Source organism: Manis javanica, chromosome 3 (genome assembly GCF_040802235.1).
Source record: "Manis javanica isolate MJ-LG chromosome 3, MJ_LKY, whole genome shotgun sequence".
NCBI lineage: Eukaryota > Metazoa > Chordata > Mammalia > Pholidota > Manidae > Manis > Manis javanica.
Window position 1 is genome coordinate 67,929,308 of NC_133158.1, and position 72,089 is coordinate 68,001,396.

General features: G+C 38.2%; 1 protein-coding gene and 1 long non-coding RNA gene across 2 annotated transcripts; one reads left to right on the plus strand and one right to left on the minus strand.

The window, feature by feature from the left end:
- The first annotated feature begins 2,587 nt into the window (after positions 1–2,587).
- BTLA (B and T lymphocyte associated) lies at positions 2,588–33,671 on the plus strand. Its single transcript, XM_017653436.3, has 6 exons — positions 2,588–2,960; positions 16,104–16,427; positions 24,446–24,481; positions 25,652–25,792; positions 27,249–27,295; positions 31,241–33,671. Exons 1-6 carry the CDS (start codon positions 2,873–2,875, stop codon positions 31,514–31,516), a joined length of 912 nt encoding a protein of 303 aa, XP_017508925.3. The 5' UTR covers positions 2,588–2,872; the 3' UTR covers positions 31,517–33,671.
- LOC118972314 (uncharacterized) lies at positions 21,046–31,228 on the minus strand. Its single transcript, XR_005061222.2, has 2 exons — positions 29,035–31,228; positions 21,046–24,167 (listed from the first exon to the last, which is right to left on the minus strand). It is a non-coding gene; the product is annotated as an uncharacterized lncRNA (long non-coding RNA).
- Positions 33,672–72,089: the final 38,418 nt, after the last annotated feature.

The following is a 72,089-nucleotide window of genomic DNA, read 5'->3' on the forward strand; positions in this document are numbered from 1 at the left end:
AGCTCTGAGTCAGGGATTGGCCATCAGCATCCCCTGCAAAGCCGAATGTCCAGTTTCTTTGCTCCATTACTGATGCAGTCTGTCATGGGACCTTGAATGAGGTGAGTCTCAACTGAGCAGACCCTGAAGGAGTTTATGCCTGGAAGCTACCTGCTGACTGCATTACCCACAACTGTGAGCAAATTTGTCCTTGGAGAGGGACCTGAGTCGTGCATCTCTGTGTCTACCACAGACTCTGAGAATCTATGACAGATTCTACAGGTAGTAAGTGGCAAAGATTTGCTCCCAAGCTTTTTGTGACCCCAAAGTCCATGCCCTTCCTAATTCATGAACTGGTTTCCAACTATCCATTTGCTCCAGCTATATCAGAATCACCCTCTTTATAATAGGGATATTTGGCCTCAATGCTGTAAGATTTTCATTAATTGGGTGTGCATGGGATCCAGGAGTCACACCCAGTTTATAAAAAGTTTCTGGCTGATTCTAAAGCACAATCATGTACAGAAACCATTGCCTATCAATAACATTGATGGGGAGAGGATACCAAGTAGAAGAGAGAAGGTTTTAAATGCTGGACTACATTTGTGGTAGAAGCTATGCAGTAGTTTTGTGGGTGTTAAAAAATTCAGAACCAAGATTTATCCCACTGGGCTCATGTCTAATGTCCAATGACAAGCCCTGTACAGGACCCTGTATCTTGTTCTGTGATTGCTGTTTCTCTGATCACCCTGGGGCAAAAATCTTGGAGAGAGTACAGGGCTTCATGACTCATATAAGCAACTGAGTCTGTAAGTGAACTGAAGAATTTGTCCTCTAAGTAGCTCCTATGATGTTTGCAAAAGGAATTTGAAGATGCCAAATTCCATTTTGCCTTGTGTCTTTCACCACAAAATTGGAGGTAGGTTCATGCTTCTAAAATTATTTCTCACATACAATACTAATGCAATAAAAAATTTAGTAAGTTCTTTAGATTTGCACACTTAAGTAAAAAGCATAATTTCCTGATCAAATAATATATGATTATAATGGGACAAGGGTCAAGAGAGATGCTTAATTACTAGATGAGGTATAAATTTACAGCAAAATTGACTTGTTGCTGAGCTAGCAAACTTCTGAGCCAAGCTTCTTGCAATTCTTGTTACTAGAATGAAGATGGGAGTCAGACTCTGTGGGAAGGCTCTGTGTATAGTGGGGCTCTCAGGACTCCAGCTGTGGAGGGATAAAGGGCCAGTCATGCTGATAAAAGTTAACAGAATATATATCTTTTAAAAATACATTAGATATACATAAGGTTTTTTCCAACTTGATCTAATTATCATGGTTTTTTATATGAAAAAAATCTTTAAAGAATAAATCGAAAGTTTTATTCTGAGATAAAGTTTATATGACTTCTTCCTAGTTTGGGACAATATCCTGAGATTTTTGGCTTGTGGTTTATGGCTTTTGACCTTTGGGACCATTTTAAAGGTACCATGAGCCTTGCCTCAGTTGCCACAGGAAGTTTGCACTCCACCTTGAGCACAGGAAAGAAAGTTGTGTAAATGCTGCATAAATATTTTGCAGGATGTTTACTTGATAAGTAATGGAAGTTGTAAGAAGAAAAGTATAGTTGCTCTATGTTACACTGTTAGTTGAAATGCATGAATATTTAGGTTCCAACACTGAAGGTTGATATGAGGAAACTTTTAGTATGGCTCACTGAGCTCCTTAATATCAGGAAGAGTGACTCATTCATCTTTGTGCCTCCAAGCATCGAGTGATGTCTATTTGAATCAATGAATATTCAGTAACTGGTTTTTAACCTTATGTACTTAAAACTGTTGAAGTTTGGCCTTGGAAGAAAATTACCAGACTGAGAGAAAGACTTAACAAAATCAACTTCCCTCAATGACCACAGATGTTACAAATGTAGATTTCTCATTTGGAATCTCAAGTGGGTGAATTTAATTAGTTTCTGTATTAGAAGCTAAGCTCATTATAACAAATGACTTTGGAGAAAACAGTCCCATGTCACCCTGAATTATCTGATCTTGAATTTCCATTTCTTCCTTTATTGTTTCAGTTCTGTTTAATTCAGACAATAATCATATGAAGAATGTTGAAAATGGAAGTTTCCTTTAACTGATATTCAAGATGTCATTTAGCTCTGAACTTCATTATTTAGAGGGGACACATAGCCAATATGAACAATGATCTTGTTTCACTGATATTTATCTACAGATTAAAGACAGTTGCCCTTCCCTCGTCTGTTGAGGAAGTGCTTCCTGTCACTCATTTTCTCCATAACCTCAAAGAAATCTCCACTAATTTAATGACAATAAGCATGTTCATCTTACCACAACATGATGTTTAGGAAGAAAAATCTAAAGTTTTACATAAGAGAAGTTTCACAATCTCAAGCTTTGAAAAGGGGGGAATGTGTACTTAAAATAGGTACTTTTTACCATAAATTTCCTGACTTTGATTTGATTAAAAATCTCAACCTAGGATTGCAATGATATTAATTTCTTTAGTTCTTAATTGTTCATTTCCCTGAACTTTGAATGAGAAAAACCTCAACGTAGGGCAAAGAGTGGTAAGTGGAAGGAGAAGTTAAGGACCAAGCTGCTTTGCAGATCAGAACATTTGAAAGTGAACAGCCAATTTGACAAGAAGCAAAAACCACAGAACTGAGTTTCACGTAGTCTTTCTGTTCGCTTTGTTTCACACACTATTCAGGTTCTTCCTACTGTCTTCTCCCACCTCCTCTTTCTTCTTTATTTATTTCACAGATGTTGGTGAGGTAGGTAATCTGATCCAAACTTGTAGAATTCAGGGGAAGAAGGGAAGCGTTCTACCTGAGAAGTTTTTTCATCTGTGATATGCCCAGGAGATGAAGACAATGCCTGCCATACTTGGAATCAGGAAATTGTTTTGGGGCTTTGTCCTCATCCCACATCTGGCCATTTGGAGTATTAAAGGTAAGTCACCTACTAAGATTATTTCTTGTTTTATTTCTTAGTGAGCGTTGGAAGCAGTGTTTTCCCTTGCTGATATTAGCATGCCAAGGTGGTGTTTATGTTGAGTGGATAATGGTAGATGAAACCAAGTAGTTCGATTTACTTGCCAAGAATATTCTAGGACATAAACCAAATTAAAACATGGTGTTAAAGTATAGCCTGGCTGATTTTCTTAAAAATGTATTCTGATGGTAATAAAAAAAGATTTAGATAGATATTACAAGCAGTTAGATACAAATTTATCACCCCTACTAGTAAAAGTGCTCTGGATGCCATATGATGTGAATAAATAGCTTGGTTTTTTTCCCAAACTAAAGCTAGCAGTGTTGTAGTGCTCCATTAGGTAGGATAGTTGTTGGATAACTGGGGTTTTACCTGACTCCATCGTTATTCTTGAATTACGTCGCTAAATAGAATCCCATTATTTGCTTCAGTGGAGTGTATGCCTTAAGAATACTGAATGAGAACATGCTGAGAAATACAGGGTCCTCATTGCTCTTATTTTGTTGAAAGAGAATGGCTCCTACTAGGGTGTCATTTGAAAAAAAAAACAACTTGAGTTCTGCAGAGATGATGTTTGGCTATCTCTGCAAAGATTTTATGTAGACAAAAAGGCAATTTCCTCCTTCTGGTGAGTTCACTTGCCACCTTACATTGACACAGGGCCCCAAATACAGTGAAGGAGGAAGGGATACAAATAGCTAGCAGAATTTCTGATTTTTCTCAGATCTTGTTTCAAATACTCTGCCTTATTATCCCTACCATCACACATAGTCTTATTAGTTTGTGTGCTGTGGTGTTAAATTGGAATGTATGGCCACTTTATAGATCTTATGGAATGCTCTCTCAAATTCTACAACTGTATGGTTTTTGATTTTTCTCCATGATGTCAAGATGGCACATGATTAGGCACAAAATAAAAATTCCTTCCAACCAAATGAGCATTTTTATGTTTGTAAGAATTTGTTATTATGTTAATGAGGTGCTCAGATGGCTTACTAGATTTTTCACTTTCTATCAGATGCCTAAATTCACATAGCTACAACTGGAGTCAAATACTATTAAACAAAATTCATACCAATTTGAAGAATATAAAAACTATTCTCTGTGAAATGAAGTGAAAAAAAAATCAGTGTTCTATCACCGTGGGCATGGGGTACAACTGTTCCTCCCAGTGTGCTTATAAAATGGACCTGGGTGTTACGATTGGGTTCATTACTGTGGACCTTGGTTAAGCTTCTTATCCTTAGTTTCCTCATCTGTAAGATAGAGATAATGTCATACCTAAACTATGGGCCATTGTGAAGACTATAAATACAGTGATATGGGTAAAATGCCTGGCAAAGTAAGTGCACATAATAAAAGCTCCATACATGTTAATGGTATTTTCTAATGTTAAATGTTAGATGAAAAAAAGAAATGTTAGATGGTACTTTCGCTAATACTCTTTTCACCAACCAATCCCCACAAAATTCAATTAAGTGTTAACATTATCCTTTAAAATAGTTGAGTTTTTAAACATAAAATGAATAAATAAAATATATTGTGCACTATATTTAGCCCAAACCATAGTGAATCAAATTATTTGGAAAATTAAATAATGGAAAGCCTTGGACAAAGTACTGACTAGATATCTTATTTGGCAGCTGATAAACTGCAGCATTACTTCAATTAACTAGAGGATACAGGTTGAGAAGAGGAATATTTGGTGAGATTTGTTCTCTCAGACAGAGCTGATGGTTCTGTTCCTTAAGTCATGTTAATTTTAACCTTTCTATCTTGGGGATTTCCTGTGATTTACTTAATTAATAAATGCTTTACCCTGGCACAGTAAAAAAAAAAATATTTTTAAACACTTTTTTTCTCCTCTACTTCAAAGCAATATGAGATCTATGTGCCTCTTCCCAGGAATGAGGCTGCATCTATAATAAGGTTAGAAAAAAATGTTTTCTTCTCTAGAAGTATCTTGTTTAAGGTCATTCTTTATAAAAAAATTATGCCAGCTTGCTTTTGCTATTTCTCAGAAAAACTGGAGGGGATCTGTTCTTTGCTATCTGGCTATGATTTCTGTCCTGATGAGGTAAGAGAAGTGTCCAGGATTTCCTGGATTAAGGCATGAAAAGATTAACCCCTGTGCTGGTAACAGCCTTGAATAGACCTTCCTAATACAGAGAAACTCTAGGTAAATGTTACTTGTGTGTCCTACTATCAAAATGTCTCTTCTGTAATGTTGAAGTCAAATGCTGTTCATCTTACTTCACTGGAACTTTCCTGCTTAATTTTCATTATTTGTGAGTTTCAACTTTACTTAGCATTCAAAATTGTTACAAGAAAAAATGTTCACAGACATTTGTAATCAGGTTCCAAGATGAAATCACCCTTCCCCCTTTTTCCTTGGAGAGTCAGTGGTGGAGTGGTTAGGATCAGGGACCCCAGAGCCAGACTGCCTGGAATACCACCCCAGCTCTGCCATTTGCTGGTTCTGTGACTAAACCTCTCTGTTTTTGTTTTCTCATCTTAATAATAGGGACAATAATGATACTGACCTTATAGGGTTGTTGTATTAAGTGAATTAATTCTTTAAAATACTTAGAACATCACTAAGTAGCTGTGTAAATTTAACTAATAGTTTTTTTCCCCTTATAGTCCAAAATTTAATTTGCTTGATAGTTCCCTTAAAGTAGTATTGAGAGACTATCTCTTGTTTGGGGTTGAGAAAACTCATATATAAATAACTCATGATATCATTATCTATTATCTGTAGTCACCAAGAAATCATTATAAGAGTTGGGAGTCATGTGTCTTGAGTTATATTGTGTCAGGAAATTGTATTGTATGCAATTTGCTTTAGTTTTCTAATATTCTCTATTTCCTAACCACAAAACAAGCTCAATATTATCCACTTTTCCAGTATCCTCTCATGGTTATGGACTCTGTTGTACATGCTTATCTCTATGGAAGAAATTACTTACGTGCATGTGTTTGTGTGTACTCATGCAGAGGTATCATTTTAATATGTTCAGAATTTAAATACATATAATTTGAGGTTCACTTTGAATAGAGTTTAGGAGAGCATCAGAAGGGTGGCCTCGGCCAGTTCTAGGGGTACATCAGGCTTTGCTAGTAGGCTTGCTGACTCCTCCATTTCTCCTTCCTGATAGCCACGTTTATGTTATGAGCACAACCCGGAACACTTATACACAGGAACAGCTCATTGCTCAGAAGTGGCTATAAGAAATTCTGAGGCATTTAGGTTCTAGCTGGGTAGTCATGACCCCATTTCATTTTATTCTGCAATATTAGTAGAGGAAAATTAACACTGGGGAACTGGCACAGATGTTTTCTAGGACTTTGAAAATGTCAATGAATCTCAGTGTGATCTCTGTAGTAGAGTGTTTTATGAGGGTGGAGCAGCATCTGGGAAAGAAGTGGAGATGGGCTTTCTCTGAGTCCTTCCAGTTACCCAAATACCACACTTACTCTGAACATCACAAGTAAACGTTTTATAACTGAGGCAATGTTTAGAAATGCTCATGTTGGTTTCTGATAAAATCCAAAGGCTCTCTTTGAAGCTACTGTCCACAGCTTCTAAGGTGCTCTAGGCTTTTTCTGCCTTGCTTTCTTTCCAGAAGGCACTGTGACCAAGGTGTGTAGGGTCTAGTATCTCTGAAGGACAGGACCTGCCTGTAGCAGGCAGTCAAAAGCTTCCCTGGCTAGAGCTATTCTCTAAATTGTCAACATGAATAATTGTTCTTTAAGGCTCATTAAACTGGCTGAAAACTTATGCTACTCTGGAGAGATAAGTGGACATTGGCCAATGAACACTCCACCAGATACTCACCCTTATCACATAGGATAAGCAGGACTCTGAAGGAATGGGATGCATGTGAATCCTCTGGCCTGGGGAGGCAAAAGCAGTCAGCAATAGGGTAGGACCGCAGGGAATGTTTGTCGCCTGATAGCGATGTAATGAAGAGCTACTGAGAGAAATCTGGGAAAGGTATACAAAGACAAAGGTGTTAACTTCCCAGCCGTGCTGGCTTTGCTGGTTAGTATAATTCTGTAGGATTTCATCTCTTATATAAAAGGACATTTTTCTTAGAGTTATACTGCCATTTCTATCTCTATTACATTTGTTTGCCTGATGAATATACCAGTCATTATGCATCACTGCTGATCCCTGAATGCAGTTGGGAATAACTGTTCAGAGCAGAGGCACTCGGGGGCAGACCTCCCAGGTTTCCATCTCGTCTCTGCCACCTACAGGCTTTGCTCAACTGCTGTGTCATTTCCCTAAATTTATCCTACCTAAGCAGTAATACCCGGCATTCCCTGGGTTTATTATGAGCCACGCATGGTGCTAAGAACTCTTCTGTGTGTCTCTACTTACTTTTGTTAGTACCCTGCCAGATAAGAGCTTGTGCTTGGGAGTCAGCCAGGCCCGGGTTCCAGTCCTGGTTCTGGCTCTGCCTCCTACCTGCTGGTGCTCTTGAGCAAATGGCTTATCTTCTCTAATACTTGGGTTCCCCAACTTAAAAATAAGATAATAATCACAACTACCTCATAAAATTGTAAGGATCAAAGGAAACCATAAATGTATGGTGCCTAAAAGTGAACAGCACATAGTAAGAACTCAAAAAATATTAGTCACATTCCTACTTTCCTCCTGCCAGAAGGATCTAGAATGGGTCTACAGTGCACTGAAATGTGAGGTACAGAGTGTGTGAGGGCCAGGGGCAAAGACTGCACTGCTGTGAATCTGGAAGTATCTTCCCCGTGTGTCTTACCCCACCCATGTGCTGTCTGATCTGATCATCACTAAAGCTCTCTGCTTGTCCTGTTCTTTAATAGCCCAAGGAGGGGAAATGGCACAGGTACTTTGTACCTTTGCTAACTTTTAGAAAAGCTATGGAAAATACTAGAATGACTGTTATAAGACAAAACAATTTCAGAATTATCCCACACTAGGTAAAACCAAGAAATATATGACATAAAGCCTTAATTGCTCAATACAACTAGATCAAAGAGTCCTTAAATTTTCCCCCCAAGTTGTCTTCTCACACTGTGAGATATTCTAGCCCTAGAAGGAATTTCTTCAAAGTGTGCTAAACCAGTATTGTATAAAAGCAAGTTTAAAGAAAGGTTTTACATGTCATTATAAAGAGATTTTTTAAACGAGAAAATAGTAATAGGTAATTGTGAAAATGAGCTCTCAATTTTTTCATTTCAAGGTCTTTGTTCTTTAAGTGAAGGAAATAAATATAGATGCATACTATGTGTATTCCTGTGAAGTTAGTCCTTTCTAGTTCCATTTTGCTAAAGGAACTTTACATTTTGTGATCATTTCTCTCTCTCATCTCTGTGTGTGTGTGTGTGTGTGTGTGTGTGTGTGTGTGTGTTTAAACAGGAAGGAGATTCCTATCCTTGTCTACGTAACATTATCAGACTGCATCCACGGAGAAAAAGAAATACTTAAAACTATTGTTATTTCACATTACTTCTGTGTCTATGATATGTGCTACAGCACGTGTTGTTTGTCAGATAGATGTATATGAACATCTCTCATCTCACAGTAGGGACTGAGGCTCAGCCACTTTTCATTGCACCCATGAGATAAGTCACAGAGTTTTCCTTAAACCAGCAATGGTCACCTACAGAGGCTCTAACTGTAACATTGTACATGTGCATCAAGTTTCTGCAGGTATTCCTAGCACTTTTGGGAATATCTGACTTATATGGTGGGGTTGTTTACCACAAAGTTAAAGGAAAAAGTTTAACAATACTACATAACACAGCTTTAAGTTGGTCATTTCTTTCAGTGAATGCAACCATTTTGAACTTGACCTAAGTATGTAAGACTTTTTCAATGGCAAGATAGTGAAGCTCAGTTGGGATTTTCCTCATGCTAATAGTTACAATCAAGGTCTATGGTCTCCGAAAATAAGAGGTAATTGTATTTCATATAAGATTCATAATCATGAACCTCTTTGTTTTTTATTAAAGTGAATAGCTTTCACAAATTACCTACCCTCTTCTGCTCCTGATGGTATTTATAGTTGCAGCTACACTTGCTCAGCCCGAAGGTACTAGACCAGGCAGTTGTTGGTGGCTGGCATGCCTTTCTGGGCACGGTTGACCTGGGTGTCTGGATGACTATGAAATGTCATTTGTTAAGTATTTTGAATATCATCCCTGTGTTGAGATAAATCAGGCCTTCCCACATTGCATACTTACAAGGTCTAGTTTTTCTTTAGTGGTTATAATTTAGCCACTACATGGTATACTGAGATGCAGGCATTCTTCACTTTAGCACTTTTCAGTCCACCTCTCTAAGGGCTCTGCTGTTTTCTCTGCACCCGTAGTGCACAGAGAGCACTGGTCTGAGTTGTGAACAGGAAACTTTTCTCTTCATGAAGTTCTTTCTGTTTTATGTCAGGCTATATCAAAACTTCTTACTTTCACACCTTTTCTAAGGCCATCTTCTCCTGCAGAGAGAGGTGCCTTCCCATCAAGAAGGATGAACACCAGATAGGCAGATGCATAAACACATATTTAATTTTCATAGTTAATAACAAACATTAATTTAAATGTAATGTGATAATACATGTCACACAAAATAGCATGGAACATTCACCAGGGGACACATCAAGTGGACTTGGGTTGCTTGGAGTATAGAGGTGGGGTGAGTTTGCATAAGAGACTGGGGCTAAATGACATTTGATGAAGTCTGGACATTTTCCTGCAGGCATTGAGGAGTCTCTGAATAGGCAAAAAAAAAAATCTTGCAATTGGATTTGCATTATAAGAATGCAAGCTGTGGCAGTTTGAAGATGATGCGGAGAATGGATTGGGGTTGGAGAGGGGAGCAAGGCCAAGTTTGGAATGCAGAAGACTAATTGGTAGGCTGTGACAGTAATCCACATGAAATTAAATTAGACCCAATTTAAGGCAGTGACATGGAAACAAATTTGAAAGATATTTTGGAATGGGAAATCAACTTAACTTGAAGACAAATGGAATGGGGCAGTGAAGGGGAAAGGACCAAGAGGGCTCCCAGGTTCTGGCCCTTGTGGTTAAGTAGATGATGGTATTATACTGTGATAATGGGAGGGAGACCAGAATTTACCCCAGTGTGGGGTTTGGGACAGGAGGGATTCAACTTCCTCTTTGAAGCCTTTCTTGATCAACCCAGGCTAAAGGGCTCTCTCTCTCTCTTGGAAATTGGAAAGCTCTGAGAGATTGTATTTTGTCCAAGATAAAGAAAAATCTGATGGGAAAATTGAAGAGCAGCAGAAGCCTCTTTCTGCATCCTCTTTGCACTGGAAAAATGTCACATTACTAAGTAGTTGTGGACAATGGGATGTCCATACCCTTGGGTGTAGGCAATAAAGGGGTACATTGTCTGTATAGAATTTAAAAACAAGTAACAGCTGGCTTACTTTTAATTAGCAACATGTACCAGTAATTCTGAACAATATCAGTGATTAAATACTCCTCCCCCGGAAAATATTTTTGGTCTAAGTTCCAAATGATTACCATGATTACTGCTGAGTTTTAATAATATGTCTGTAAGCTTCAAATTAGCACATTTTTAGTACTTCCCCTTTGATAAACTTTGCATTATGCATGAAAGTTAGCTCAGAAAACTTCCCAGTTTCAGGGTTGGCCCTGGACACACACAAATTAATCTACACGTGTTCATTTCAAGCGTAAATTCATAATGCTCAGGATCACGTGAGCTAGCTCCAGGCATAGTTTGTGTCTCCAGTCCTTGTCACAATACATATTTTTTTTGCGTTTAAACAGTAGATCTAAAATTAATAATATCACTGCAGTGATTATAATACAAAGAAACAGAATATGAGCACTTCTTTCATTCTATGCAACCATTTTGAATATTTGTTTGAAATTTCAAACAGTGAAACAGTACAAACTGTGAAGTATAATTTTTTTCATGTATGAAAATGAAATGCTTTTTTTACATGAAATGTTTTATTGACGAGTATCCTTACAATTGACATGTATTATTTTCTTTAAAGTTCTGTTTTGAAACTAAGAATTAATCAAGAAAATGAAACATTACATTAATGGTACAATTTAGTAATCACCTAAATTGTACCTTTTGTAGAATTTCAGTTTTAATAAAATTCACTTAATAGTTTCTGAAAAATTATTGATATAAACTATTATATCAGACTAACTAAAGATCAAAGTTCACCCTGCTTAGGTAAGTATAAAATTATTAAATAAATGCTGTACATTTTTCTTTTTTTTGTATTCTAATATATTTAAAATATTTTTTACTTGCATGGTTTTGTATAGGAAGTTCAATGAAGAAAGTATTTACTGTCTATGTTTCCTTTCTGGTCACTTAACTGTTTGTTTTAATTCATGATTATTTCAGAAAATAGTTTTGGCTATAGGGGCGGTTGTTTAAAGTGATACACTCTGGGCACCGGAGATGCCAGGTACATGCTAGTCATGGAATACACATGCTGTAACAATAAAGTAGTGATTTTCATAAGAATTTTTAAAATGAGAGTCCTACAGTTATTTAAAAAGGTGTGCTTCCTCATGAAAGCCTGGGACTGGTAGGTTTCATCCTTTTACTGAATGTATTTATTGAAAATTCCCTACCATTAGAAATGAATGTTTGAGAAAAACAGCAGCTGTGATCTTCATCCCTCTTCAGAAAATGTTTGTTTGACAAGACAAACCCCTTGGGGACAGCTTTGGATGTACTGAGGGTCATAAGATGGATATACATACTTCAAAAACAGGAGCAAGGAAGTGCCAAGTGGAAAGTTAGAGTCATGCCCTTTAGCTCTGTGCATTATTCCTGCTCTGCACCCATCAGTCTGAGTCTCAAGGAGATAAGAAGTGTTGATATCTTCTTTGTACAAAGAGTACTCTTGATGACCTTCAGTGCCCATTGGCAAGCCTGCATTCATGTATTCACTCCTCCGTTGAAGAAAAGTTCCTATGCTAGACAATGCAACAGTCAATGATCCTCATTCTGCCCTTAAGAACATGCAGGAACCACAGTGATATTCCTCTAATCCCACTGCAAATCAGTGACAGTCAGGACTGACAGCTAGCTTCCACGCTTAGCCCACTTTGTGCCCTCCTCCCAGGCACACAGTCATATGCTGGAACTAGAAGGGATGTTCAAATGTGCTCCTAACATTGGGTGATAGCCTGACGCTAAAGGGAAAGGTAATATATTGTGGTTTTATAGTGTCAACTGCATACTGATGGAAATGAAATTGTATATGTGCTTGTGTGCAGGCAAGGGTGTTGGTTAAGAATTTTCCTATTTTTGTAGTCCAATCCTTTCACCCTAGTTTAAAGACATTGACAGCCAGTGACATAGGGTGGCAATCTGAACAGCACACAAGGTATTAGCCTTTGAACAACCAAGTTCAAATGAGTATTCTCATTTTTAGCAATTTACATGACCCTTATAAATGTTCTGAAAGAATCAGGTTCTGTGTTTTCTTATAGTGGGTGAGCTAAGTTTAAACCTCTCCCACTTAATTCTTATTCCAGTTACTCTGAAATGGCTGGTGGTCTCAATGTCACTATTTCAGAAAACAGTGATCCGAGTTGTGTATCAATTCCCTGAATCTGCCATGAGATTCCTGGCCTCTCTGCACTTGCCCTTCTATTTCCTCAGACTTAAAATAACTCCCCATTCACTGCTCTAATTATCAAAGAGCTACTCATTCACCAAGATTCAGCTCAAATATAATCTTTCCATTAAGCCTTACTACAAGAGTCCCAGCTGAAGTTAAACCTCTGCATACCCAAGCAAAGTTTGCACCTCTTTATAGTATTAGTTATATCATCTCCCATTTTCAAGCATCTTTATTTCCCACTAGAAGACCAGACCCTTGAAGGGAGGCACCTTGTTGTATCTATTACTATACCCGCTCACAACTAGCATACAAGGTCCCTCTGAGCCTTGCTTTCAGCTCAGAGAAACTTGAAGACAAAGAGTGGTGGATAGTAAATTTATTCCAGAAAAGTGGCCTTGTTAATCTGTCTCACCAATTAAATGCTAAGCTCCTTGAGGGCAGGAAGGTCATAACTGTCCTGTTGCTTTTCCACAGTGCTGGCTCAGAGCTATAGTCTCCAAAAAATATGACTGCCTTATCCAAGTAAATGAAGACGGAAGTTAGGAGGCTGAGAGTGTCTTTTTACTTTAGGGAGAGGATGGACTTCTGGAAACAAGGGTTTCACTTGGCCTTTCTGCCTCTGGCCTCTTGTTTTTTTTGTCATAAGTTTAACCGCATCCAAGTGTTATATTGTTAGGCAGTTCCTTTTGGTAAATATCTTATCCTTTCTCTTCGCTTTTCTGAAAGCCTCATCCTCATAAATAGGCTGTTAGTTTACTTTCAATTTCTTTCTGAATTTTTGGAAGCAACTGAATTAGGAAGTCTTAATATAAACTTGTTTGAGGTCTCAAAGCGGTTATATATACATAATATTCAGGGGTCTCTAAAAGTCCTCTGCAAGTCCATTGTGTCTGTCTGATGCCTGGAAACTCAATCAGGTTTTATGAGCAGGGGTTGGTGAGATGTGAGCAGAAATTATTCATGTCTGTTGTGAGAGGTCTATTGGGTGTTAGGAAATAGCTAAAAATGAGAATATTCATACTGACAAGGGCATAGAAATAAAGTGGAATTTTATTTTACATAATGCCAAGTAAAATTGTCCCCCTATCCACCATTTGACTAGTCTTCAGCCCTCTGTCTTTAAAAGAGTATTTTGGCTATAATCTCAATTATGCTTATGTCATTATAACCTATGATATTGCAAATCCAAATCCATTTAGAAGAATGCTTGAGGATGAATGAAAGAAATTAATGAAGGAGACGGATTAGATATTTTGCTAAGAGGGTAGTTCAAAACAGGGAAAGGCAAAGTCAAGAAAGAACTGTAAGATGTTAGGAAGGAACCTTAAAGAGAAAACCTTAACCTTAACTCTACTGGGAAAAGAGAAAGGTATTATCCACTACAAAGTTCTTAAAGAAGGGGAATCTGGTTTAGTTTAGATACTTTACCAGTGCATGGAATCAGTTCAGTAACAGAATAGTCTGTAATTTATACACAATCATGACGCAACAGATGCAAAAATGTTGTCACAGATGGGCACCATTTCTCATGCTCATGTGCATGAGTTTCAAAAGGGACAATGTAGGCCAGCAATTATCAGAGAATGAATACTTCCCCATAAATGTACATTCTAAGTAATTGAAGTTTGCTCCTTTGAGGCCGAAATTTTTTTTGAAGTAATCATTTCTGATTAAATTCTTTGTAAAACAGATAAAAATTTTTTGTCTCAAAAATGAATGTACTAAACAAACTTTAAAGTTTTATTACTGATTCAATCTTATAATTGTGAACATAGTTATTATAGTCATACCTTGGAGATGTCATGGGTTCAGTTTCAGAGCACCACAGCAAAGCAACTTTCACAATAAAGTGAGTCAAATGAATTTTTGGTTTCCCAGCACATATGAAATTATGTTTACAGCTATACTGTAGTCTATACTGTAGTGCAACAGTATGTCTAAAAAAAATAATGTATACACCTTAATTTAAAAACACTTTATTGCTATACTGACCATCATCTGGATTTTCTGCAAGTCATAATCACTGATCACAGGTCACCATAACAAGTATAATAATAATGAAAAAGTTTGAAATACTGCAGGAATTACCAAAACGTAACACAGAGACACAGGGTGAGCAAAGGCTGTTGGAGAAATAGCGCCAATAGACTGGCTTGATGCAGGGTTACCACAAACCTTTAATTGGTAAAAAATGCAGTATCTGTGGAGTGCAATAAAGTGTAGCACAAGAAAATGAGGTATGCCTGTTCTGTGTATTATAGAACACTATTATTCCCTCTGGGATAATTAGGAAATGATAGTAGAATCATAAGAATTATGAATGAAATGGGATAAATTTTGGATCTTGCAATAGCTACTTTGCTTGCTTTGAGAGCATTTCTTTTTCGTGTATTTTGGTCCTCAGTTATAGCCCAGATGTTGAGGTTACCAGGTAAATATTTTCATGCTTGAGTTAAGGGTAACAGAACTTATTCAATAATATAGAGAATTTTTAAAAATGATTTTCTCAGCTGCAAGTTATATGCAATTGACAGTTACTAACATAAGGTTCATTGAAGATAATAGAAAAATCTGTTTCCAAGAAAAACTCTCTCCACCAAAACAAAGGAAGACATATTTCCTGCATGTCAGGTCAGAAAGCAGAATTAAAAAAAAAAAAAGTGGATCACTGATCTTACTCCTACTTGGCAAAACATAAAACATTCAGGTTATCTCAGAACATCCTATTTTCAGACAATTGTCTTGAGTTGTATGTCTCCTACACAGAAAAAATCATGGAAAAAATTAAAGTCTTTGAAAAACAAGTAAGAAAATTTTCAAGTGCCAAGCATTGTAAAGAAATAGTTGTCTACAAAAATCCCTCTCTCCCACTCATTGTGATATACCAAAGCTAATAAAAGAAAATGTTATCACTACTCAAGAAACAAAGAGGGAGTCATGGTTAATGAATTATAGAGCAATGACTCTGGTAGGAGTTTAAATATGGATTCTCCTAATCAGAATATCACTTCAGGGAAGATTTTTATTACCTCAGTTTCCTTATCTGTAAAATAGGGTTTATGATAATATATAGTATTTTTGTTGTGAGAATTAAATAAATTAAAGTATTTAATGTATTTTGAACAGCCCCTGAAATATAACTGACAAGAAATTGTTTTATTATTTTCTATTATTGGAGTAGCTATAATTAAAATAAAGCATAATAAAATTTCATTATAAAAATAACAGTAATTTCTCAGAAATTGAGGAAATTGTTGAATAATCAAGGACATTATTTATTTGATTTTTTTCAACAAGTATTTATTATGTGCCAGACACTCTGCTAGTGAGGGCTAATGCACTGGAAAAAGTTACCTGGGAAAATTACAGAATTATACTTGAGGAATCTTTGGCAGAAACTGTTGAAGTGGCAAACATCCAGTCCTTCCAGAACAGATTTAATTTTAATTTTGTTTTCATCTTTCAGGGGAAAAACCATGTAATGAACAACTTTATGTAAGAAGATATTCCAAATACAGTGTCTCAGAAGGGGAGCCATTTGAACTGCGATGCCCTGTGATATATTGTACTTACAGACCTAATGTGACCTGGTGCAAGTTTGAAGGAAAAAGCTGTTTATCTCCTGGGGATAGACTTCAGGGACACATGCATTGGGAAGAAGAGAAGAATACTTCAACTTTTATTCTGCATTTCAATCAAGTGCTTGCTAGTGACAATGGGTCATACCGCTGTTCTGCGAATTTTTCATCTGGACTCATGGAAAGCCACTCAATTACCATCAGTGTGACAGGTGAGTTCTAGACAGCAACACTATCTAATGTTTTTCTTCTTTCTTTTTTTTTAATTGAAACATCCTTGATATACAATCTTATATTGGTTTCAAATATACAACACAGTGGTTCAAAGGTTATCCATACCTCACCCGCTCTAGGTCAGCTACTGTCTGTCAGCATAGAAAGATGTTGCAGAATCATTGACTATATTCTCCATGCTGTGCTACTATTCCCATAACCAACTTATATTAAGTTTGAGATTTTTTGTGCCCCTTTATCCCCCTCACCCTTCCTACCCTATCCCATTCCCCCATGGTCACCTCTAGTCACTTCTCAGTTTCTATGAGTCTACTGCTATTTTGTTCATTCGGTTTCGCTTTGTTTTTATATTCCACAAATAAGGAAAATCATATGGTATTTGTTTTTCTCTGCCTGGCTTATTTCACTTAGCATAATACCTTCTAATTACATCCATGTTGTTGCAAATGGCAGGATTTCTTTCTCTTATGCCTGATTAATATTCCCTTATGTATATGTACCACCTCTTCTTTATCTATTCATCTATTGATGGACACTGAAATTGCTTCCAGATTTTGGTTATTGTACATAATGCAGTGATAAACATAGGGATGTATGTATATCTTTTTGAAGCAGGGATTTTGTTTTCTTCAGGTAAATTTCTAGAAGTGGAATTACTGGTCATACGGTATTTCTACTTTTAATTTTTTGCAAAACCTCCATACTGCTTTTCACAATAGCTGCACCAATTTACATTCCCACCAACAGTGTAGGAGGGTTCCCTTTATTCCACATCCTTGCCAACACTTGTTATTTCTTGTCTTTTAGAATAGTGGCCATTCTAACTGGTGTGAAGTGATATATCATTGTGATTTTGATGTACATTTCCTTGATAATTAGTGATGTGGATCATCTTTTCTTGTGCCTGTTGGCCATTTGTATTTCTTCTTTAGAGAAATGTCTGTTCATGCCCTCTACCCATTTTTTAATTTGGTTATTTGTTTTTTTGGTGCTGAGGCATGTGAGTTATTTATGTATTTTGGCTGTTAACCCCTTATCAGATAAACCATTTACAAATATGTTCTCCCACAGTGTAAGTTGCTTTTTTGTTCTGCTGATGGTGTACGCTGCTGTACAGAAGCTTTTAAATTTGATGTAGTCCCACTTGTTCATTTTTTATTTTGTTTCCCTTGCCTGAGAAGATATGTCCAAGAAAAAATTGCTCATGCTGATGTTAAAGAGATTTTTGCCTATGTTTTCTTTTAAGATTGAGAGTTTCATGTCTTACATTCAATTCTTTGACCCACTTTGAGTTTACTTTTATGTATGGAGTTAGTTATCCAGTTTCATTCTCTTGCATGTAGCTGTCTAGTTTTCCCAAAACCAGTTATGGAAGAGGCTCTCTTTTCCCCATTGTATATTCATGGCTCCTTTATCATATATTAATTGACCATGTATGTGTGGGTTTATATCTGGTCTCTCTATTCTGTTCTACTGATCTACGGGTCTTTTCTTATACCAGTGTCATACTGTTTTGATTTCTGTAGCTTTGTAGTATAGCTTGAAATCAGGGAACATAATACCCCTAGCTTTGTTCTTTCTCAGAATTGCTTTGGCTATTCAGGGTATTTTGTGGTTCCATATGAATTTTGGATCATTTGTTCTAGTTCATTGAAAAATGTTGGGATTTTGAGAGGGATTGCATTGAATCTGTAAATTGCTTTGTGCAGGATGGCCAACAAATGTTTTAATGTTTTGACAACATTAATTCTTCCTACCCATGAGCATGGGATAGATTTCTGTTTATTGGTGTCTTCTTTAATTTGTCTCATGAGTGTCTAATAGTTTCATAGTATGGGTCTTTTACCTCCATAGTTAGGTTTATTCCTAGATATTTTATTCTTTGTGATGCAATTTTAAATGGAGTTGTTTTCCTGATTTCTCTTTCAGCTAGGTCATTGTTAGTATATAGGAACAAAACAGATTTCTGTGTATTAATTTTATATCCAACTTTGCTGAATTCAGTTATTAGTTCTAGAATTTTTTTGGTGGAGTCTTTAGGGCTTTCTCTGTATGATGTTTTTCTCATCATATTTCAAAGAAAAAGAGGACAAAGATTCTCAAGTGATCATGTTAGACCCTGAGCTCATACAAATTGGAAGGCTGCCGTGCCTCACAGATTGCACAGATTGTGATGTGTATGCACATACATTTGTGTGGTACTGTGTGTAATTTTGGATGAATGAGATGGAGAAGAGTGAAAAAAGTATAATGAAAGATACTGTTCTTGCCTTTAAAGGGCATAACATTTATTTGATAAGTCCAGAAGTATATTATTAAAATATGGGAAAAAAGTACAAAGTGAACACCAATAGTAGCAGACAGCTTTCTATTCTTTGGCTTTTTTTCTTCTTGTATTTTTAGTTCTCCTTATCAGTTATTGACTTTTATTGATAAAAAAATCTTCAAGTTATATTTGTGGTGCTAAGACAATTAGACTCACATTAATAGCACAGTTTGCACAGGAGGGAAACAGCATACAAATAACTGGACTTCCTGATAAATTTTGAGAATAATCATAGCTTTAGCTGCCTCCACAAAGGCCCTCATGAGGTTCAAACAGCAGAGGAAGGACAGGCTGAGGTTAAGCTGGACAAAACCAACCTGAACAAAACATGAAAAACAAATAGGAGTAGAGGAGAGTAGAAAAAAAATCTGATTTATGAAAATCCCACAACTAATGTCATACTCAGTGGTGAAAAACTGAAAGCTTTCCCCCTAGGAACAGGAAAAACACAAGGATGTCTGCTTTTGCCACTTCTATTCAACATCAAACTATAAGTTCCAGCCAGAGCACTTAGGCAAAAAAAAAAAAAAGAAAGAAAAAAGAAAAGCCATCCAAATTGGACAGAAAGAAATGAAATCATCTCCTTTCACATATGACATGATCTTATATATAGAGAATCTTTAAAAATCCACAAAAATTACTAGAGCTAATAGGTAAATTCAACAACGTTGTATAATCAACTAAAAAAAAAATCAGTGGTATTTCTATACACTAGCAGTGAGCAATCTGAAAAGGAAATTAAGAAAACAATTCCTTTTATAATACATCAAAAAGAATAAAAAGCTTAGGAATAAATTTAACCTAAGGGGTTCAACACTTGTACATTGAACAAAACACAGCCAAAAAAATTAAAGAAAGTGTAAATAAATGGAAAGATATCCTGTGTTTGTGAACTGGAACATTTAATGTTGTTAAGATGACAATGTTTCCCAAAGTGATCTACAGATTCAGTGCAATCCCTATCAAAATCCCAACTTAAAAAAAAAAGATATAAAAGAGCTGATCTTAAAATTCACATGGAATTGCAATGAACTCAGAATATCAAAAAATAGTCTTGAAAAATAAGAACCAAGTCAGAGGACTAACCTTTCTCTATTTCAAAACTTACTATAGACCTATAGTAATCAAAACAGAGTAGTACCAGTATAAGGATAGAGTATATCATAAATCCATATGTCTTGGTCAATTGATTTTTAAAAAGGCTGCCAGACCCATTCAATGGGAAAAGGACAGTTTCTTTGATAAATGGTACTGGGACAATTGGAGATGAAAAATAATGAATTTGGACCTCTACCTTACATAATATACAAAAATAAGTAAAAATGAATTATATATTAAATATAAGAACTAAAACAATAAAACCTATGTTTACATAAAACTACAATACTATGTTTCATTAGAGGAAAATCTTCATGTTTCCATAGGAGTAAATTTTCATGATCTTGGATTTGTCAATACCTTTTTGATATGATATCAAGAGCATAAGCAACAAAAAGAATAAATAGATAAATAGGACTACATAAAAATTGAAAGCTTTTGCACATCAAAGACATTATCAAGAAAGTGAAATGATAACCTAGAGAATATGAGAAAATATTTGCAAATCTTATATCTGATATGGCATTAGTACCCAGAATATATAAAGAATTCTTACAAATAAACAAGAAACATAAGCAATCTAATTAAAAAACAGGCAAAGGACTAGACAGACAATTCTCCAAAGAAGATACATAAAACTGGCCAATGATCACTTAAAAAAATGTTCAATGTCTTTGGTCATTAGGAGAATGCAAATCAAAATCACAATGAGATGCTACTTCCCACCAACTAGAATAACTAGAATTTTTTCTTAAATGAAAAATAAAAAGTGTTAGAAAGTTTTTGAGAAAATCAGAACCCTTATACCTTGCTGTTGGGAATGTAAAATGGTGCAGCTACTTTGGAAAGTAGTCTGACAGTTCTTCAAAAGATTAAACATTGCCACAAGACTCAGCAATTCCAATGCTAGGTAAATATCCCAGTGAAATGAAAACATATGTCCACAGAAAAATTTGTACATAAATGTTTATAGCAGCACTATTCACAAAGGCCAAAATGTGGAAACAACCCAAATGTTCATCAACTGATAAATGGATAAAGGAAAAGTGGTGTGTCCATGCAATGGAATATTATTCAGGCATAAAAGTGGATGAAATAAGAATATAAGCTGAACCTCACAGCTGAACCTCAAATACGTGCTAAATAAAAAAAGCCAGACACAAAAGATCACATATTGTATGATTCTGTTTATATGAAATACCCAGAATAGGAAAATCCACAGAGATAGAAAATGGTTAATGGTTACTAAGGGCTGGGAGAGAAGGAGAATGGGGAGTGACTATTTAATGTGCATGGGATTTCCTCTTGGGAATGAGAAAATGTCCTGAAACTACATAGTGGTGATAGTAGTGAGTGCCTTCTGAATTTTACACTTTAAACAATTGGAATAGTAATTTTTCTATGTTTTTTTACCACATAAAATATTTTTGAATCAAAAAAGACTACCCTTTAATTATAAGAAATGAGATGGAGTTTCTTTAGTGGCCCATAAACTGACCTTGTGGCCCATAAACTTGACCTTCTTTATTGCAAAAGAGAAATGTCAAAGAGATTTGGTGCAGTGGTAGCATGTCTGAAATTTATATAGCTACTTCTATGGATACCACTGACTGCATGATTAATTAAAAATTAATTTTTTAGCTTATACACACATTCTGGAGTCAGTCTTTAAATTCCCTTAAAGTAACCCGACAAAGGAATCCATTTAAATCCTTTTAGAATCCTTTAAATCATTTAAAAATCTCTGAAAGTAGCCCTGTGAGGAAAGCACAGTACTCTAGCACTGGCTGCAACCCTCTACTACAATGCATAGAAGTATAGAAAGGATTTATGGCAGAGTCAGAGACTCTGATTTTGCAGATTTGGGGATCAAACTCAGTGCTAATTGCCTGTGGCCATCTATGCACTGGCTCATAAATGGAGGCACATAAATGGCCTTAGCATGGAGGCTGTGTCTTAAATATCTTTCCTTCTGTACAAATAGATGGTACAGTGTATGGCACATAATAGATGCTCAATAAATGTTTCTTTGTAAATGAGTCAAATGATATTATCTATGCAAAGTGAGGCAATTGCCTTTAACAACCTGGAGAAGCCTATATTGAAGATACATGGAATTATGTTTTCTGAAGTTAACTAATCTCACTATTAATTCACATAATGAGGTAACACACTGAATTTTGTAAGAATTATTACTATTTTAACTGGCAAAACAAATGATAAAAATAAGCAAAACTTGCAAAACATTACTTCCAGGATGATAGTAATTATACTATTAAATGTAAAACAATTAAGTGCTATGAGAGCATTTATATAACATATATTAATATAATGTATAATAAAATTGAATGTAGTGGCAGTGAATCCACTTTTCCTTGAAGAGAAGTTGTCTTGTGTGGTTCAGTCTTTCCTCATGAGAATCAATCACTTCTGTCCAAGAGGGAGGCGCTTAGCCAGGGTTGGAGGCAAGCTAATAATTACTTATGAACTGGAATTCCCCAGAGGCGTTACTGTCTCTCCTCTGTTCCATATTTGGGTCATTCCATGAGCACTACAGATGGTTGTACTGTTTGTAAAGTGTGTAAAGGTACCTGCTCTAAGGATCAAGCCAGGCTGAAATTAGGATCAATAATTTTTCTCCCATGGGGAAGAGGAGGCCTAACCTCAGGGGGAAGGTAGGCAGCTCTTACACCCTGTGCCCTGCGGGCATGTGGATTAGGTGAGAAGGAAAGTCTACAAGCTAAGTAGAAGACACAAGAGCCTTTAGTTTCTCTTTGAAGATTTCTGCTCTCCTGATTCCTACTCTCCTACCTTTCATGTCACTCCCTTTCTCATCACTTTCTTAATCAATGTTCCCGACCTCACTGGAAATTCCCCAGCGCTTTGCTTCGGCATGCTCCTGTCAGCGACGCTCCGCTCTGTGATCGGTTCCCTCCTGTATCTTCATGAACATCTCATACTTTCTTTCATTCAGTTAGCTGTATGGGCTCCCTGCCTTTACTGTTTTTCTGTTTGGCCCCATTTCAGACAAAAATCTCCCTAATACACAATCTGCCCGGTCAATCTGCCCATTCTTTCATAATGCCACTCTTTATATTCAGATCCAGCAGAGCATCCCCAGTGCTCATAACACTGCACACCCACTTATTAACCAGCATTCAAGGGCTTCTGCAGTCCAGCCTCACCTGCCTTTCTGGGTTGTTTCTGGATTCTCTCCTTGCCATCGCCATGCCTTCACCTGGTCCTTCTTAAGCTGCCGTCAGTGCTCATAGGGCACCTGTTCATCTGCATCCACCCATCAGAATTTTACCCCTCCAGTCAAGCCCAACTCACTTCCTGGTTCTTAATGAAGCCTTTCACATTTCCCCTAAGGGAAGTGACTTCTCTTTTCTAGCAGTTTTTATGGCACTTAAGGCCTGTGCCTCTCATTTGTCACACATTTAAGTGTACTGTAGAATGTGTTCTTTATCCCATGAAGGGTTATAATGTCCTAGGAAGCAGGAAATGTGTCCTGTTTCTCTGAGTCATGCCTGCTCCCTTCACAAAAGTTAAATGAAGTATTTAGGAATTGGCTTTGACCTGGGTGTGGATTTTCCTTCTGTGAAGTGATGAGAATAGACATAATAGGGAAAGGGTCAAAGAAAAATTCCTTCTCCTTCTGTACCTGGGAGTACTCAGTAAATTGAGTAGGAGAGGAGGAGAAAAATATACTCTGAAATTATATTAAAAACCCTGCTTTTTGTAAGTACATTTGGGAGGTACGATTTTTAAAAACTTTTCATTTTCTCCCCTTTTTAGAGGGTATTGGGAATTTTCTGTTCTGATATCTGACTGCTTTTTTTGTGTTCAAGTTAAGAATGGGTCCATGTAAGAACAGGCCTATGATAACGTTGGGGCTTGGATGCTGTTGCAAAAGCATATTCTCCCAGATGAGAAAAGCATGTTGCAAAGCAATGCCAAGTCCCAGGGGAGACACTGACAGAGCTGGGAAACAGTCCCTGGGATATGTGGTGGCCTGCAACTCCGTCCTCCCTGACCTGCCCTTGGTCATCCCTGATGAGAAGCTTCAGAGAGGCAGGTGGTCCCCACTGTCGCAGAATACTGGAGGTGGTATGAGTGGGCAGAAAGTGGTGGGCACCATCTTCATTTCAGCGTGAGTAACCAGCATGTCATCCAAAGCATCCTTTCCGTGTGGCCTCTCACACTCACTGGGAGCACCTGCTGAGTGTGCAGTTTATTATTCCAATTGCCAGTTGGTGTCATATAGGCTGTCAAGTGTCCTTACACTTTAGGACTGGAAAAGAGGGAACCAAAGCAGACAGTGAAGATCACATTGTATTTATAGAGTCTTTCTTCCAGCCTCAGCATGAACCCAGGGATTTACTTTGTGTCTGTGATCTTGAAGTGATGACCTACAAATTACACAACTGCCTTGAGCTGGACCATTGGATTCTCTAGTAGTGGAGCCAAAGCAGGAGTCCTCTCAGAGGCTAGCTCTGATTTTGGACATACCCGAGTATACACCATCATTATTTTCACAACCAATTTAAAATTTTTGTTTTTCTGTTTTAGAACGGATTCAAAATAATTTAGAACACCCTGTAATAAGTAAGTATCAAACTTTTCAAATAAAATTAAGGAAACTACATTGTTTGGTGGTTGTAGAAATAATAAAAGTTGGGTTTTTTTAAACAGAGTGGATGTGTTTGTATTAGGTTATCTGTTGGAGGAACATTAGTCCCTATTTCTGTCTATGCTCCTCTCCCAGATGGCTGTGTTTGTCATTCTTGGTCAGAATGACTTGGCTGTTTGCCCAACCTGACCAGCAGCTGCAGCATGAACAACATAGCACTTGTTCCCACTCTGAACTACCAAACCCTTTTGTGCCTAGTTCCAGGATCTCCTGACCACCTTTACCTCAAAACCAAGCACATGGGGAAGTGACTATATAACCACATTAATATGTTTAGAAGTAAAGCTTTCCTGAATAAAAAAGATGAACAAAAGTACAAAATTAAAGATATGTGATGCATTTGGATATTTTCTATTGTTACATTTCAGTTTTTAAATGTTATTTGTCATCTATTGTATTTTCGTACGACCCACTGATAAGTTGCATTTACCATGGACAAGCAGGGTCTTAACGCACATTAACCTTGAGCAATAGCAATGAGCACCAGCTATATGCCCAGCAAAGCATAGCTGGAAATAACAAAGGTGTCTGGAGATAACAAAAGTATTTGGTATTTGGAGATACGAAAGAGTTGTGAGACAAGAAAAAGGTGTTGTGTTAAAGGAACTTGAACTTAGTATCAGACACATGCTGTCTGGAGTTCCAACTACCACTTGGTAGCTGTCTGACCTTGGGCAAGCCTTGGAACAATAATATTCTTCTCAAGGCATGGCACTGAGTAAAAAGTATCGCTTTCTTATTTTTCTTATGTGGCAAATATGAGAGTTGAATGAGACAATGCAGATGAAAGGGCCTGGTAATGTGCTTTCTGAAAGCTGTTATGGACATTGTTTTACAGAGGATTAACCCTAGCAGAATAAAATATTCTTGGAAATGATAAATTGTAACCCAGAGCCACCCACATATGCTGGCAATAAAGCAAGAGGTAGGTGAGCATACTGAGGCCTGGGGTCCATGAAGAAGGCCTTCTGGAAGTGGAGGCATCAGCTGGAAATTGCCTTCATTCAGGTTCTGACTATGCAGAGGGCATTGCCGGTCCTAATAGATCTCAGATTTCCTGTCTTTGGCATTGACTAACATTCCAGATACAACCAGGGCCACGGAAGCACCCTCCAAGGAAGAGATGGTGGACAGACGATGGATCCTTTACAGTTTGCTTCCTCTTGGTGCATTACCTCTGCTCAGTACCTGTGTCTGCCTATTCTGTTGCCTTAGAAAGCACCAAGGTGAGTTCCATCTTCCCTCTGCTGCTCTGTGCTACACCTTTAGGGCTCGATTACTAGGGCTGATAGGTTTTTAATTGATTCCTGGTTTTTTCTTTCCCAATATTTGATGATGAACCATGGATGGTGATTTTCTGGGGGACAATTCATCCTTCCACCAAAAGCCAAATGGATTAATTCAGGTCGCCACTAGGCATGGTGAAGCATGCTCACCACAACCCAGTGCTCCAGCCGAGGGTTGTGGCAAGGAGGGCACAAGGCTGGGAGTTACAGTTTGTCAGCCTTAGGTTTGTGTGAGAAGGAGCTCTTCTAAAGTTCAAGAGTGTTGAAAACGAGGTTGGAAGAATCTCCTGGATATTCCTCTTTTTCACATCCATATGACATCATGCCAGTCATACTCGTCCTTGTCTAAATGCAGACCCAGTGTCATTGGAGAAATTCATATTTCTGTGGCCATCTGAACCCTCACACAACAATAATGCACTTCAAAAAATGTGGGTTTGGCTATGAAGGGAGAGGTGTGATATTTTGAAAATAATTCCTTTCTGCTTTTGTAAGAATTCCCTCAAGGTCATGAGTGAAACCCTTATTAAACATAGTAAGCAAGAGATGTATGGAGAATTCTCTTTCAGCTCTGGTCTGAACCCCCCAGTTCTCTCTTTCCTTTTTCCTTTCAGTCATCTCCTCTCATTCCTTTCCCACAGCAGCAGCCATAGCATAGCGATAGAAATTAAGCTAGACAGACAAAGCAAGCCTTATTTCTGCCACAAGAGAAAGCTTTGTCTGGGGAAAAAAAAAAAAAGAAGTGTTTCTGGTGGTCTGTGGTGAGGACTTTCAAAGCCCAGAACCTTCTCAGAATACGGAGTGAATCCTTTGGAACCCCAGCTCCACACCTGCAGCTCCAAGGCTCTTTCCACAGCCCCTCTCCAGGCTTCCCTATCTTTCCTGAGGCTGCTGGGACTTCAGGAAAGAGGCAGGGAAAAATCCTTCCATTTACCACACTCACAGTGAACCTCGGTAGAAGGAGATATCCTTGTTACACAGGTGACAGGACAGTAACGTGCCTGGCACTGAGTATAGAATGTCCCCAGACCAAGGATTTTCCATCTTTTTTAAAGTAATACACTGGATTCTGTCCCTTCCTCTTAGATGTGCTGTTGAAGAATCAGTGAACAAAATGGGCAGCATGAATACTCACAAACTGAGGCATGTGCCGTGCTAATCACAGCAAATAAACAAGCCCAAACTAATAACAGTGCTGTCTCTGGCAAGCATGTGGGTGGGCACGGGTGGGGAGGCTTCCCACCTCTACTCTAGGGACTGAGTTTCAACCTAGCAATCTGATTCCAGAATCCATTTTTTTTATCATAGCTCTAACAAATAGGAAATTGGGGAAGAATTTTGTGTAGTTCTTTGATCCTTTTTTTTTTATTAAAAAATTTTTCTTTTTGAATTCCAGCTGAACAAAAGAAGCCTTCTGATTCAGCAGGAAGGGAAATTAATCTGGTATGTTCAATGCATCTTTAAAACAAATGCAATCTATGTTATTTTTAACTTAATGAGCCTGTGTAATACCATGTGCCAGGTCTTGTTCTAAATGCTAGGTATATTGACTTACTTTAAAATTGTGTTTATTTTACATTTACCTCCATCTGCAGAAAAGATTCTTCAAAATTAACAAGTCTTATAATTTATAAGTGGCTCTTTGGAAAAGAATGGGTGGTGGTACAGGTACCAAACAAAAAAGTCAAAGATTTTCATAATCTTAGATCTGCTTTTGACCAGCTATGTGACTTCAGGCTGTTCATTTATTCTCACAAAAACACCTTAAAAGTCTTTCTGGAAGGGAATTGAGAGTTAATCAAAGGATGAATCATAAATAACCTCATAAAACGAGGAAAGATTTCTTCCTCCAGCAGATAGAGAAGCATGATTATAAGTCTAGTTGTTATGTCAAAGTCCCTTGTAATGTGTGTGGGCCTGTCAAGGGAGAGGCCTCCCAGAAAAAGGGAATGGCCTTTCCAAGGCAGTGCCAAGTTTTCCTAGAAGTTTTTGGAATATAAACTTAGGCTTTTCTTTGGGGTTCAGTGTTGAAACTCAAAAGAGAATGCACAATGAGGGAATATATTTTTGTTTAATTTATGAAGCTCTTAATTAAAAACAAATAGTCATAATGAGATACAGCAAAGGGACTTGGTAAGTGTGTGTGTGTGTGTGTGTGCGTGCGTGTGTGCGTGCGTGCGTGCGTGTGTGTGTGTGTGTGTGTGTGCAGTTAGGAAGAATAGAGATAAAGATATAGTAACCTTCTTTAAAGTTCCAGAAATTCCAGAGGCAGATACAGCCAATAATTCATATCATATTAAATGACAGTATTCATCAGGTTGCCTAATTTTAAAGTAGTCCATATAGTTCAACTTGATAATGTTATATTAAGTTTTTAGTGAACATCAGTAGGCGTCATTGTATTGGGCGCTAAGGTTTGTTTGCTCAGATAGGGAGATTTTCTTAAATATTACTTCCTTTCTCCCCATAGTGAACAGCCATGCAAACTACATTCTGTTACAACCAGGACTTAAACATTAATCTAAATAATTTACTGTGCAAGCAAAGCCCAGTTAAAATGTAGTTATATTTCTTCCTGCATAGGCTGAACAAATTATTTACAATATGAAGTTGAATTCACATTATTCATTTCAATAATTTGGCAATTTTGTTTTAAGGTACTCTGGTCTATCCCAGGAATTTACAGTTTGCTCCATTTGAGTTGTCAAACAATTCAGAAAATAATCAGAGAAGCCATATGAGATCTTTGAGACTAAAACTATCTTAAGAAGGAACTTGTATGGGAACAAGTGGAATAGACTTCAACGTAGGGAAAGAAATTGCTAAAAACAAGGCCATTACATAGAAAAGTCAAAGATCCCATGTTATTCCAGAATGGCCTGTTGACAATATAAAAGTGCTTGTGTTGCTGGGCAGCTGTGTCTGGAGAGATTTGTCCCTGTGCACTAGATGAAACTGCAACCCTGACAGGGGAGGATTCTTGATTTGATAAAGAAAGAATTCTCCATCAGGTTGGATGAGTGTAGGCAAGGAATTCATTAAAGCAAGAGTAGAAGCAAATGTCAGCAGGCATGCAGGCAGCAGAGCTCAAGGAAGAACAGAGGGAGGAAAGGGAAGTTCATTGAACTCCTCCTTGGCATAGCACAGATCCCTTGCCAACTCCTGAGGCCAGCCTGAGTCACCTGTTGTCCAGTGTTTGCTGTCTGCTTGAATCTGCACAGTGTGGGAGCTAAGCCCCTATCACGCAAGGATTTGGGGGAGCCACAGAGCACTGGATGGCATGAGGTTATGTTCTGAGAACTTCCTCTTCCCTCCTGGTCTGAAATAAAACAGGGAGAGAGAAAAAGATTGTGTTAAGGCTAGAAAGCTGAATGAAATAGCAGAGTGACAAAGACTTTTACCACTGGGGAGGTTGGGGAGTTCTTATCTTTATCATGGAAAAGATTTCAGAGGCAAGTGCAAATGGCTTATGCAACTAGAAAGTTTATTTGATATAGGACAGTACACACTTAGCAGGTGACCTCAAGGAGGAGGTGCACTTAAGGATTTAGGGTTTTGGGTTTTATAGGGCCTTTTGGGTAGGGGTCAGCATTAGGCATAATGTATACAGGTGACTCATAATTCTTTTGAAGTTTTGTCTTAAGAATAGAGTTATTTAGGTGACTGTTGGGTGTTGACCTGGATCGTGGCATTATTTATCTACATAGGCTTGTTTATACTTCAGAGATCTATCTGTCATTCTAGTTAGAAAGTTACTTAATTGATTCAGAGGCTAGAATAAGAGAAAGAACAGAATATAGATTAAGTTATAAAATAAGCTGGGCCTTTTTCTGCACGCTAAGTAGATTTTACATTGGCATGACCCTTGTCCCATTTCCTTGCTCTATCTCACTTGTATACTAAAAACCACTGAAATGCTTGTATTTTTTTAAAGTGCTTTGTAAACTGTGAGCGTCATGCAAATATAGAGTAGGATAGTTGCTTTCGTGCTTGTCATCTCTCCCGCCAGCATAGTACACCAGCCTTGTAGCACCCCCTATTTTGATGAGGTGCTGCGGGAGAGGTTCATCCACAGAGCACCAAGTTTTCTTTTACCCCATTCATTCTAACAAAGTTTTCACGGAAACCAGCCATCTTTTGGGAAGGGAGCTAGCTAACTAAGTTGACAGATTTAGAACATGGAAATGTACACCAGGGACTCTGTTGACATATTAAGGATTTGTGGCTACTTACCAGTTCACATGATGGTTCTTCCATTCTCCCCAGAGACTTTAACCAGGCTCCTTCAAAGGGAAGTTGATGCACTTTCCATTTAAGCCAAGGGACTGGGAAGGTTAAAGCAATGCCTGTCTTTCAGCCTTAGTGTTATTTCCTGGGCAGCCACCTCATTGAAGGGAAGTGGTGTACTCAAGAGTTAATATTCAGTGTCTCAGGATAGGGCCAGACAAGCACGTGGGATAGAACTCTGCCGAAGAGGTGTAGTAGACATACAAACATACATATCACAATGAGGATGAAAAGGACCAGATAAATCATGTAGACGTTCAAAGACTGTGGACTTGGCACCTTAAAGGAGTTAGGTCAAACTCCAAGAACGTAAATTACTAGCAAAATTGGACTTAAAAAAATTGAAATAACAATGCTTAGCATTGACACATTATCTTAGTTTTTACCAAGTAGATCACTTGCATAGCTAGGAATGCCTAACAACTGAGAAGAGGGAAAAACATCAGGACCCATTTTATTTTTAGTTTCCATAAGGTTACCTCTTTCTCAGAAGCTTTAATCTATTTGACTACTTGGAAATGAAAGAATATTCTTGTGATAGAAATAATAATCCAAATATTTTAGAACTTATTCCAAGCTTTGACTGCCCTCTCCCCAAAACTGACAGCAATTTTCCAATTCCAGATTTCAAACTATAATAATATATCTTGGATAACTCATAATATTTATTCTTTCTGCCTCTTTTGAGGGTATCTGTTCTGCTTTATCTATAATTGTTTTATTCTAAACTTTGTTAATACTATCCTTTTTATTGTAAGCAGCCTGAAATTCTTGTGAGTATTTATGATTTTCGTACAAATTTGGAGTGTGCTTTCATCTTGAAGAGGGGTTGAAATGTGTTCTGGGACCTCAAAAGTAACCAATAAAAAAGCACAAAATAACCACACTTGGAAGCAACATGGTGGTCCTAAGCCTTTCATCTTCTAACAACTGATAAGATGCTAAAAAAATTAGTGGATGTCAGGAGCATATGTGAGGAAGAGCAGAGTATTTCTTTTGATATGTAATGACTCAATTTAGCATATAGTCATATATTCTGCTAATGGATATGCATTGTCACATTCTTATGTGATACTTAAAACAATCATTTTTCTTTTATAGGTTGATTTTCCCCAGCCCTTTAGGCATGAACAAAGTGAAGTGGGCATCAGGCAAAATTCCCAAACACTGCCATCAGAAACTGGAATTTATGATAATGACCCCTGGTTCAGGGCCCAGGAAGAGTCTGGGGTTTATTCTAACCTACATCTGGAGGAAAACAAACAGGGCATTGTTTATGCTTCCCTGAACCATTCCATCATTGAAATGAACCCAAGACAGGCAAGAAATGTGAAGGAAGCTCCTACAGAATATGCAGCCATATGTGTGCGGAGTTAAATCTGGTCCTGATCTCCAACCAGTGGCCATCAAATAGTCAGTGTGTCCACACAATCATCTAAGGTCCAGCAGGATGTCAAATAATATTCCTCGACCTGAGAAATTTCACTTTAGAAAGGCTCATGTTGTTGCTGGGGGTCTTAAGGACCTATAGGTCAAATGACTAATATTTCTCCCAGAAACTTCTATGAGAGTCTTTTATGTTATAGACTTGAACAACAACAAAAAAAAAACCTCTCCAAAACTGAGTGCTATCATGAGTTGAAGAGTAGTAGAACATTTAAACCTAGCTATATTTTACCCAATATACAAATTAATTATTTCCTTTGGGTACTAGACTTACGTAGGGAAGAGAAGTTTGTCTGATCTGGATCAGTTTCACTACAGTCTCTTGAAGAAGAATGTCTCAGTTCACCTCTCTAACCACGAATACAGTAATAATAGTATGTTTACTTCTGATCAATCTTCCATAATAGGACATTTTCCTCTGTCAATCTGATACTAGGGTTTCTTAAATGTAAAGGAGAAATCACTTTAGACTTGATGATATAAGAAAATAATGGAAAGTAAATGGTGCAATAAAGACAAGGAATACACCACCTGAATGTGGGGTAGATGCTCCCCATGCCTGACAAACAGATGCTTCTATCTTTTCTGTTAGACTGCTAGGCAAATATAAGTGGTAATCGAGTGATAGATGTATAGTGCATTTATAAATAAAGTGATGACTCTGTGTTCAGGTCACAGAGACCAATGTATATATGAATGTGACATAATGCTGCTAAATATACTTGTGAGTGTCTAAATAAATGTCAAAATCAGTGAGAATAAGTATCATCAGGCAAGTGCAGATTGATGGCTTAAACTGCTTTGCTTAAACAGATTGACCTGATAGCAAATCAAAAGCATAATTAATGGAATGGAGAAAAGTCCATAATATTAAGTTGGGCAGTACAGGTCAACATACTTTCCTTCACCATATCTGTATCTTGCTGTTCTTCTTACTAAGGAATCAGGGCAAATCATATGTAGTGAAGTCATGCAGTTTCACAATTTGTGTTAAAATGTTGAGGTTGCAGCCACTTAAGAGTATAGCAAGAAGAGATGGTTTCAGATTTCTCAATTTCCATAGTACTTGAGTCTAATTATTGAAAAATAGTCTACAACTTATTCAACAGCTTGAGGCTATTAGAAGTCTCAGGTGCTGCTACTAAATGCACTATACCTCATAAAAATGAATGACAAAGGCTAGAATCCATTTGAACAAATATGTGAGCTGTTCATATGAATGTGGAGGAGTGGTGTCCATCTGTATCATCAGTGTATAGAAAGAAACGTAGGTGACTTAAAATCATAGAGAAACTGACAACATTCATTCCATTTCAGTTTGCTAAAGAAGTTCAAAATACTAGAATAAATGGGTCATTAAAGGAAATGTGTGAAAACAGTGTATGAAAATGCGGATGGGAGTATGACACCCCCATCAAATTTTTTGGCCCCAAAAGACAAAACTGAGATTTGTGGGAGAGCTTTCCTTATGTAACACTGGCATTAAGATTTCAACCCTTGGATTGAGGTTGTGGATATGGTTTTAGATTCACCACTATCTAGCCAGTATAATATCATGACACCTAGAATTTTAAGCAGCCCATTCTAGGTAGGCACTTTCAACCAAACTGTATTTATGTGCAAAAGATATATTAGATAGCTGCTTGTGGTCTTCTTAAAAATAGAAACAGGAAGTATGGGGAAGGTACATTTAGCTGTTCTTATTGGATAAACACACAAAGCTGAACAGTTTCTTCATAACTTTTTTGAATTAAAAAAAAGTATTTTTGTCTATTGTTTAGCATATTCTCAACATACTTTATAGTAAAGATAATATTGATAATAATTTTACTCCTATAAATGATTTCTACTTATATTTGTGCCATGCTGCCAAAACCACAAATCATGTATATTTGATTCCTTCTTAAAAAAAGGTGTCAGAGTTTTATGTGTATTTCCCACATAAATTTATTTCAGTAGTGTTTACATGGCTTATTTCATTAATGATAAATGAGAAAAAGTATGATTTTCCATGAATTTTAAGCTTGTTGATTATGCCTAATAAGAAGGTAAAGTTATTAAACTTTATTTGGAATCAACTTGGTCTTGCTTTTGTACCAGAAAAATGCACGGACATGAAACAGAAGAGTGATTTTCAAATTTTATGGCACATAAAAATAGCCTGAAAAACTTAACTGAACTAAAAATTACCAACTCCCAGTGATAGGAAATTCTGATTCAGTAGATACAGGATATAGCTCTATATACTCTTCACTGTTAATAGACACCCCAGGTAATTTTGATACAGGTTTCCCGGTGTAGAGGCCAGATTGGTATATGTGATTTATTTGATCAGTTTTGCCTACCAAACAAGATTTTCTAGGCTCCAGAATTGATTCTATAGCCTGATCGTATCTGTATATCATCTCTCCCTCTCTCTCTTTTTCTCTCTCTATTTCTGTATCAATCTATATGTACTTTTTTAAAGAGCAGTTTTAGTTTCAACAAAGTTGAACAGAAAGTACAGAGAATTTTTATATACTCCCTACTCCCCAAACACACAGCCTCTCCTGTATCAACATCCTGCACTAGGGTGATACACACATTTTTATTACAACTAAGGTACCTATTGACACATCATAATCAAACAAAGCCCATAGTTCACATAGGGTATACTTTTGGTGGTATAATTCTATGGGTTTTGACAAGTACATAGCAACAGGTACCTTTATTATAGTAAGGTACAGAATAGCTTCACTGCCCTAAACATTTCCTATGGTCCAGCTATTCACCCTTCTGTCCCCCAACTCCTGGCAACCACTGATTCTTTTCTTTCTCCATAGTTTTACCTTTTCAGAATGTTATTTAATTGAAACCACACAGTATGTAGCCTTTCCATATTGGCTTCTTTCACTTAATAATATGCATTTAAGGTTCTTCCCTGTCTTTCTGTGGCTTGATAACTCACAAGTTCTTTTTTAGCACTGAATAATATTTCATTGTCTGGATAGAACACAGTTCATTTATCCATTCACCTACTGAAGGGCATCTTGTTTGTTTCCAAATATTGGCAATTATGAATAGAGCTGTTACAATCATCTGTGTGCAGGTTTTTGTGTAGACATCAGTTTTCAACTCATTTGAATAAATACTGAGGAAAGTGATTGCTGAATCAAATGATAAAGGTACGTTTAGCTTTGTAAGAAACTACCAAAGTGTCTTCCAAGTGGATGTGCCATTTTTCATTCCCATCTACAATGAATAAGAGTTGCTCCACATCATCACCAGCATTCGGTGTTGTTAGTGTTCTAGATTTTGTCCTAATTCTAACAGGTGTGTTATCTCATTGTCTGAATTTGCAGCTTCCTAAATGATATATGTTGATCATCTTTCCATATGCTTATTAGCCATCTGTGTATCTTCTTAATGAGGTGTATGTTCAGACCTTTTACCCTTGTTTCAATTGGATTGTCTTTTTTTTATTGTTTTAATAGTTCTTTGTATAGTTTAGTTAACAGTCTTTCATCAAATAGGCCTTTGAAAATATTTTCTCCCAATCTGTGGCTTGTCCTCTCATTCTGTTAATAGTCATATCATTTATAGCACTTATTTGTTGTTATGCTTGCTGCCACATTAGACTGTGGGTTACTTATGGGTGAGGATCATGTCACATTCCTCTTTAGTTTCTTAGTGCAGTGCTTGACACACAGTATAAGAAAATAATGTTTAAGGAATGACTGTGTTTGTTAAGTGAGTTATCTAACCCCTTGTACTCAAAGGATGGCCCTCAAACCCATGGGCACCCCCTGGAAATTGTTAGAAATGTAGAATCTCAGCCTTTACCTACGAAATAAGAATCTGCATTTTCACAAGATGGCTCAGGTGATTTGTGAAGTTTGTGGTCTGTGTAGCCTTTAAGAACCCACATCTCCCCACCAGGAGTTAGGTGTGGCAGGAAGCAAATTCACATTCGTAAGATACTCATTTGAAAATTTCTATTTTAGGCAGGAACAGGAAGGGTCTTACCACCCAGCTCAGAAAGTAAAAATGGTGAATGAGAAAGGAAACATCGTTATTTTATAGAATGTTTGTGCTGAACTTGAGAACACAGGAATTGAAAACCCTGTGCTAGAAATCAAGTTTCAGGTTCAAAAGCAAGTTTCTGAGGATTGATCTTCAAAATCAGCCTCTCTTGTGCAGTTAGTCAGGTTGAACATTCCATGTGAATACCTTTATTTGCAAACAATCTATGACTACATACTAGGCACCGACTAGTTTGCTAGGTTCTGAGTTGACATGGCTCATTGAGAAAGATTCCATTCCTGCCTGCCACAGCTAAAGTGCAGATGAAGAGGTAGAAAGTAAGCAAAAAATTACAATCTGAAAGTTGAATTGTATTGCAGAGATATGGGCAAAGTGCTCTGGAAGCACCGTAACTATTAAATTTCTTGTGTTAAGGACCATGTCTTATTCACCTTAGAATCCGTGATCCTGAGACACTGGTGTTTTTGAAGAAACCTAATTAATCACAGTCCTCTGTCTCTATAGGTCCTTAACCATTTGAAAAATAAAGAAGTCAGATTGGAGGGAATATTAATAGGAGAGCTGAACTCACAAGTATGGTGTGGGTCCAAAGACAAAATAAGTTTCCTACCATTCCTCCACCTAAATGCAGCTGGATTTTGAGACCTCTTTATAGGAAGAGTTATTTCTAGAGATACACAGCCAGCCATATGGGAGATGTCACTCTGCCTCAAACCTTCTTAACTGCAAATGAATGAGAGCCACCCGCGTGATGACATCTTCTGTGTCTGTAGGCCAGGGCTCCTTCCCGAGGCTACTGTGGTTGAAAGGGTGAGAGGCTATGCCTATCGCACCAGTCAGTGAAGGGAATCTCTTTCTGTAAGGAGAAGCCTTCAGGAGGCTAGAAGACCCTACTTCAGAGGCTAAAGTAAGAATGTGAGGAAAGCAAAAGAATAATTTCTTCCTAATTTTGGTAAGTATTCATGAATGTTAAATTACAGAATTAAACAAGTTATTACAAAGAGGGAGCACTTGCTTCTTTCAGGGATTCCAATGAAATGTCATGTGTATTTTCTCTTAGAGCTGGGCAAAGGGTAAGAGGGAATCCTAGGTGCAGAGGAGAGCCGTTTTGAGAGAGCATGGCGCCCTCAGAGAATGGCTGGAAATTCGGCGGCTGTAGCATAATTTTCACAGAAGGAGTGACAGAATATGAGTCCAGTATTAGTTGTAATTGTCATTGAAATAGCATGTGGGTCATTACAAAGTGCTTTTGTGAAGATTATGCAAAATATTTGATACTTTGTGAGAGATCTATTGCAACTATTTTCTCTTTAAGCTTCTTGTCTGTCTAAGATGTACATAATTAACATGCTGATATAACCATATGTTTTGTTTTTATTTTAGATGATGTCATTATAAACTTATCCAATTCTTAGTAAAGGTTTAAACAGTTGATAAGTAATTGTATTCAGGATTGGCTAGAATTTCACCAGATTAAAACCTTCAATTTTCTTAAGCTACCTTAAAATAGTTAAAATCATAGCTCCAAACTGAACCACCACACATTGCAATGTTTTTCCAACTTTTGGTAATTTGTGTTTTCTTTGAATGGTACTCAGTGAAAAGACTGGCAAAGGATGTCAATATGCCAATAGATGACAGAGGATGTCAAAGCTTATTTGAGTGATATTAATGTTTAGTATGTCTCTCAAGTTAAGAAGTACTAATTAAATATTATAGTGGATCTCTTCCAAGGAAGTAATCTAAGTAACCATGGAGATGGCCCGTAAGCTGACTGCTTTATTAATTTGGTTCCTATGTTCTAGGGCTTTCTATGGTTCATAACCAATCATTAATAATCACTCCATAATATTTCACCTCTTATGACTCTTGATAACCTGTTAACAGTAATTATGTTTGCAATGATAGACAGCTACCATTTATTGAGTGCTTGTTTGTATGTCAAGCATTATTTTCAGCTTTAAATGCATGACTTGTTTAAGTCTCACAATCACCTTATGAAGTAGGCAGCTGTTGTGCTCCTTCTACAGATCAGAAAACAGGCCAAAACAGTGGTCAAGTAACTTGTGCAAATTCACATGGCTAGTAAGTGGTAGAATCTGAGTTTAAACTTAGCAGTCTGATTCCAGAACCCATGTTATAACTGCAACATCAACTTGAGGAGCAATGGAGAAGGATTTGGGCTGTGCCGGTATTACAAGAAGGCTCTATGATGCCCTGGATCTGTCAGCTGGAGCTGACTTAGCAATATTAGATTAGTCCCTGGGTAATAATGGTCAAATGCTTTCAGTTCTCAGTTTTCAGTTCTGGGCCATCAGCAGAAAAAGGATTGGTACTAGGCAAAGGTCTGAAACTACACTGGAGAAGGTAGTGCACGTGCTGATGTCAAGGACAGAGCATAAAATGGTCGTCAGGGTAAGTATGTATAGGAGGATGCAAAAATGGGAAGGCTATAATTAGGAGGTCAGTAAGCCACAGAACAGTGACCAGAGATTCAGCCTGGGGCAGGAGACTGGCACAGGGCCCAGCAGCAAGGGTAGAACTGGGTTTTGAGCCAATTGCATTTGGATGCAGGCATCTCTACCAAAAGTCTTACCCAGGCCTGGCCCCAGAGTGGGGTGGGCTTAAAACTGAAGATAAAAACAGATACACAGACTTGCCTGGGGAAGGGAATTGAGGTATTAGAGAATCTAGAGGTTGCTAGTGACACTGATGGGAGGAGATATGGGGCTCATGCAAACCAAACATTTCTCATCCCAGCTCCATCTCCCTTCCCCTTGAGAAGCATCAGTGTGTTGGAAAAGCCAGTAAGACAAATAGTGATAAAGCCAAAAAAAAGAGAGGCCCAGAGACTAAGAAGTAAAATCACTGGACCAAAATTTTAGGTAAGGGTAAGTTCCATCACATGTGAGTTGAAAAAGCACAGTAGTGGCCATGGAAATATACCACTTGCTAAAACCCATGTATTAGACAAAATGTAGTTTTAACTAGACAAAATGTCGTAGTTTTAACTTCTTTTAGCTGACAACTCTTTAATATATGCTGACCTCATGACATATGATTCTACAGGCGGCCAGAGCAATTTCCAATTTCAAACAATCTGTTGTTTTTTAAATAAAGTATACTGCTCTATTCTGCATTGTAAGTATCTTCAGTGTCTTAGAGCATTTCAAAAACCTCAAATATGATATTAGTAGTAGATAAACCATATCTATATATACTCATATATATATGTATACATGGATATATATTCTCACACACAGACACATATATATATATATATACACACAGACATATAAGTATACATATACACATATAATCTTAGTTTAAAAATGAGAGCTAAAGTTAATCTGCTTAATTTTATTATTTATTAATTTAACTAAAGTGGCTACCCCTTGCTGGGAGGAAAGAACAGTGTGGAACAGGCAATGCTGGAAATGAGCCTTCAGTGAATGTCTCTTGGCACAGAGTGTTAACTTTGGAATCCTGAAAATTATCTGCATAAATTAAATAGTAATAAATCGTAAAAAATGTAATTCCCTGAAACTGAAAGTGCTCTGAAACAAGCTTTACTGTACATCAGGTTGATAACCAAGCATATAGAATAATTAAGGGACTTTAATCCATACTTTAACTATACATCCCTGCAGAGATATAGTATAAGAACAAAAAGAACCACAAAGCTATTTTAATCTGCATTTGGTATGTTTAATGGTTATTAATGTTGTTATTGTTATTTTAAATATAAATGTGGATTATATAGGGTAAAGCAAATAAAAAATGATGTTAACATATTTAAAAATAAAGATTTCTGGAATAACAAAACTTAACACAAGTACACAATTAAAGATGTCAAGAATCCTGAAACCCCAAGTTTTGAGTTGGAAGTATAAGCATCAATTCATGATTTTTTTCTATTCAAAACTCTAAGTCTGACTACTGAAGCAAAACAAATTTTTAAAAATCAAGACTATAATTATTCATATATAATTATAAGCCTGATAAACCACAGAAATCACCTGGAAATTTATTCAAAAAATGAAGGTGGTCTGTTATAAAATACACAAAAAAATAACTTCATTTGTGCATTATAGGAACCATGAAGATTAAATAGTAGCTTCCAAATTCCAAAAGGGCCTAGTGGATCACAAACATGAGTGGCGCAGACCAGGTCGACGCTGCCACAGACTGGCTTGCCCTGGCTTTGCCTCAGTCAGACCCCTTGTACCTTTAGGTGATTATTGCCATGTATTGATAGGTATTGCATATTGTCTCTTTTACGAGTCCTCAAGATAGGAAATGAACCCAGTTTCCACATGGAATCACCTAGTGTCTAAAGATGAAAAATAAGTTATTTTTTAAGTTGTGCAAGACAATGAGACCACTTCAGCAGAAGAGATTTGCTCCACAGTTGGCCAGTTTCTATCTCTCTTATGAACAAATAAAACTGTTAGAAAATAATATGTAAAATATATACACCTTTTAGTAGTGAATATATAAGTAAAATGACTAGGTATATAAAGAAGTGTATAGGAAGAACTATTACAAACAAGCTAAAAACTCTAAGAGACATATAGGTATGCATATACACACATAATCTCAGTTTATATAAAATCTTAGCTCTGCCTTGAGGCATGATGAAGTACTACTGTAATAGCCTTACACAGTAAAAAATTCAAATTGGATAAGAGATACGAAGTAACTCTTTCCAGATGTTAGCCAATAGAATTATAAGTCTAGGATTCCTAAAAGGAAGGAAAAACAAGTGAGCCCATCATTTCCCAGGCTTTCTGTCTGAAGACAGTCTTCAGTCTACAATATAAGGAAATGGAGCCTGTTCAGGGCATGGCTGTGTCACTGAGCTATGGTGGTAGATATTGGAGTTTGCGGCATCTTAAGTCTGGGATTCGTTAGGCAAGGTATGGAGAAAGTAGAAGTTGTGTAGAAAAGGAGCTCCAGAAATCCAAAAAAGGTTTACCTTAGCTTTATGGTTGAATATTAAGGTGAACACATGCAGCATGAGACTCCATGAGGTGAGGCCAAAGACACGTCATGGGGAGCTATGAGCTGAATGGAGATTCTAGAAAGCATGCACTTCTGGGGCACAGTAATTCTGACTAGCCAGAATAGGAATAGCTTTTGGAATATCCCAAATATTCAACTGAGATCCCAGGTAGGCCAGACATTAGGGACAGGACTACATTAGTGCTAGGGAAGGACTATTCTAGTTCTACCCCAACAAAACTTTAAAACCAGCTTCAAAAGCAACAAGCTGATCTGCCAGTAAGTTAGCTGCCTGACAGAAAAAAAATAAACATTCTCCCAACTGAAGCAAAACAAATTTAATGACTCCAAGTATAACATTGACAATATTTGACATACAATAAATAATTACTAAACATGTAAAGAAGCAAGAAAATGTGAACAACAACCAGGAGGGGAACATAAATCACAATATAGATCCAAAGTCACTGAACTTAGCAGCCATGGTCTTTAAAACTGTGTGTGTGTGTATTTATCAATATGTTATAAATATGCTTAAGGATTTAAGGGAAAAGATGGCCCAATAGTGAATAAATGGAGAATATCAGCAGAGAAATAAAAACTGATAAGAAAGAACCAGCTGGAAATTTTAAACCTTAAAAACAATGATTCAGAAATGAGAAATTTACTGGACAGGGTTAACAGCTGTTTGAACACTGCAGGAGAGAAGAGGTGTACTTAAAAACAGGATAGTAGAAACTATTCAAACAAACGTATACAGGTAGAAAGGTTGAAAATAAAGATGAGTCTCTGATCTCTGGGACGATATCAAGTGGTCTAACATAGGTGTAGTGGTAGGCTCAGAAGAAGAAGAGAGTGAGACTGTGAGACTGGGGCAGAAAAGATATATTTGAAAAAATCATCAGCTTTCTCTAACTTCAGTGAAAAATATTAGCCCATATGTCTACTAATTTCTCAAATCTCAAGAGGGACAAACAAAAAAAAAAAACTACATTTAAGCATATCATAGATTGCTGAAAACCAAATAAAGAGAAAATCTTGAAAGCAGTAAAAAAAAAAAAAAAAAGGCCATATTATATGCAGAGCATCCAAAAAATGGTTACTGAGCATTTGTCAAAAATAATGGAGTGCAGGATATGAAATGCTAGAAGAAAAAAAAAGTTGACTCAGAATTCTATATCCAGAGAAAACATTTTTCAAAAATAAAAATAAAGATACAGATATACAAAAGCTGAAAGATTTGTCATCGAAGGAAAGGCACCATCAAAATGTTTAAGAACATTCTTCGGGCTAAAGGAAAATGATACCAGATGGAAACTAATTCCCTACAATAGAATGAAAACTGTCAGAAATGGGAAATAAATGGATAAATATAAAATACATTGAAATCCTATTTTTAATTCCTTTGTAATATAATTGACTGTTTAAAGAAAAATAATAATGTAATGTGGATTTTATAGACTGTGTTGAAGCAAAATAAATGGCAATAATAGGCCAAAGAATGGGAGGGTGGTATGGAAGTATTTTAATACATCATAGACGGGTAAGTTAAGGATGCAAATTAAATCCTTATAGCACTCACTAAATACTTTTTTTTTAAAAGAATTATAGCTAAAGAGCCAATAAAGGAGACAAAAACTGAATATTAAATAAATACTCAATAGAATTCAGGAAAGAAGGGAAAATGGACAGAAAACATCTGGGGTGAATAAAAAAATTACTAAGATAGTAAATCCAACAACAAAAATAATTTCTTTAAACATAAATGAGCTATAGATTACAATTAATAGTCTGAAATTGTCAGATTGAAAAAAGTAAGACTACTATATACAGTTTATAAGAGATACCCTTTAAATATAAATACAGAGATAGGTTAACAGCAAAAGGGTAGGAAAAGATACATGACACAAACATCAATCATAAGAAAGCTGAAAAGGCTATATTGATACCTTTGAACATAGAAGTCACGACAAGGAATTTGTCAGAGATAAAGGACATTCCATAGCAGTATAAAAGTCAATTTCTCCAGAAAAATGACTATTCTAAATGTGTGTGGCTTAAATGATAAAGCCTCAGAATACAAGGCATGAAATGCCTGTTTATTTCTAAAAACAGAAATGTAAGGGGAGCAATAAACAAACCCACAATTGAAACTGCAGTTGAGCACTCCTGGAACAGACCAGAGATCAATGGAACAGAAGAAAAGCCCAGACATAGACCTAAGCATTTATGAAAAATACTTTTTTAAAAGATGCTAAATCTGTGCAACACAGAAAAGAATGTTTTTAATAAACAGTGCTAGAAAATGAGTTTTCGAAAAAAAGTCATTTGCCTTGTGGTTGGTGTATGGAGAAATTGACTTGGAAGGATCACAAGGGAATTTTCTGGATAAATGGGAATATTCTGTATCTTGGCATGGTGGTAGGGCACATGGAGTACAGATGGTCCCTAACTTAAATTTTTCAGTTGCACGATGGTGTGAAAGCGATATATATTCAGTAAAACCATATATTGAATTTTGAATTTGGATCTTTTCCCAAACTAGCAGTATGTGTATAATCCTCCCTCTTGATGGTGGGTAGCGAGCTGTAGCTCCCAGTCAGCCCCGGGATCATGAGGGTGAACAACCTACACACTTAAAACCATTATGAACCCACACGGCCATTCTGTTTTCCTCTTCCACTACAGTAATTAATAAATTACATGAATTATTCAACACTTTATTATAAAATCAGGTTTGTAATAGATGATTTTGCCCAATTGTAGGCTAATGTACATGTTCTGAGCACGTTTACGGTAGGCTAAGCTATGGTGTTCAGTAGGTTAGCTGTATAAAGACATTTTTACTTCCGATATTTTCAACTTCTGATGGGCTTATCAGAATGTAACCCATTGTAAGTTGAGGAAGATCTTTAAAGAGGTAGACCTTTTAAGTAGGTACTATTTTACTGAATGGCATGCTTACAGGTACACATGTAATGCACATATATCCTCAAATATATATGTGACACACTTATATACATACTCAGATAATAAAAAACAAGAAGATGATTGCAATTTGAAATATCAGTGTGTTTTAAATATGATTAACATTTAAAATTTAATTACCTTTACCTGGGTTTTTTCATCTTGCCAGATCTTTAAGGTAGTATTTACAAATTGAAAATAAAGGTAAGACATATTTTTCTGACACGTTAATATTAAAATATACATCCCAAATATGACAGCTACTTACTAGTACTTTAGAATCTTAGGAAGTTATATAAGTATTTAATCTAATACTTCTTTTCTATGACAAGTATTCAAATTTCAACATTAAAATTTTTTTCTAATTCAATAGGTTGGGTTTTACTTTCAATAACACTTTTGAATGTATATAAACTTTATTTCTTATTCTGTCAATGTTACCATATCACCTAAAGTCCTAAAATCCCTCATAAGAGACAAATCTCTCTCATCAGAGGGATTTTGAATAATTTAATAAAAAATGAGTTAATATAGCTTCACCTGAATCTAGGTGCTGCAATGCTGTTCTATGCCCATAAATATAGCCTGGTCTTGGCCCTTTTATTAATAATGTTACGACTTGTCAGTGTCTGTCACCTTTATAATTATTCTTCGATTTACAAAAGACCAAACAGAGCTGGCCTCATGCCCTTTTTGAAGTGGTTCACCACATCTTGCTCAACCACATCCTCATGGGGTACTACAGTGATAGAAATTAGGAAATAGGTGAAAATTTGACCAAGTTATACCACATAAGGATTATGTGGCATTATTGGTGTCAGGCCAACCACCAGAATTGTATGCTAATTTTTAATAAATCAATCAGATCTACTAACAGGAAGAATATCAGCCAATATCTCTACAATATATGAATAAGGAAGCAACATTAATTATTGCCATTGCTTCCGCAGAAGTGTGTTTAATGTTGCTATAATTCTATGAATACTCCATTCCACCATTCTACCATTTCTAACGGTATGTATAGCTCAACATTTTTTGAGATAGGATTTTGTGGTTTATATATAATAGGAACTATATTTCTAACATACCCTTAAATAATTAAGGATAATTAAATTATAATTTAAAAAAATATGTGTGTGTGTATATATATATATACATAAAATTCATGCAGGGCTTTGAAGGGAAAAACTAATAACAAGAACAATAAATAAAAACATGAGACAGTTCCTGGAATTTAACAATAGCTAATATGAAAAACTATGGTTGTTCTTCAAAAATTAATCATGACAAAAATAGTAACTCTATTGCTAGTAGTGACTAAATCTTAAGAAGAAGTCCCTATTTCTGAATCATTGACTGCTCCCTCACTCACTCCCGTGCCCTGTGTAAAATGTTAGTCCAATGAAACAGTCTGCCAGGAGTAGACTTATTATAATAAATCTTACAGGATTCTGGCCAGCTACATGTTCTTACAGAAACAAAAAAGAATTCTCAGAGTGACATCAGCAAGACAGCAGAAGAAGAGGTCTTAGGCTCTCTTGACATCAGCAAGACAGCAGAAGAAGAGGTCTTAGGCTCTCTTTTCCTTCACAGAAATACCAATTAGCAAATCTTCACTGACAAGAACACTTTTGTGAATATCCCAGCCTCCCAGGAGGTGAGGCTAAGCCCCTACCTGGAGCACAAAACCCCAGAAGAGCAGGGAAGAGAAACAGTTTCAGTCTGACCCTGCAGCCCCTTCCCCAGGCCGGCACAGTGCCACACCCAGCGGGATCCCCTGGGCCTGTGAAGAAGGGAGCCTGAGGCAGATGTGGCCACCTCCCCTGGGTCCCAGAGCACTCTCTGGGAGATCCACCTCTGTCTTGCCTCATGGGCAGCACTGGGGAAATTGGCAGGCATAGACAACCTGCTCAGCCAGGAATAAAGAAGGGAGATGGGGCTTGGCAATAGTGCCACATCCCTGCTGGTGACCTTGTCTGATAAAATCACTGTCTTGAAGAGTATCTTCACTCCCATGTTCAGAGCAATATTATTCATAACAGCAAAGATATAATCTAAGTGTCCATGGATAGACAAATATATATATGAAATATTACTTAGCCATAAAAGGAAGGAAACCCTCCCCTTTGCAACAACATGGATGAAACTAGAAGGCATTATGCTAAATGAAAGCAGCCAGACAAAGAAAGATAAATACGTATGATCTCACTTGGATGTGAAATCTAAAAAAGTAGAACTCATAGAAAAAGTGAATGGAATGGTGGTTCCTGGGGACTAAGGGTTATGGGAACTGGAAAGATGTTGGTCAAAGGGTACAAATTTTCAGTTATAAGGTGAGTAAGTTCTGGGAATCTGATGCACAGCACGGTCACTAGATTTTATAGTACTGTATTGTGTACTTGAAATTTGCTAAGAGAATAAATCTTAACTATTTTCACCACACACACTCACACACATGCACACAGAGGTAACTGCATAAGAGGGGATGGTTGTTTTAATTAACTTGATTGTGGTAACTGTTTCATAAATTATGCATATATCAAATCAACACATTGTACACCTTAAATATATAAAATTTTATTTGTTAATTATGCCTCAATAAAGCTGAGGGCTTGGAGCATCATCAGTAACCCCAATTTTATTTGCACCTAGTCACAGGGCCCTGATTTATTACACTCACAAGATGTCACTGTATTTTGCCTGTTTGTCCACAATGGACTGTTGGATGAGGTTTTATACTTTGAATCATGCATATATGCAGAATGAAAAACAAGAGTAACTTCACTAATCACAGTAATAGAAATAACATTAAAAGGACATTTAGTCTACAGGGCGAAGTATCTTTCTGAGAAGCTACTCTAACTACATGCATACTTTAAACCATTCCTTTTGTCTGCACTGAGAACTGCAGAATGCTGGGCATGACACCACCTCCTCTTAAAATGCCTGCCTGAGAAAATTCAGCATTGCCAGGAGAATGTATTGTGTGTTCCAGGCAAAACCTGGTGATAAGCAGATAGGCCCTGGAACCTCCTCTGAGAGCAGTAACTTTAGAAAACTTGCAATTATAAATCCCTCCTCTGCGCTTAGAAATGTAAATTTACTACCTAAAATTGTTTCCTCAATAATCTGAGGGCCATCTCTTTGAAATGCAACATTCAGGGAGATCACTGATCTCACTCCTAGTCCTTGTGGAAAAGTAAGGGCCAAACTTTGGTGGGGACCTTGCTGGAATTGCAGCTCTTCCTTATGCCAGGAAGATAGAAGTTTCTTTCTCCTCCTAATAAGCACCTAGTCATAGGGACCAACCTTCCTTAATATCCTTCAGACTCTTTTGTTTAGTGTATCTCAGCCTTTAAAAAGTATTCAATCTTTTGTTTCTTTGAGACTGAGTTCAGTTCACATTAGACCCTTTTTGATATTCTAATAGTTATTGAATAAAATTTATCTTTACCACTTTAATTAGTATCTGGCATTGTTTATCTTTGACAGCACCATCTTCATAGAATTAATTTAATATGGATTTTCAGTTGATAAAACTGAACACATGCCCTTTTTTCTTCCTCCTTCCCTTCTTCTTGTCCTTCTGAGACAGGGACTGCGGATGTAGTCAGAGTGGGGTGAGGGCCTCTGGAGGGGGCAGGGCAGGATATCTGTAGTCAGAGCAATGCAACTACATGCAAGGAAATTTCCCCTGCTAAAATTCTATGTTAAACATTGAGCTCTAGAATCATTCTTCAGTGAAATCACTTAATGTTCCCGAGATAAAGAAGAGTAGCACATGTTTTATTATGCTAATCATTTGTAACCATGTGCAAGATTCACTTTAGCATACTAAAAGGCCCAGGCCTCTGTGCTGTCTTTCCTCCTTCAGATCTGACAAGGTGATTTTGCAAACTGAGCAACTAATTTAGCATGCAGACCCAGCTGTAGATGGCATAGTAAAAGGCAGGAAGAATTCCATCTTAAAGATAAGATTGTATTTTAACACCCAGGAAGTTCAAGAGGCAAGATTCTTTAGCAAGTAGACAATACCTCAGCCCACCTTGGGGGCTGGGCAGGCAGCATTTTGATGTGCTCCCAGACCCAGGCGCGGGTGTCCCAGAGAGAAATCAAGGCAAGAAATTCCTTATGTTAAGTTAATTTTTAATATTCAGGGACCACTTAACAAGTCCACACCCCTAAGTTTTTTCATGTTCTTGAAAAATCCTCAACTGCTTAGAAAACCCCCTAGACAATGCACCACTACTGACTCTCTTGTCCCCTCCTGGCATGAGCCAGGAGCTCTGTCCTTTCACTTTATCTATAAATGAAAGCCTGTACCTCGCTCTCCTACCTTGACTGTTTGTGAAGCTCATTCTTCAGCTCCACAAACAAGAACCCTGGCATCATCTTTGGGGGCTCGTCCGGAATAACTTCAGAGGTGAGTATCAGCATCCAAGCCTGCCTTTTCTTTCACTGTCCTTATAGAAGGAAGCCGTCTGTGGCACACAAAATCAGGCGCTTGTCAGCCACTTAAATGGGACTAGCCTGGCTCCGATCTCAAAGTCTCAAGCGACAGGTTCCCCTGTGTCTCCCTCAGTGGATCCCCATCTCCCTTGGGAGCTGGGAATGTCAGCTGAGTGGAGGCCAGGATTCCCTTTCAGAGGCATCTCCTCTGATGCGAGGGACTGAGGAAAGCCGTGGGCAGCTGCAAGAGTCTAGGCTGAGGCTGCACTTCAGCGGCTTCTCAAAGGCCCGCGTGTCCGGAATCAGACCCCGACAGCCCAACTGGGTATCCGTGAGGAGCACCTCTCTGTCTCTGCCTCTGATCCAGCCTGCTTCTTCAGGCCGCCCTGGCCTCAGTGAGGCAGGGGGCGTCCCTAACTCTCTCCTAACTTCATCAATCTCACGGAACCTGATGCTCACCACTGCAAGGTAAGAGATCCACGCTCCGCTCTTATTCGTAACTAAATGCTATACTTTTTAGCTCATAAAAATGTGTTCTGGGCACCTGTTAGCCACTTAAAAGACGATTAGCGTTGGCTACGAGTCTTGAGTCTCAGGTGAAAGGTTTCCCGGTGTCTGCCGCTCCTTGATCCCCCACCTCCAGATGGACGGGAATGTCGGGGAGTGGCTGAGCTGATTTCCTACTTTCCTATCCTAATCTGTGGACTCCGAGGGCAGACCGGACTAGTAGACAGTGGTCCTTGGATCTTGGCTCTGGCCGATAGATCAGACGGCGCTGAGTGAACCTCTGGCTAGGCTGCTGCCTTTGCAAGAGAAGCAGATGACCACCAACCTCTTGTCTCAGTGATCAGATTTCTTACAGTGGGTGACTAGCGGGATAATTTCCAGGCAGTGGCAGAAACTGGTGTTTGAGAGTATAGGCCCCCCCATAAATGTCTGTGGCAGCCCCTGAATTTTATTTCTAGCCTTAGCAAAAAGCTTCCTTGTTCCCCATTCAAAGCAGTCCTCTTAGGCCTGTGCCACTTTCTCTTGTGTAATGTAAATGATGTCTGCAAAGTAATTAAGCTGAAATCACAGACCAACATGTAAATGGCTCTATTCTGTTGATCTCCTTTCCTTAAAGGCAGTTGTCCTGGGGCTAGGCATTTTCTTTTCTGCAGTCCCGGGAAAGCAAGACAGGCTTGTGACTTAGATCAGGGCTCTGGCAGCCAGAAGTCACACAGTCCCTGCACTTATCAGACAGGCAGGGGGCTCTCAAAGAAAGCTCGTGCAGAGAAAACTAGGGAAACTCCCAAAAGGCGTAAGTAGGAGCACACTGGTAAGGCCCCACTAAATCCAGAGCTCCAAAGCAACTCTTGCTTAGTGGGAAGGCAAGAGGGGAATCAAGGCAAGGTGCAGGCCACACTGGTAAGGAGTGATTAAATCCAGTAGGCCTGGCAGAGGGGGTGACTGACCACTATCACCTAAGCTCCAAGGCGAGGGGACGCCCTCACAGAGAGAGGCTGACCAGGTAGGTGCTGGACACCCGTCTTTCTCTCTCTTTCAGATGGGAGCATCCTCTTCAAGGTTAAAGCCAGACTTGCCTCTGGCATGCATTCTGAGGAATTGGGAGCAATTTTGATCCCCAGACCCTGAAAAAAAAAGTGCTTTATCTTCTGCACACAAGCCTGGCCTCAATACAAACTCTCTGATGGAGAGGCTTGGTCCCTGAGAGAAATATACAATATAATAAGGTTATGCAGCTAAATTTATTTTAATGCAAGGAAGGAAAACAGTCAAAAGTCCCATAGACTATAATGTAGAATTAGTTTTATAAATTATTTTGGTAGAAATCTATTCTACTTATTGGGTTCATTATCTTCAAAAATTGAGAGGTTTTTGAACTAGACTCCCTGAAACAGAAGAAATGTATCTTATGCAATACAGCCTGGATTTAAATGACTGGACCTAGAATTGCACTTGCATTTCATTTCCAGCTTCCTGGACACACACAGTCCCTATCAGTTCAGAGCCTTCATTGGCCCTGTTAGTCTGGGGCCATCTAAACCTTAACCTAGATATATAAACTGCTTGCCTGTAGAGTGTATTCTTGAAAACAAATACTTTTAGTCAAATAAGCTAAAAGGAAAGGCAATTAGATATCAGTAAGTCAAGTCTCTGTGTCAGTTTGTGTATATGTTCTTTTTATGAAGAGTGTTGCTAACTGTAGTCATTATGTCTCAGTCTGTATGTGTCTAAGCATGTAGATGAAAGATTTTTCTACCTCTGGATGGTATTAATGGAATTGATTTAAAGACAAGCGCTTGTGAAAATTGGGCATTCTAAAATTTCTAGAAAATTCTAATAGGAAATGTGAGAAACACATTCACTGGTCCAAATTCAATTAAGTGGACACGGAGACAAAGAGAACAGCGGAGCAAGGCTTTAATGACGGTCTTGCAAGATCGGGTGTCTGGTGGGCAGGCACACCTGGGGAGTTTGGCACCAATAATTTATCTCCTAGGACATGAGTCCCTCCCCTGGTTCTTCATTGGCTGAGTACTACAGGGTTCACATTCTTTCCCGGACGTTGCCTAAGCCAGTTATATCTTTCTTTTACATTTGTCTTAATTTTATTGGCAGGATTAAAAAAACTCACACAGGTATTGCCAGACCCTTATCAATTCCCCCACCCCACTCTCGGCCTGAGCAGCTTCCACCATGTGGCCCTTTGTTAATACCTTACTGTTAAAATGTTTAAACATCCTAGTGGGAATAAATCACATTAGGTTTTATACTCTTTCCTAACAGAAAATATTAACCATTAATGCTAATTTACGTTGAACTAAAACGGACATGTCCTTACGGTTATCAGCTGCCTAAGTTTACCTAAAGTCATTTAAGTTAATGTTATCTGCTAAATCTTTCAAGAATAAAATGTTTAAAGGCTTGACTTTGTCTAACATTCAGTAAAGGTCTTGTAAGTAATCTAGCATAGTTGTTAGGAATGAGTGAACTGAATAAGTGTGGCAAGTGAACACCTTAATAATTGTGTGTTACAGTGTGTATACCTACCTACAGCCTGAGAATCTTTGTGGTAACCTAAAACCTTAAAGTTTTGCTAAGTTAAGAAGATATACTTTGTGTTTAGTGAGAGATTGTGCTATAAAGCTCATAGTTACAGAAATTATAAAATGTTCATAAATTTGTCAATCTAAAGAATGCTAGTGTAACAGTTTACAATAGCCTGCTTCTCAGTGTTTACTAAACATTAAGGTACCTAATAGTTTTAAGTTCTAATAGTTAACTCTGATATTTTCCAGAGGGCCCCTGGAACATGTCAGAGTAACTTTTTCTCATTGGAGAAAGTATTTGGCTAATTTGGCTTATTTATCTGATATATAATTACCTGCTTAATTACCTGGAAAGCACTGTCAAAGAGAATGATGCTAAACTTTGTTACTGAATGTTTTGTTACAGAAATATCAGAATTTCCTTATGTCAACTGTCTTACAGTAAGCTCTCATCAGATCTTTAACCATTGTCATTTATAAGTCTTTTGTCATTTATAGCCACTGTTTTATTAATCCTAAACTAGTAAAGAACTAGATTTCTGCAGAACAGGTATTGTTTACGTAAGATTAAGTAAACTAAGGAAGATGATTTTGTGGCTTTTTGTTTCATATGTTGCTGATAAAGTGTTTTAAGCTTTTTCTCTCAAGCTGACAACAGTTTATTAAATGACTAATTTTATAAGCAGAATTGAAACTTCTCTTTCTCTCTACCTGATACCTCCAGAATTTAAAAACTTTCAGTGACTATTTTTATATTTCATGTCAGTATGTTTATTTGCATAAGTTCAATAAGAACCTGCTTTTCTTGTAAGAGGACCAATTAAAAACACAGATTATACTACCAAGGCTTTGACTGGAATGTCATACCTGAGAGACATGTACATAAAGCTCAGATATGAACAGCTTTAAGGAACTAAGGTTGACTTTATATAGCCAACAAAGCCCCTTGGAAGAACTTGCCTGGTACCTTGCTTACAGAGTTCCCAGCAGCCTTACCAGGTGGGTAAGGAAGGTCACTTCCTGGCAGGTGCAGGTACCTCAGGATGTCTCGGAGACCTCGAGAAGAGAGGAATTCACCCAAATCTACAGGTACTGCAGGCAAAACCTGATGGCAAGTCTGGCTTGCCTGTCTGGCCTCAAGAGGCCTTTAAAAGTTCAATCTGAAATTCCTTACAAAAAGTTCCAGCAAAGCACATTTAAAAGAGCCTATGTAATCAATTGCTCTTCTTGCTGCACTTAATGCAAATAATAGAGCCAAGTGTTAATTATTTTCTTAATCTAGTTACTTCTAATAAAAATGAGGGTGATTTTAGAGAAAAGTATTGTTTCAATAATGCAGCCTTATCCATACTAAATCCTAGTACTAGTCATTGAGACATAAACTAGATTCAGAATTCTAGCTTCTTCAAAATATCTGGCTATGATTTCCCAAAGGTTTTAGTTTTCTCCTATCATTTCAATTAAAGTTTTACTATTTCTAGTTCTCATATTCAACCATGCATTCTTAATCTCATTAAGTTTGTCCTTCCAGAATAGAAAATCCAACTCCAGATATTGCTACTTAACTTAATAACATGATTTGTTCTATCTTGCCTAGAAGCCACAAAACTGCAAATAGTAATAGAAATGGAACCTGGAATAGAAGTGCCCATCTTCTGAGGCCCTCTCAACTGACCACTGATGGAGACCTAGCTGCATCCCTTACTGCGCCCCCTCTCAGCATGAAGCAGCCAGAGCGGTCATCTCCCCCTGTCCATAGCAGCAGCTGGGGTCTCTATCTGTAGAGGGGGGAATGAGACAGGGACCATGGATGTAGTCAGAGTAGGGTGAGGGCCTCTGGAGGGGGCAGGGCAGGATATCTGTAGTCAGAGCAATGTAACTACATGCAAGGAAACCCCCCCTGCTAAAATTCTATGTTAAACATTGAGCTCTAGAATCATTCTTCAGTGAAATCAGTTAATGTTCCCCAGATAAAGAAGAGTAGCACATGTTTTATTATGCTAATCATTTGTAGTCATGTGTAAGATTCACTTTAACATGCTAAAAGGCCCAGGCCTATGTGCTGTCTTTCCTCCTTCAGATCTGACAAGGTGATTTTGCAAACTGAGCAACTAACTTAGCATGCAGACCCAGCTGTAGATGGCATAGTAAAAGGCAGGAAGAATTCCATCTTAAAGATAAGATTGCATTTTAACACTCAGGAAGTTCAAGAGGCAGGATTCTTTAGCAAATAGACAATACCTCAGCCCACCTTGGGGGCTGGGCAGGCAGCATTTTGATGTGCTCCCGGACCCAGGCACCGGTGTCCCAGAGAGAAATCAAGGCAAGAAATTCCTTATGTTAAGTTAATTTTTAATATTCAGGGACCACTTAACAAGTCCACACCCCTAAGTTTTTTCATGTTCTTGAAAAATCCTCAACTGCCTAGAAAACCTCCTAGACAATGCACCACTACTGTCTCTCTTGTCCCCTCCTGGCATGAGCCAGGAGCTCTGTCCTTTCACTTTATCTCTAAATAAAAGCCTGTACCTCGCTCTCCTACCTTGACTGTTAGTGAAGCTTATTCTTTGGCTCCGCAAACAAGAACCCCGGCATCACTTCCTCTCTCTTTTTCCCTTTCTGTTTTAGTGTGTTGATGGAGGAGTTTGTAATTTGGCAGGTGGAAGTTCAGGTCAGTGAGAAGAATAACCAAAGTTTTGAAGCAGGAGATCTCTGCACATGTCCACAGTTTATCATTTGTCTGGTTTGGGTGGACTATTTAGTGTAATAGGAACATTTATCTTCCTTAGTCATTAATTTTCTAAACCCCTAAGGCAATGCATCCATTCAAAGTAAACTCTTAGGATGGGGAAAACATTGAGATCATATACCAAAGAGTTTTCTGATGCATTCCCCTTGGTTAGTGGTGTGTGGTGACTTGTGTGAGCTTTGTCTTGTAACTCATGTATCTGTAAAGTCAGATGAATTGATGACTGCTTGTTCATTATTATTGTCCATTGCTATGATCTTAACCTCAGCACCCTTGAAACAGAACTCCCCAAATAGCTATGCTTCAACCATAGAGATGGCAAAAATGCAGAAAACTTTACTTTACAACTAATTCAGGGGAGGATCTGATTGATATGCTAAAGATGCTGAAGCCACCAGGAAAATTTAAGGATAGGAATTAAATGATGACCTGGTGAATAAAGGCATAGACATGCACAATAAATGCTCAGAACAGGAGAAATTGTACTAAGAAATATGAGAGGAAAAAAGGAGCAGAGTACTCAACAAGTTTGTAAAGGACTGGGACAATATGATGATTAAGTTCAGGTGTCCATTTGTGTAGGCCACAGTACCCAGATAGTTGGCCAAATGTTATTCTAGAAGTTTCTGTGAAAATTTTTTTCTAGGTGAGATTACTATTTAAACCAGAATTTGAAGTAAGAAGATTACCCTCCATAATTCGAGGGTGGGCCTCATCCAATCAGTCAAAGGCCTTAATAGAAAAAGACTGACCTCTCCTCCCTAGAACAAGAGGGATTCCACAGCCGATAGCCTTAGAGACTGGGTCTTAAGCCTGCCAGCTCAACCTGAAGATTTTGGACTTCCCTGCTGCCACAATCATGTGAGGCAATTCCTTAAAATAAGTCCATCTTGCTCTTTCTCGCTCCATTTCTCTGGAGAACCCTAATAGAGTCAAATTTCCAAAAATAAATCATTTTGGGATTTTAATAAAGTTCCTGCTTCACCCAAGGGAAAACATAGTTTATTGTTAAAAAGAAAAAAACTCAATAGTCCTACTTAATTTCTGAAGCTGAAAGATTAAAATCCCTGAATTTTTTTTTTTTAGGTTAGGTTCTACTCAGCTATAAAACAGTGAAACTATTTTATAGAAACCTATAAACTACTCTGTCATAATTACTTGAAATGGTTTGCTTTCACTTCTCATTCTTCCAGTCAAAGAAGAAACTGAGTTGTTTTTTTTTTCCAAAGAATTTATTTTTGCCTTAGCTGGGAAGTCTTTTTGCTTATTTCCTGGCTTGACGCATTCTCTTTGCATTTCAGAATCAAGCCATAATTAGAACTCAACCTCAACCTAGTAATCCTGAGAGGGTGAAAATAGGGTCAGCTAAACAAATTTGAAAACTGAAACAGCCTCTGTGAATGATGATAGATAGTTACTGGAATAGAAATGATCACTCCCTGAGAAAACCTAAAAGCCTAGGATCCTACACCCATCTCCAAGTAATGGTCACTCCTTTGCCAGTGGAACTGTGGATACTTAGAACATCTCCTTACTCCATTCATTTCTTCATTTATGCAATGAAAGTATACTGACTTTCAACTGGGAATTAAGTAGAAAGATGTGTGAGACATGCTCTCTACCTTTAAGGGTGGAGTCCAAGAGAGGAGGAGAGATAGGGAGACAAATTAGTGCAAGAGTATTAGAGGTATAGTGATAGAAATACCTAAAATATATAACAGATGTGTATTAAAGATCAATTTTCTCATCTTTATATAGAAACAAAGAAATGTTGGCCCCAGATTTTATTCCAAGTTCACTTCTGCCTGAGCACAGGCAATGATAATTCAAAAGGAATGGCTGCTAAATAGTTGAAACTAAGTTTCTTATGACAATTTTTCTGCCCTCAAAATTTTTAAAATTCTGCTCTGTTAAGCTCCCAAACTTTTCAGTATGCTTCCCTTACTAAATTTGTGTGCATCCATGTGTCCGAGGGGCCCAGGGAATAGTCTATTTCATTTTACAAAGCACAGATCAACTTCCCTCTTACTACACACATGCCGCTTCATCAACATTTTAAAGCTATTTTCAGTGTTTCCTCTAATGCACTGTCAGAGTTCTCAAGCTAATTGTGTGCTTGAGAAACAGATGAAATAGAGCAAGTGTACTAGACAGTGTTGCTGTCCCTCCCAAACTGCCTTTACAAGAAGTTACACACAACTTCAAGCTGCCTGAAGTGTGGACTGCCTGCTGATGGCTCACAGCTGCCTACTGGCCCACTGCCTTGAAGAAGCGCCCTCATACAATGGCCGTCTTTGCTCTGGGAGATTTCCAACTTTTCCGACAACAGCTTATAACCAATAGCTGAGTGACTAGCTGACACTAGGTATAATACCAGTCCCAGAACTCAAGGGGCGTCAACTCTGGTGCAAGTTTTGCTGTAGTGCACTCCACCCCCAGGGAACCAGATAAACTGTTCTGCACCTGTGATCACATCCTGTTTATCTCTTTCCATTTCTCTCCTACTTTACACTCGTGGAGATTTGCTCTGTTTTTCCTCAATAAATCTTGTGCATATGAATCCCTTTGTTAGGCTCTGTTCCTAGGAAATCTAACTTAACCCAGCTAATTCATAATTGATGATTACGTGTTTTATTTTTCTTAAAGAGACAGGGTGGTGGTAAGGAGGAGCTTATGATTGTTTGCAGCTTGGAAAGGAAATGATTAAGCACTGGGTTTGAAATCCATACTCTCTCTTTACTGGTGAACCCTCAAGAAAAGAAAGAGGAATCCCCTGTTAAATGTGGGAGACAGAGAAGGTGCACTCAAAGGCCTGAAGATAAAACAGGAAGGATGTGAAGATGCCATAGCTGAGGGCATGTGACTGAAGAGATTATTTGGTGATCATCACCTTAACCTGAGTGTACAACTGGAATGCTACCACACACGAATGAGGCATGGTGCCCTCACCTTTGCTCAGTTTTAATTGGCCATGCTATATGGGAACTGTAAGGTTGAAGGCACTGGGGAGAGGGGTGAGCACGTCAGACACTGATGATGTGCCAAAGTCCCCGGCTGCTGTCCCCTCCCAACCTGAAAAAGGTGCCTTAGGCTAGCCAATCCTCGCGCAGCCATAAATCTAAGCTCTCCCTCCCCCTACCTTCTTTAAAAACTTGCTGCCTGCCCTGAGTGTGACTTCCCTGGCCTCCATTTCTGTAAACTAGGGAACCTCACCTGGGGCGTTCAAATAAACTACCTGGCCCTTTGTTGCCTCTCTTCGCCTGCTTATTTCGGATAGAATTTATCTTACAGGAACCTTTGAAATTATGTCAGCCCTCTTTTCTGGTAAACATTAAGCAATGCAGAATTCCAGAAAGCATCGAGATAACTGCTCTGATAAAATATTTGAGGTGGGAGTTTTCATTCCTACCAGCCCCCTTAGCAGTCCTTCTGACTCCAGTATGTAAGGCAGGTGGTTCCTAGAGATTTATTGTAGGCTGTGGGTTGTTGAAAAAACTGGTTCCTGTGATGCTTTAGCAATACCTGAAGACTGTGCTGAAAGGCTGAAAGGGATTGGTATGCCATTTTAGGTCTTGTCAATGATTTCTTTTCAGTCTCAGTTTCCCAGTTCAGCCAAGCACAGGGACATTCTTATGGAATGAAACTCAGTATGCAGTTACTGTTTTGACACAGAAATTTGAATTTACTGATAGATTGTCATAATATGATGAGATGAGACTAGACTTGATGACTGTAAAGGGAAAGTTAGAGCACGTACCCCTCACAGCATGAGAATTGCCTGCTGGAAGGACACTCAGGAGGCAAGGGTTACGATAAGTAAACGGGGGCTGATAACTGCAGCTGAAAGTCAGGGCCCCCACCCAATCTGGGAATCATGTGGGCTGGAGCAAAAAGCAACATTCAGTCTAAGAGGCAAAAATGATCTTTCAGACACTCTCAGTAACCAAGAATATCAGAGGCAAGCAGGACTGGCTACTCAGATTTGGGTAAAAATTGAATTCCTAATCTAGAAATCTTGTTGGACCTGATTCATAAATCACAAAAAGAAATCTTAATTTCCATAGGTTTTTGAGCAGAACCAAAAAAACTTACAAAGGGCAGTGACCCTCTCATTCTGTTCTTATCAACCCACTTCTCAGATGGTATCTGCAACCATCATATATGCACAATTGAAGGTTTGGCAGAAATCAAATACAGTGTTCAACAGATACCTCTCGAGTTTCTGGACTCAAAAACTGCCCATTGAAAAACAGTTGCTAGCTTGCTCCTAGGCCTTGGTCAAAATTGTCCTCACCATTGAAAGGTGTTAATTTGAGGCCAGTAATACAGATCGTATCTTGGGTGATGCCAAAGAGACTGTCCATTAGGACAAAACAAGCCCAGCGGATTCTCTCATAAAGTGGAACTGGTACACTCAGAAGCGTGCCAAAGGAGGATGTCTGGGGCTGTCCAGCACAGAGGAGCAGGCTGACTTCTTGCCTGTAGGGACAGTGGTAGAGGCTTCCAAGGACCTCCCTAACTCTTCGCTGTCTGAACCTTAAGAGTATTTTCTCCCAGCCGAGGCAAGGCCTGGTTCTCTGGCTTTGTTTACTGTTCACTGATTGGACTTCCTGGGTTCCAAGTCAGGTTGTGCGGAAATCAGCAGCATCCTGAAGAAGACAAGCCTCCAGGGAAGAATGCAACACAAATATCACAGTGGGTGAGTGAGTGCTGTCTATTTAATATGGGAAGTGGAGAAAAGCTCCTACCCTCGGGTAGTCATTTGGATACTTACAAACCCTGTGGCTACAGCCAGGGACTTTGCTCTGTGGTCAGGCAAATGAGACCCAGATGACTGAACAAAATATCCCTGTATGAGGGGCTCAATTTTAGAATTTCCTGTAGAAATTTAGAGGAAAAATTAAGGGGACCCATGTACATGCTCATTGAAAAACTCCAGTTGATGACCAGAAGGGGACTGGAAGACTAATTGCTAGATATGACAGTTTCCTTAGTCACCTTTAGCTAGAAGCTCCTGGGACCCTGGAATGAATAGGCATGAAGAAACTCAGGTTTGGGAAGGTCTTGGCTTTTATTTGTTTAAATAAGCTTTCTATCCCTTTCTTCCTCTGGAACCCCAATTATTCTAATGTTTGCATGTTTCACAGAGTCCTATAGATCACATACGCTTTCTTTGCTCTCTTTCATTCTTTTTCTCTGATTGGGTTATTTAAAAGTTCTTATCCTTTAGGTCATTGATTCCATCTTCCATGTGGTCTGCTCTGTTACAGATGCTCTCTAGTGCATTTTTCATTTCATTCACTGAGTTCTTCTGCTCCAGAACTTCTGTTTGATTCTTTTATATGATGGCTATCTCTTTGTTTACTTTATTTTTTTCATGTATTGTTTTCCTGGTTTTGTTGGATTGTCTTTCTGTATTTTCTTGTAACTCACAGAATTTCCTCAAAACAGCTATTTTGAATTCTTTATCAGCTAGATCACAAAATTCCATGTCTTTCAGTTTGGTTATTGGAGAATTATTGTTATCTTGCAGTAATGACATGTTTCCTTGATTCTTCACATTCCTTGGAGCTTTGCATTGCCTGTCTCACATAGAAAGTGGCAGATACCTCCTCAAATCTTGACGCATCGTCTTCAGATGGGATATATTGTTCCCTGGTCTTGTTGTATCTGGTGCTTTCTCTGACCTTGTATGGATACATCTGCTCTGTCCTTCTTGCTCCCTCTTGGGACAGAATTTTTAAACATATTTATGTCTTCTCTCTTCTTATAACTCACCAACCTGGCGCTGGGAACCTTTCTTTTATTTTCCAGAAGGTGGTGTTACAGTTCAAGTTTGTGGTTTCTCCCTTGCCGACAGAAGGGCTGGCTCCAGACTAGGGAGAAATGTGGGTTTGGCACTTTGGGGCATTGGGAGTGACTGCAGGCCAGTGGGAGTTTCATTGAGTGAGTTTCTCCCAGAGGCTTGTAGGCAGACTTTTGCCAAAGTTCTGAGTATAGCCAGTAGGGACCCTGTGCTTTTAATGCCCTTTGATAATCTTTTCTGCCTCTTTCTCAGTCTCCTACCTCTCCCTGGTTGTAGAGATGCTGCCTTAGTACTTTGGGTGCTACTGGAAAGAAACCAGTTCTCTAGCAGCATCCCACACAACTTGGGTGGCTGGGCACTCACTCACTAGTCTCTAGTCTCCTTTTCCCTCGCAGGGAAGTCACCCCTGGCTAGTCAGCCCCATGCTGGGTAGCACTGGCAAAGTCCCTCTTACTCTCTCCAATGCATCCAAACCTGTATTTTTCTTTTGCTCCTATAGTGTGTTGTAACCTCCCCTTGGGAAGGCTGGACTTCTACAAACTGTCTCTCACCCATGGCATTCAAAAAATATCCAACAGAGACTTGGTAACAAGCTGGATATGGAAACTGAGTGAGAAGGCATGCATGATCATCCCCAGGCTATGAATACCAGGAAGGAATGGCAATTCCTTTTATGAAGATTCTGATGGAGAGAAAGTACTTGGAGTTCAAGTGTTATTTCAGTTTGAGACATATTGAAGAAGCGAGCGCAATACTGGAGAAAAATTACAATGCCAGTGCTGAGAGATTTGTTTCAGTATTTCCAAAGTCATGAGGTTTATTTAAAAACATGATCAAAATTAATAAAACAAAAAAGCCACACAAGTCCAATATATATTACATTTCAAATACAAAAATGTATATACACATCACAAAATATCAAATAGAATATAAACTCATAAGTCTTAAATATGCCTTATCGTTCTAATGTAAATTATTAGTCCTGCTAGCTCTGCCCCTTCCTCTAATATCAATTTTCTTAGCCCCACAGCATCTTCTGAGCTTTGCCTGGGATGGAACTGGGCCCTTTAAGCATCAATGCTATGGTCCTGTGCTCAGCTCCCAGAGCCCTCCTCTGCTCTGGCCTCCTATCACCGGGGTTTTTACTTGTCTACCTTGTCTACCTTGTCCTGCCGTCTACAATCTCCCCTTCCTGCGGGGAGGGGTCCTCCCACCTCAGATGGCTTTTTAGTCAGTCCTCACACAGTCTTTTTCCTTTAGTGGGGCTGGAGAGAGAAGAGGGAGGAGAGGGCTAGGAGATGCTGGACCTGCACAGTCAAGAGGGGCTGGTCGGGCTCAGGGGACAAGGGGGGTGGGGGACAAGAGGAAGGGGGTGGAGTAGTAGGCTGAAAAGAACCACCCTCTTTTCTTCAGCCCTCTATTAGTTTCTATTATTTCAGATTTCTAGAATTCATTTTGTAACTTTGGATCACACTTTCTAAGTTCAAGTTTTTTTTCTGTTCCAACGGAAATCTGAATCCAGTGTCAATAGACTTCTTTCAGTAAATGACGAAAATATGTTGGGGAAATTTCTCTTCGTAAGAATTCTGGGTCAGTGTGACAGCTGAAGTTTAACAGGAAGAAGTTACCCTTTATTGATATCAATAGCATCGTTATTCACTGGGCTTCCCTTGAGCCTTTTGTAAAATTTTTCTGCAGAGAAATAACTCAATGAATTAAATGAAGGAAGTATACAATTATAATGAAGACAAAAAGATTACATAATACTTCTTGGATACAAAGATAAAGTTTTAATATAAGATCCATGGGAAGATTTATAAAATACTTTAAACGTGGGGAAAGTGTAGCTCAGTGAGAGATAATGAGAAAGAGCAGGAAGGCATCAGAAGAGTGACTGTGATCTTACACTAACCACATGGAAATTCTAGACAGCCTACCTGATATCTAGAGATAGCCCGTGGCACAAGAATGGATTGTGTTCCTAATGTCCACTTGTGTTCTTCTGTTTATGTCTTGTAATAGTGTGAGAACCGTAATGTTCTCAAGCATTGGTTCTAACCTATTTAACCTTCAGTATGCCTGAAGTTCTAAAACAGCAGTAACTTACCAGCCAGTGTGATTATGGTATTGAATAAAAATGAACTCAAAGTCACAGTGTCAGATACCAGGAACATCTGTTTCAGAAAGGGATCAAGTTCTCCATATTCTCTATACCAGTAATAGCCACAATCTCCTAGTGCTGACTTTATAGTTTGAACAGAGTCTTTGGAGTGAGGATGGAAAGTGAACTGGAGAAAAGTGAGTAGGCCATAAGGGGAAGGCATGGCTCAGAGCGGCTCCCGGAGGCTGAGGTGTGAGGCAGTGTGGGGCTTTTGGCCGGTTGCTGGATAATGCCGCAAGGCCAGTGGTAGTCTGTGATTGCTTTTCCAATCACGCACTTTCTTTCAGTCCTTTCGCCAACAGCTGTCAACCAGTACACTCAGTACACAGTCCTGCCGAGGACACAGAGTTGGCACCTCCTTACTTTTCCACTTAAGAAAGCACATTAAAATGCAAGTTAATGAGAATAACAGGATAGAACAGTGGTTCTCAGCCGAGGGTGGATTCGTCTTCCGGGGACGTTTGTCAATGTCTGAAGAGATTTTTTGGCAGTCGCAACTGCAGAAATTGGGGTGCTACTGGCATTTAGTGCAAAGAGGCCAGAGATGCTGATAAATATCCTACAGAGCAGAGGACAGTCTCACCCTGCCAACAAAATTATCCTTCTTTAAATGTCAAAGTGCTAAGGTTGAGAAACTATAGTACAGAACAGTACCTAGGAATTTATTAAACATGCAAATTATCAAGCTCCCCCTAGATTAAATGAAGCAGAGAGTGGGTGAGGCCCACATTTGTGGTTTAAGAAGCCCTCCAGGTGATTCTGAGTGATTCTCAAGTCTGAGAACTACTAGCAAAGAGATAATCTTAAATGGAGCATAATTTTTAAATAATGTAAATCATTTGCCAAATTCACTACTGATTTTACTCAGTTTCACTGTACAATTATTTTTGACACACTGCACAACCTCAAGGGAGCATGGCTGAGAATGGTAGCTCCCTTAAACTAAGCATGGCTTAGTTTTCAGAGAGGAGTGGCCCAGCTCATAGCCTTAGACAATAGTTTCAGCCACAAACTGAAACAAGGGGAAAGAAAGGGAATTTTTCTAATGGCTGAAAAACCTGTTGAGGAAGGTATGTCTATTGCTGGATGATCAGTCTTACTCAAAGGTGATTATCAGTGATTGCTTGAAGTGGTTAATTTAGATTTTGCAATGAAAATGTCAGCATAATAAGATTGACTAATCGTGTGTGTCACATCACCAGCCTGATGTGGCAACCTATATATAAGCTGTGCTACAGGAAGAATAAAGTGTCACTCCAAGTATTCCCCTAGGGGACACTGAAGACCTTTATGTTTAACACCAAGTGTATATTGATATTGAAATGGTAAGGCTTTGGTGAAGATGAAGGAAACTATGGGAATCCCCCCAAAAAGTAAACAGAACACATACTTACAAAGTGTGACTTGCAGACCAGCCTGGTTGCCATCATTTAGGGAGCTGTTAGCAACACAGAATCTCAGGTTTCACCACGGACTCATTGAATCATAATCTATAAGCCCCATATTTTAGTAAATTCTCCAGGTAATTCACATGCATGTTGGAGTTTGAGGAGCACTGCACTAGAATAATGCAAGAACGATGTCTTGTAGAAAATGGATAATTTCCTTGCTATTTTTGCTTTTGACATACAATAGAAATGTCTATGAGTTCCATTATTAGTATCACTTGAATGTACAAGGAAACTAAATTCAGTCAACTTTGTTTTCTGATTTCCTTGGAAATAAAGCATCCCATTTTTGAAAGAACAGAAAATTTCCCAATAAGGTTTACATACTTCTTAATTCTAACAGTTCCTTTCCTTTTCTTAATCTTTGGAAAGAGTGATAAACAATGAGCAGGGATAAAGCAATAGAGAGTCCTAGGATGAGGGACTCTTCTGGGCCCCAGGCTCAGACTGCTTGCCTTGGAGTAAAGCTACTCTCTTTTCTATCAACTCAGCAAGTCAGGATGTCTCCCCCATACTAAGGTGAAAGAAAGTGCAATTCAAATTTTTTCAGGTATCTGACCTCTCAGGAGGGATACCTTGGACTCACTGCACAGGGCAGTAGGAGAATGGGATTTGAGTCATGGCTTTGCCACTAACTAGACATGAGACTGAGTCAGTCCAGCCACATCTCTGAACCTGTTTCCTGATAGGTAAAGTGACAATAAATGCAATAAAATTCATAAACGTGCTTTGGAAAAAAGATATCATTAGTCATGTGAGAAAAAATTACTGTCTTTCTGGGTCTGACATTATTTTAGAGATATTGCTCACTTGGGGTTATTATTATGAAATGAGAAAGTGAGCTGCAATAGATGGATTCTAAATCACAGAGTAGTTACTGTAAAACACACTCACTGCATTTGTTTTCAACAGCTTCCTGAAGACCCAGACTTAACTTTTGCCTACTCCTGAGATAGGGATGGTGGGTGTAGTCAGAGTAGGGTGAGGTCCTCTGGGAAAAGCAGGGTGGAATATTTACAGTCAGAGCAATGTAACAATGGGCAAAGGAGTCCCCATTGAAACTCTGTTAAGTATTATGCAAAGTCAAGGTCACACTAATTCTCTAGGGAAAGTTACCTAAGTAAATAGACATCTTCAGTGAGATCAGTTCAAGGTCAAAAGGCCAGGAGCAACTTGGCCTGGAATGTTTGAGTGTTCTGCAAGGGTATCAGCATAACCCATGACTCCACTGTCAGCTCTAGCAATCAGACTATGACCCAACCCACCTTGAGGACAGGGCAGGTAATGCAAGTCCACACCCCTAAGTTTTTTTTCATGTTCTCGAAAAATCCTCAACTGCCTATAAAACCCCCTAGACAAAGCACCGCTATGCGCTCTCTTGTCCCCTCCTGGCATGAGCCAGGAGCTCTATTCTCTCACCTTATTTCTAAATAAAAGCCTGTACCTTGCTCTCCTACCTTGAGTGTTTGTGAAGCTCATTCTTCAGCTTCGTGAACAAGAACCCCGGCATCACTCCTATCTAGAATTACCAAGAGCACTTTACCACAATCTGCTGAAAATATGTATTCATCTGACTTCACCATCAGATGACTCTAATAGGTATATGTCACTTGTAAGTCTAGATTGAGATACTATAAAAGAGAAAAAGTCATTTACCTTCAGTCCCTGTTGTGTTTTCTTGTTATAATTTCCTTTTCACATAACAGGTGAGTGTGGGTGACTGGCCAGAGCAAAGGAGCAAAATTTAAAATAGTCTCTCTTGAGAGAGCAAAATAAAGCTTCTTCACTGACAATTTTTTATTAGAAATATTTCATTATGCATTTATAATTAAGTAAAACAAATTACTTTTACAGAGGTCATTAAAGGGGAAAAGCACGTATAAAATGAGATATTCTTCTACCTTTATCATTAAAATACAGTTTTTTCTCCCTGCATGTGTTCCCTCAATCTTGTGTTAAGATTTCATCAGGAGAGATTGCCCTGAGAATTTACCGCCAGTCTTTGCCCAGTTTTTTAAAAAATTTTTTTATTTTGGTATCATTAATCTACAATTACATGAAGGACATTATGCTTACTAGGCTCCCCCCTTCACCAAGTCCCCCTCACATACCTCTTCACAGTCACTGTCCATCAGCATAGTAAGATGCTGTAAAATCACTACTTGTCTGCTCTGTGTTGCACAGCGCTCCCCGTACCCTCCACACACACTATACATGCTAATCATAATGCCCCCTTTCTTTTTCCCCACCCTTGTCCCTACCTTCCCACTCATCCTCCCCAGTCCCTTTCCCTTTGGTAGCTATTAGTCCATTGGTGGGTTCTGTGATTCTGCTGCTATTTTGTTCCTTCAGTTTTCCTTTGTTCTTATACTCCACATATAAGTGAAATCATTTGGTACTTGTCTTTCTCCACCTGGCTTATTTCACTGAGCATAATACCCTCTAGCTCCATCCATGTTGTTGCAAATGGTAGGATCTGTTTTTTTCTTATGGCTGAGTAATATTCCATTGTGTATATGTACCACATCTTCTTTATCCATTCATCTACTGATGGACATTTAGGTTGCTTCCATATCTTGGCTATTGTAAAGAGTGCAGCGATAAACATAGGGGTGCATCTGTCTTTTTCAAACTGGAGTGCTGCATTCTTAGGGTAAATTCCCAGAAGTGGAATTCCTGGGTCAAATGGTATTTCTATTTTGAGCATTTTGAGGAACCTCCATACTGCTTTGCCCAGTTTTATTCTTTTTTCCATCACAAAAATATTATCATACATGACACAACAGTTTCTGTCTCCTCAGCTCTCTCACTCTTTATATTCTTGGCCAGTTAGAACTTCTGTTACTGCTTCTCATGTATGCATGTGTTAGGCAGAAAGACAGATATAAGTGGGTGGAGGAAGAATGAGGCCTGCGTAGCCCACTTAAAGAGACTCAAAGAGTTAGCCAGATAAAACCAGAGAGCCAGAAAAGACTTGCAGAGTTCACTAACTGAAGATTCAAAGGCCAAGAGTTACCTGGAATGTCCAGACCCACCCCAGGTGAAAAACAACTTCCCAGATGAGAAGTTTATAAGCACAGACATTCCCCAGACAAAGAAAACATCAGAAGACAGGCACAGCAAAGATCAGAGTGCAGCCCATGTCTCCGTTTCACCAATTAGACCAGGCCTCCAAGGCCAAAGAGATTGTCAGTCAAGGACTTCTCTGCCTTGCCAAAAATCCCATAAAAGAAGTCTCACAGTAGGCAGCCTGCCTTGGTCTACCTTGACTCTGGCCTGCTCCTCCCTTGGAGTGCATTCAAATAAAACTTTCATTCTGCCTCACTAGTGGGTCACGCTGCCTTTCAATTTTTTATTGTGGCAGAGACAAGAACCAAGGAGAACAAACTGCACCCGTAGCACATGGAAGGGCCGCCCTCTCCACTCTTTCAAAATTATCTTTCTCTAAAGAAACACTTATTTAATCCCATTTATTCCTTCAAGGGTAACAAAGGCAAGACAAGTATAATGAGATGTGTAACAATAAGAGATACATTTCTAATCAGCAAATTTGATTAAAAAATATATATTATGCTTGTTTGCACATGTTGGGTTTTCCTGTTATTCTTCATAATAAAACCAAAATAATGTAGTTCTGTATTATATTGTTAATTTCAGAATTAAAAAGTTTATTCTGAGTTAAGAGATTTGTTAATTTAATAAAATTTGGAGAAGCTCTGTTAGAACAATAATGAGGCCTTATTTCTAATACCATATAATTTATTTTTCTACTACAATTTCTTTAAAAGAATTCAGGTCTTGTAGATTTTTGTAGAAATTTGAAAGACTAGAATTGTTTCTTGTGTGGTGCCTACCAAGAAGAAAGAAAATGAGTAAGCAAAGTTTAAACATAACTCATCCACTCAAATTGGGAAGTTCTAAATTTTTCCTTTATTCATTCATTCATGTGTTCATCCAATAAATATCAATTGAAAACAACTATATGCAAGTTACTGGGTTTCAGTAGATCAAAATAGTAAAAAGTCCCAAAGGAAAAGCAGCAAGCCTATATTATTTGCTTAATAGCCATGGTGGCCCAAGATAGTAAAGACAACAGAATTTCTAAACCCAAGAAATTTGTGCTTGCTGCTTCTCTCAAAATTATGATTAGCAATAACTCTCTGGCTTAATTTTCAAAATTACGTTCTAGAGTACTGGTTCTTGTGTCATTAAGATTCCCATCAGGAAATGCAAACTTTCCTCTTCCTTCTCAATACAGACACCATATTTAACTTGCAAATCTTCATCCTCCCAGATTCATTATTTCTGCCCTACTACTTGAGTAACTCTGGTACAATTGCATTGCTATAGCCAGGGCCTCAATTAAGGTTGTTACAATTAAACTGTTAGGAACAGAGTCTATTCACTGAATGCATGTTCTACATCTTTGCCCAAACATGACAGACCCCAGTTTTTTAGGAGACACCAAAACATACTTGAACTGCCCTAACAGCTGAATTGGTAACATTAATTTCCTTACTTGGGTTTTCTCTTATATTTTTATTGTTGTTGTCATTGTACCTTTCACAGTATTTATTTTTCTTTGCAGTTTCTTGCAATTTTCCTACCATGTCACACTGTTAATAAAATCAGACTAAATTTCTAATTGCTCAAATAATAGCTATAATCAGTATGATTATTAGAAAAGTCATACAACCCTCAAAATTGTATAGGACCCTCAATATTGTTATTAAAGGCTAATATGCAGAATGACAAGAGTAACTACAACTTAGCACATGTATGATGTCTTGGTTTTTTTTGTATAATTATAATCATGTTTTCTTAGAGTTCAAGGAGACACAAGTTCAAACTTCTCCCTAAAGCAGGGATTCTTTCTATGTGAAATAAAATAATTTTTGATTTGGAGGCAGGGGACAAAGTTGGATAAGTTGCTTCTTTTTTCTTTCAATAAATGTGATGCCTTTTGCAAATCTCAGCTTATAGGTTGAGGTTTCTCTCATTGTATTCTTAATCCACCTGGTTGGGTATTTAATTGAATCCACTTCAAATAAAGGAACAAGCAAAGTCATATTACTTTATGATTCCAGTAAAAACTAGATTGAGTCTTGTATTGAATTGCTCTTCCTGTTATTAAACTCCTTCTCCCTTGCAGTCATCTTCCTCTTTATGGTAATTCCAAATGCCCAGAGGGTTTACACATATTCCTCATTTTGACAGTAAGGAAGTGCCTCATCTTGAGGCCAGAGTATGTCAAAGCTGCCTCTGAAAACTCACTATTCTGAACTATGTTTATGGCTTAAAGTGAAGGTCATTTCCAATGAGATTCTCTCCTCCCTCATGCTGCCCCAGCTGCTATGCAATGACCATGGTCATGTACAGGAAATACTTTGGGTTGGTCCTGTTTTCCTCCTGATACTAATGCTCATCTGGGAAATCTTTAGACAAGCCTTTCTAACTCTGAAGGGCACTGGGATGATGCTATCACTGCTGCCCTTCAAGTAGTTTGTTTCCATTCCTTTCCAAGGCTCAGTCCTGATGCGAAGCCCTTCTTGAGGGAGAAGAGGGAAGTCTTAGCTTCCTGTTCCCACAAAAGCAGACAGTTGCATTCATTGTTTCTTGCCACAGACTGTTTGTCCTGTAGTGGTTTCTCAAGACACAGAGGGAAAGAAGTAAAAATAGCTCACTCTGCTCTGGGAGAGTCATACCCAGTGATGACTTTTGCATGGCAAAATAGATCTGAGCTCCAAGGATCTGTCTTCTTAAAACCACTTGTGTGAACTAAAAACACATAGATTCTGATTTCCTAGGCATCATCCCACTACACTGTGCTTAAAATATTTTAGTAAACATTTTTATTTTTTGGATAAATGTGTCATTGCTTGAGTCTCTCGACTTACTATAACACTGATGAAAGTTTAACTAGTTATATCACAGACTCACAAATAAGGCATTATAACCATAAATATGCACAAATAAGACAACTAGCTGACCTGACAATAAATTCCTCAAGTTTTGAAATTTTGGTACACTGCTGAGAGTGTTGGCTCAGGGAAAGACATATTTATAAAGTCACAGTGGCAGCCATGGATGCACAATTTTTCTACACAGTCCTATACTCCTCTTCACAACAACTCTCTGCTCCCAAGTCAATCTTGCATCACCTGAAACTTCTTTAACCTAGGTTGTTATGGGTTTATGAGAGGATAAATGATACTAGACTACAGGTTGCAGAAGTTGAATAACAAGTCCAGCCTTGCTGTACTCAAAGAAATACTTAATCTCCACCTAGTTCCAAGACATTCCCATGATATCACTTACTTGGATCCATTAAGGTAAATTTCCTTTCTTGGGTTTTAATGAGCCTCCAAGACTGAGAAGGTATGTCAAGAGGTACAAGGGAGGAAAGGCAAGAAAACATTATGCTCGGCTATGCTTTCTCATTTAATCCTGAAAACAACTCAAATAATTATTCACAGATGAGGACATATGGACATGAAAGAGATCACCTACGATTACAGTTCGTACACTGCAGGTCTTGAATTTGCAATGAGTTTGACTTCAAAATTCATCATACTATTATAATATTTATTTCTATCTTATGGAAATCTCTTATACTATTCATGTTTTTAGACTAAAAATCCAAATTTTATTTCTAACTTGTATCATTTAAACCACAAATACTTAATATGAACACCATAAATGCTAAAATATTAAGAAGTCATAATGCAACTTCAAATTAATGAGGTACTTTTGTATTTGAAAGTTCTTGTACATACCTTATCTTTTATACTTCTCTCAACAACAGTATAAGGTGAATATTTTTGTGTCCTCTATTTTTTTTTTAAAAAGCGAGAAGCCAAAGTTTAGAGAGTAACTGACTTCTGGGCAATGGCACAGTGATGATTATACCAAAATGTGAACCTTCAAGTCCAGAATAGCTGCATTACTCTGCTACGTTCAGAATGTTTTGCTCAGGAAACATCTGCAGCTTTTTATTCCCAGTGGGGCATAGCATCAAGGGCAGGACAACAAAGAGTATGCACACTTTGTTAGTGATCTTTGACAGTGGTTTCCTTCCACTAACGATTTTAAGAGTTGTCCCTCCTCTACTTCCTTGTTATTCTCCAGTGAGGGCCTAGAGGGTTTTATATTCACTGTGGCTAGTATTTGAGCTGCCCTTCTCCCTCACTTCCTAGGCTTCATCCAGTAGTGAGTTCAAGCGCAGTCAAACTATGTGTAGTGTGGGTGCAGGAACCTTGCTGCTACCTGGAAAGTCTAACTGCTACAAAACTTAGTCCCACTGGCTGCCGTCATTGCCAAAGTGGGGAAGGTTCTCTGTCCACTCACTCATATGGCAACTCTTGCTCTGTTTGGTTAACCTTTTCTCTCAATTAGCTTAGTTTGCTTGCAAAATGATCCATGTCCGAGTTCCTTTCCTTAGCAAATCGGGGCTGAGGGTTTTGGTCTTGGCTAGAGTTCTGAACACTGGCACTGAGTTTGATAACAACATGAAGCTTCACCAAAGAATGGATTATAAGGCAAAAGAGGAACTGAAGGCAGAATCTTGGGGAAAGTGAAGTTGGGAATCAAGTAGTCCAAATGAAGAATTTATTCAATAGACTAACAGGTACCAAAGGGAAGGGACTGGGGAGGATGGGTAGGTAAGGAGGAATAAGGGGGGGAAGAAGAAGGGAGGTATTAAGATGAGCATGCATAATGGGGGGGTGGGAGAAAGGGAAGGGCTGTACAACACAGAGAAGACAAGTAGTGATTCTACAACATTTTGCTATGCTGATGGACAGTGACTGTAAAGGGGTTTATAGGGGGTACCTGGTATAGGGGAGAGCCTAGTAAACATAATATTCTTCATGTAAGTGTAGATTAATGATAACAAAAAAAAAGAAAGAAAGAAAAGGGGGATTACACCCTGATAGGATAAAAGTAACTGTAAATCAACAATTAATGCATGCTTTAAATATCCTTAATTTTGATCATTTAAAGGGTGTCAGAAGATCAGCTATGGAGGTACATTTTTCTGATAATATTCCTTTCTCTTAAAAAAAAAAAAAGCAGTTCCTGTGTGGTGACCTCCAATGAGTTCTACACAATGGTATAAAGGGCATATCAAAGTGTGGGCAAAGGGTCTGTTTGTGTTTATAGAGAGGCTCAAAGCCTAATTTGGCTACCCAGAAAATGAACTAAGATACGATATGAAGAAGAACTTCCAACATCATCACTCTCTGGAAGACTCACACCAGAAGATGATCATCAAAAAACCTCAACAAAGATCCAGGCACTGCTACAGCTGTAGCTGCATCCATTCCACTGGTTCCTGGACTTGCCATGGGAATGACGAAGGAGATATCTAAGCTGGCCTGTGCATACAGTAAAACAACAAATTTGGCTGGATCTATACTATTGGAACTCAACCAAGAATTAGAAGTGCAAGCTGTAGCGCTCCAAAATCTTACAACTACAGACTATCTACTGTTAAAAGAACATATGGGATGTGAACAGTTCCCAGGAATGGGTTGTTTTAATTTGTCTGATTTCTCTCAGACTGTTCAAGTATAGTTGGACAATATCCATCATATCAAAGATAAATTTTCACAAATGCCTAGGATGCCTAACTGGTTTTCTTGGTTTCACTGGAGATGGCTGGTAATTATAGGTCTGCTTTGGTTATGTAACTGTATTCCTATTATGTTAATGTGTGTGCGCAATTTAATTAGTAGTTTAAAACCTATACATGCTTAAGTTACTCTACAAGAAGATATGTCAAAGAAATCATCAATCTTCCCATGTTTTCTTCTGTCTGCTACTTCTATAGCTTTTCTTCTTCCT

What these genes read in the sequence shown, in the direction of transcription:
- BTLA (XM_017653436.3), top strand. Translation starts at nt 2,873, where the DNA reads ATGAAGACAATGCCTGCCATACTTGGAATCAGGAAATTGTTTTGGGGC. An exon ending in TTTAGAACACCCTGTAATAA is followed by an intron (nt 24,482 to 25,651) that starts GTAAGTATCAAA and finishes CTAACATTCCAG; the next exon opens with ATACAACCAGGGCCACGGAA. An exon ending in TTGCCTTAGAAAGCACCAAG is followed by an intron (nt 25,793 to 27,248) that starts GTGAGTTCCATC and finishes TTTGAATTCCAG; the next exon opens with CTGAACAAAAGAAGCCTTCT.